This window comes from Dioscorea cayenensis, unplaced genomic scaffold (genome assembly GCF_009730915.1).
Source record: "Dioscorea cayenensis subsp. rotundata cultivar TDr96_F1 unplaced genomic scaffold, TDr96_F1_v2_PseudoChromosome.rev07_lg8_w22 25.fasta BLBR01001981.1, whole genome shotgun sequence".
NCBI lineage: Eukaryota > Viridiplantae > Streptophyta > Magnoliopsida > Dioscoreales > Dioscoreaceae > Dioscorea > Dioscorea cayenensis.
Genome location: NW_024088372.1, coordinates 1 through 53,560, shown reverse-complemented (window position 1 = coordinate 53,560; position 53,560 = coordinate 1). Strand labels below are relative to the sequence as shown.

Genomic DNA, 53,560 nt, shown 5'->3' with positions numbered 1-53,560 from the left:
CTATATTTCAACTTCTAGGTTGTACTCAGTGCGTGACCATCTCCCTTGCACTAGACACACCTTGCTTAAAGCGGATTTATGTATGAACACACACTGAGCATCGGCTGTTTCATACCCCTCCAACCATTATGTCTGGACCTAGGTTGAGTTTCAGCCCTAATTTGAGATTTCCCTGTGCGAATTGCAATCATAGGAGGATTTGGCCAAAAGAGATTCCGTGCCAATACTCGTATGGGATTAGGGATCTGTCACTGGATCTTTCTTGGCCTGAACCACCACATGTATAACCCTTAGTAACCACGGGGGAATCCACATTCGTGATCTTCCTCATTTCTTGATTTTCATCTTCTCAATCGCCCTTTCCACAATTACTTGCTTATTTTCACTTTTATTAGTAGCTTTAAACATCAAGTTATTTTTAGGTTAGACAATGAGTGAAAAGGAAGTAAGAGTAGCTCCTTGGGCCCAGGGAATACGACCCTCTCGTGCTCGCACAAGAGTTATTACTTGATGACCCTTTGTACTTGCGGGTAGCTCATCAAGTTTTTGGCGCCGTTGCCGGGGACCCACAAGGAATACTCAGAAAACTCATAGCTTGTTGATTTAACCATTCTTTATTTCATCTTCTTGTTTTCTATCTTTCTCATTATAAATATTTCCACTCGCAGAATTTTATCTTTTTACCCTAATCTCGTGTTGCTCTTAACCACTAGCTGTTAATTCTTGTGCGAGGTACCTATCTTATGACAAGAGGAAAACCGAGAAATTTTGTAAAACCGGACAGTGAGATTGATAGGATTTTCCTCTAGAGGTTGAGAGAAAGAGCCGAAAGTTCAGGGTAGTAGGAAGTACAGATTGAACAGAGTGAACCATCAGTTATGCGGAACCTAGGAGAACCTTGTCTGATTATTAGAGTCCGCAATTCACTGGTGATGAGTTTAGCGTACAAGCCACTACTATTCCAGTGAATGATTTTGAGATTAAGGCTAGTACAATTGGGATGATCCAGAACTATGTTCAGTTCGATGGTTTGGCCGATGAGGACCCTCATGCCTATTTATCCCGCTTCCTTTAAATCTATTCAACCTTCAAGTCAATTCTGTATCCGATGACACGATTAGGTTGAGATTTTTTCCGTTACCGATGGCTCACTTCATTCACCCCCAGGTCCATCACTACTTGGAAGGATATGGTTGAGAAATTCCACGCTAGATATTTCCCGCCAAGCAAGGCAGCCCATTGAGACAAGAAATATCTTCTTTTCGATAAGGTGACACAGAAACGTTGTTTGAAGCTCATGAGAGGTCTAAGGATCTCTTGAGACAATGCCCACACCATGGTTTTGCATCTTGGATGAGAGTGCAGATGGGTTGAACTATCAAACACGCTAACTCATTGATGCCGTTGCAGGGGATTCATTGAGCAGTAAATATCCTGAGGATGCAGAACAGTTGATTGAAAGCATGGCTAGCAATGAATCTCACTAGAGCACTCGAGGAAGACCACAAAAAATAGCGGGTTGATCAGTTTATGATAGGTTCGAGCAATAATTCTGGTGTAGTCCTGTCTTGTGATACTTGTGGTGCTGCATACTCAGTTGTACAATGCCCTATCTCTAATGCTTCCCAGGGCCTGTTGAGACGGTGGATTATGTTGGCCTTGTCTAGAGGAGCCAAGGAAATGCATACGGACCCACATATAATTCAGCGTGGAGGAATCACCCCAAATTTTCATAGAATTTGGGGCAGCAGTGACAAAGACCACCACAACCTCTGGGACCTTAGTTTTAACCTTAGCAATAACATGAGAAGAAATTTAACACTGAAGATATATTGACGAAGTTTATGATCAACACTAAGGCAAAATTTCAGAATATTAACAACAAGCTAACTCAGCGCAGTGGTCAATTCAACGAGATAAGCACAGTATTAAGGAATCTCCAAACATCGGTCCAATCACTCAAAAATCAAGTTGGGCAACTTGCCAGGGCAAATGCTGTGTGAGCAGAGGGTAGCGTCCCGAGCAATATAGAGCCGAATCCAAGAGAGCATCTCAAGGCTGTCACTTTTTGGAGCTGGAGACCACTGGAGGCAAGAGTCGCGGATGGCTCAAGTACTAAGAAGGATGGGGTGACCATTTTGGAAGACCCCGAAGTGGATGAGCCGGTAAGTGGGAAGAATGATGACAAGCAAGGTGAGGAACCCGCTAAACCGTCAACATCGAGGGTTCTCGATTTTAAACCCCCTATTCCTTACCCAACTAAGTTAAAACAAAAAAAAGAGGATGCTCAATAAAAAAAGTTCCTTAATATGTTCAAGTAGCTGCATATAAATATTCCACTCGTTGAGGCATTGGCCGGAATGCCTAAGTACGCCAAGTTCATGAAAGATCTTCTTACCAACAATAAGAAGCTTGAAGAGCTGGAGACAGTGGCACTCCACAAGAATTGTTCAGTAATGATTTAGAAGAAGCTTCCAGAGAAGTTAACTGACCCAGGGAGCTTCATCATTCCTTGTATAATTGGGGAGGGTGCATAATAGAAAGCACTGCCCGACTGTAGGGCCAGCATCAATGTAATGGCATACAAGCTTTTCTTGGAGTTAGGATTAGAGGATTTGAGGCCCACAAGAATGATGGTGCAACATGTGGATCCCTATGGACTTTATGATACTTGATGTCGATGATGATGTTGATGTCCTACTGATCCTTCAGCGCCCTTTCCTTAATACTTCTGGTACTCTCATCGATGTAAATGGCGGAAGAATGACTCTCAGAGTGGGAGAGGAGAAAGTTGTTTTCACACTTCCTGAAGCAATGAGGCAAACTTTGGATCTTGATAACCAGTTATGTTTTACCAATGAAACTGATATGGTCATCTCAGATTGTGTGCAGGAAGTTTTGGCTATGAACCCGGTGGATGAATATTTGGAAGAAGTGGACAACAAGGAGGACAAGATGAATGTCCTTGTTCCACCTCCAATGCAGCATGTAAGCTATGTGGGGACAGATCCACCACCAAGTCGTAAAAAGAAGAAAAACATGAAGAAGATGTGGCACAAGGTGAACAAAAAGTTGATGGAGGGGACAATTGTCACGCTAACGCCACCGAGGGAGATAGACCTTCTTTACTTTGAGGGGCAAGGCAAGTTTTGGGTATTTTCATAGCTCTCAATTAGTTATCCATTGTGGAATGCATCCTTTTTAATTGGAGGTAACTCGACTTCTTTTGATCCATCCTAAGCACGAGGTAAGGTACGTCGAGCTAACGACATTAAACAAAGTGCTTCTTGGGAGGTAACCGAGGGTTTTATTTTCATCATTCTTCATTTTTTGTATTCTTGACTTTTGATTAGCATGTTGCTTTTGTTCTTGTAGTTGTTGTTGTGTGATCTGTGTTTGTGTGTTTATTTATTAAGTATATGATAATCCTTGCTCTCTTGTAGTCCCTCTTTGTTTGGGTGTTGTGTGGTTGTATTGCATGTTCATTTTGGTGATTAAAACATTGCATTTGAAGTGTTTTCGAGGTTGCAAGGAGACATCATTTTTTTTTAAGTTTCCTGGTTTGTGCAGGCTACATGCGGCCCACGTTGTCCGCTACCGGGAGGTCCGCGCGGTCCTCATCGCGCCAGCCTGTGCGCTGAGCGGCTGGGTGCACCCACGCAGCACCCGCGCGGCTTACTAGCTGTGCATGCCCAGGTACAAGTGGGCACTACATGCCCATGTAATACCCATGCACTGTGTAAGGGATATCCTTAAGTGGATACCCCCTCACTCCTTCAGGCCACTATTCACCTTCTTCTTGTTTTCCTGAGTTCTCTCTCATTTCTCCTCTGATTCTACTCATTTTTTCACCTTTTTTCTTCATTTTTCTCCTCCAATCTTCTCTCCTCCTATTTGCAACCCCAATACCACCATTTATTTGGAGTTTTATTGACTTTCTCGCTGGATCTACTCACCAAGGTTTTTAATGGCCTAACTTGAGGCAAGCTTCATTTCACACTTAATCCATGGATTTTCTTATTTGAATGGGCTGAAAACCTTGCGGAATGTGTTTTAATACTTCTCATGAATTTATAGTTTGAATCTAAAGCATTATAAATTTTGATTGCTACTTTTACAAGAAGCGACTCTTGCCAATTTTTTTCCCCGAAATTACTGTAGCAATACATGAATTCCAGCATTTTAACTTCATTAAGCATTGTTTTCATGGATTTTTTGTTTGACGATGCACATATGGTCTTGTAGGGATGCCGACCAAACATTTGGCCTCCAGATGAGCAAGGAGAAGCTCTCCACCACCCGTTAGTGAGCCAAGATTTACAAATAAAGTCGACAAGACGCGATATGCCTTATTATCAAGGAAGGGATTCGACACCATTAGAAGAATTACTGGGGAATTTTCTTTACTCCATCCCTTTGTTTTTATTGCATATCTAGCACCATGTTATGCTGATTCATATACATTGGGGGTAATGTACAATTTTAGGTGTGGGGATGGGATGTTGTACTCATTTTGCATGCATGATTTACCTATGATAGCTATGATTTCATTGTTAAGGACTTACTAGCTTGGTAGAATGATAATTGTCAGTTGTACTTTATCTGTACTTGAATGTAGTTCTGTGTCATCTCTAGTGCACCTTTATATCTGTTCATGAGCACTTTCACCTTATACACTCCAACCAACCCATCATTATTTTTTGGCATTAGATTGTTAAATTCTATCTTTAATACTCTTTTAAGAGCTTTTGAGTTCCTTCTTTGTTTTCTTTATCTTAAACTGAACTATTGTGGTAAGTTTTATACGAGGGAACATGAGATATAGTATGTACATGTGAAAAAAAATGAGTCTATGTCAGTATTTCTCTGCTCATGTTGCATGAATGTGTCTATGTAGACTGTATTCGAGTATGTTGGGTGGCTCTTGTGCCTAATCAGCATGTGCATCCTTCAGAAAGATTGTAAATATTTTTGTACAGTCTATGTTAGTCAGACTCGTGAAAAGAAATGTGTATGTTTGTATATATGTGCCAAAGAAATAAAGTATCTCTCTTGATGCCCTGGAGCTTACTACGTAGTCACTTGAAAGTTAGAGTTTTATCTATGAACCAAAAGAATTTTAACTAAGTACTGAGGATGTCTTTAGCATTTTAATACCATTTTCATTATGCGTAGGGTGATTGGGCACCCTGGGGTAATCTAGGGTGTGGACGTCAAGATTGGGAGTGAGCACACATTCACAAGAGCACTCTAGATGAAACAAAGCTAGTATTACCTGACTATTCATTAAATAGCTCACATCTTGATTTCTGTCCATTTATGCCTGTGGAGTCCTTTACATTTGAGCTTGATCATACATTTATCCTCTTATCATTACCCTCATGTTTTTCATGTTTTGCTTGCATGAGGGCAAGCAAAAACTCAGGTGTGGCGATGATTGATAAGAACCTAAATGTATGTATGTATATGTTAGTTTTGTATATGTTTGCATTTTATTTCGTATGAATCAGTGCCCGTTTTTTTGCCTAAATTAGTTATTTTCTTGTTGTAGGCCTCGAACAAGCTAAAATGAGCTTGAGAACGTAATTGGAGTGAAATCAGCACCATAATCATGTTTTTGAATCAAGAACACTATTGCAGCACTGTAGCAAGGAAACCTGGTCCTACATTAATCAGGCTGTGAACCTCACGGGCACTGCGCGGCCCGCGCACCTCTCGCTTAACCTGCTGAAGAATTGGGAACTGGCACTGTAGCACCCCGACTCGGGTTTTTGCTAGCGAAAAGTCACTGAGCCACGCTGGCATGGTGTAGCCCGCGCACCACCCGCGCGGCTTGGAGCGGATGGCTTATAAGTAAAGCTAGGGATTGTTTTTTGGGAGGATCTTTCTACATCTATCATTGACAAGGTCCCCTTGCGTATATCCCCCAAGTGCACGGGTTTGTCAAAGTAATAATCCCGGATGAGCGGGTATCAAATCCACAGGGAATAGGGAATAAAAACACTTAATCCGCTTCTTAGCTATGTGAAATATCTGTAGTGATAAGTGTGAAAAAAATTCAATCCTCAAAAGTAAAAACATGTAAGAGAGCACGAGTAAAGGAGGAGGTAAGGCAATCGATAAAGATGGGGTACTCGGATAATGCTCCACCTAGGACAATCGTTTCAAGTGCAAGAACCCTCTATTATGCTTCCTAATCAATGCAATGGTGAGTCGTGGAAATCCTTGAATACATAATCCCAAATCTAAGGTCAACTATGCCTAACTCTATACATGTCCCGGAGGAGAGATTAGATAACCTCTCAACCTCGCACTCGAATAGAATTGCAATGAGCTCTAGGGATTTCCAAGTGATAAATCTCTTCCTAAATATAGACCTAACCCTTTTGTCCAGGTGGAAGGTCCCTAACCACAATTAAGCCCTAGATACTAAGATCACCTCAACGTTTCACTCCGTTGCACACGCAACTAAGCCCCAGTGAAAGTTCATCCCTTAGACCATTCACTCTATTATGGCCGCAAAGAACTCGAGGAATGGAGGTAGAATTTATCACGTCAGAGGGGAAAGGGAACGCTCCTGTACCTCTCGACTCACCCTCTCAACCCTCTCTAACCTAGCTTTGTCTGACGCTCGTGGTGTGTCACTCACTCACAATGTTACCAACAAGAACTCTCAACACTAGTGTCACTCTAGGGGAAATGTTCATACAAACAAGCATTCAAGGTTGGAACTCACAACAAACATCAATTAATTGAAAGCATAATAAAGAGATTCAATGAAACAAATACATCCTAGGGTTCACAAATACCCAAGTACCCACTAGGGGGTTAGCTCTCCATGGAGCTAAGTACAATCAAAGAAATCAAATGTAAAAGCAATGAATCCATAGAGAAACCCCCTCGATGGTCGTGTCGATGGTCTTGTTGAGAGTCCTCTACTAGTCGTCAAAGGATTCCCTCGTCCGGTATAAGATACGCCTCAACAGAAGCTCCCCTACCAACCTTCCTCAGGAATGATAATGTCAGAGCCATAGAACCTCTCCAAAACCTTAGCTAATACCTCTCAAAACCCTAGCCGAAACCCTCTCTCAAGTTGGGGAAAAGATAGAGAAAAGAATGCTGAAATCGGGGCTGAATCGGCTTTAAATAGAGCTGGAATCTGGCGACCACACGGGCCTGTGGATTTTTCACACGCCCGTGTATAAGTTCCACAGGCCCGTGTGGATTCTCTTAATTCCTGTTTTCTCGGCCGGCTGTGAACGGTGCTGCTACAGTACTTTGCTATAATATTCTGCTACAGTATCCTACCTGAATAGCTTCCCAAATCCATGTTTTCATCGGGGTAACACAAACGGTCACACCTTCACGTCGTGAATTACTTGCTTCTTTAATGATGGACAAATTGGTGTAGATCTTGTTCTAAATGCATAAGTCGAAATGCTTGATTGTGACTACCCTTGTGCCCCTCCAAATGGTTGTGCTAACTCAAATACGAGGAGGTTGGCACACACTCTAGCATCTTGCACCCGACCTATGTCTTCGCGTTTGAACCTTAGTAAGATTTTCTCCAAAATCGGTGCATTATGATCAACATTGACTTCTTTCCTTCATACTCAGCCTCACAATCCTACCTGCACAAAAGTAACATTAAAACACACATATTAGTGTAAAAATCTGAGAAGAGTAATGCTCAACATAAGGAGAGAATGCTTAGCATTAATATCACACAAGCACTTATCAATCATCATCTCTTTCCCATCTTGGAGGCTGTCGGCGGGGGTAACTTCACCGAAGTTAAATGAGGCCGAATCTAACGATCTAGAGATGGAAATTCGAGGGAAGAATCATTATTGGGCAAGATCTTCATTGATTCCACCCTTGAGAAGCTTGGAGACGACGAAGGAAGCCGCCACGATTGCGGCGTTTGTTGAAGACATCTGTGCCTTTCCCATTCCTCTTCTTGTTCTCATTGTTTGAGGGAGTTTTTATATGCATTTATTAATTGTTTTCATGAACCTATCTTTTGTAGTTTCATACATATACGGCTAAACCCCAAGGTCACCAGATATCTGTGAACCTTGGGGTGAACTAGTGTTATTGAATGCTTTGATTTGCTTAATGCATGTGGGTTGTTAATGGGTTAAGCTTGGTGCACTTTTATTTGTTGATCTTGCATGAGAACTCTGTATTTCAACTTCTAGGTTGTACTCGGCGCGTGACCATTGCCTTGCACTAGACACACCTTGATTAATTGGGATTTATGTATGAACACGCCGTGACCATCGGGTGTTTCATACCCCTCCAACCATAAAGGCTGGACCTAGGTTGAGTTTTGCCTCTAATTTGAGATTTCCCTGTGTGAATTGTAATCATAAGAGGATTTGGCCGGAAGATATTCCATGCCAATACTCATATGGAATTAGGGATCATCGCCGTGACCATCGGGATGATCTATCTCTGGATCTCTCTTGGCCTGAACAACCATATGCTTAGCATTTCTAGCATTCTTTGAACCCTTAGTAACCCCTGGGGGATCCACATCTGTGACTTCCCTCATTTCTTAATTTTCATCTTCTCAATTGGCCTTCTCACAATTACTTGCTTAGTTTCACTTTTGTTAGTAGCTTTAAACATCAAGTGATTTGTAGGTTAGACAATGAGAGAAAAATAAGTAAGGGTAGCTCCTTGTGCCCAGGGAATATGACCCTCTCGTGCTGGCACGAGAGGTATTACTTGACGACCCCGTGCACTTGCTGGTAGCTCATCACACACCATGAGGGTTAGATAAAGAAAGGTTGGAGAGAGTGGAGAGGTAGCAGAATATCCCCTGTCCCTGTCTCTTCCAATGTGATTTATCCTATCTCCATATTCCAAGAGTTCTTTACGGTCATGATAGAGTGAAGTGCTAAGAGACAAACTCCACTACGGCATAGTTGTGCAAGCAACAGAGTGAAGCATTGAAGTAATCCTTAGTGCTAGGGCTTAATCATGACTAGGGATCTTTCGACTGGACCAAAGGGTTAGATCTATATTAGGGAATAGGGTTTACCACTTGGAATCCCTAGAGCTTTAAGCAACCTTGCATAGTATGAAGCATCGAAAGTATTCCTTTTCGCCAAGACATAGTGTAGTGTTAGTCATGGTTGACCTTAGGTTTTTGACTGTGTATTTTATAATTTCGATGACTCATTGAACACCGGTTAGGAGACATAATGATTAGTCTTGCACTTGAAACAATAGTCCTAGGGTGAGCAATATCTAGGTGCCCCATTTTCTATCGATTGCCTCTCCTTACTTCTATTGCATTTCTTTCCTCTTTTCTTTATTTCTATTTGCACTGATATTGTTCGCACAACCTTTGAATCATCTTCAATATAGTTAAATAGCAATACTTGTGTTTTTGAGTCCTATTCCCTGTGAGTATGACTACCTGACAGCGCCCTTTTGTTTGTGAACCGCTAGTGCACAGGTTTGTCGAAGTAATAATACCCTGGTGAGTGGGTAGTCGTATCCATATGGAATAGTGATCAGAAACACCAAGATTGCTATTTAACTAGAATGAAGATGAATTGATAATGGTGTGAACAAAGTCAATAAAAATGGAAATAAAGAAAGAAGACGAAAGAGAAATGCTATAAAAATGAGAGGAAAAGCAATCAATTGAAAGTGTGGCACCTGGACATTGGTCCCCGTAGGACAATTGCATCTAGTGAAAAACCAACTATTATGTCTCCTAACTAATGCTTAATAAGTTGTGAAAATCCTAGAATACACGGTCGCAAAATTAAGGTTAACCGTGACTACCTCTACACTATGCCCTAGCGGAGAAATCACTCAGTCTTAACACATTACACTGTGTAAAGTTACTTAAAGTTCTGGAGACTCCAAGTGATAAACCCTATTCCCTAAAATAGATCAATCCTTTTGGTCCAAGCGAAAGACCCCTAGTCACCATTAAGCCCCAGATACTAAGGATTACTTCAACGCTTCACTCTGTTGCTCGTGCACCTAAGACAAGGCGGAATTCATCTCTTACCACTTCACTCTATTGTGACAGCAAAGTTACCTAAGAACGTGTAGGTAGGATAAATCACAACAGAGGGGAAAGGGGACGTTCCGCTACCTCTCGACTCACCCTCTAAATCCTCTCCAATCTAGCATTGCCTAACCCTCATGGTGTGTCACTCATCCACAAAGGTTACCAAGATGGATTCTCAACCCTAGTGTCACTCTAAGGAAAATCAATTTGATAAGTGCTTGTGCAATAAGAATGCGAAGCTGATAAGTGCTTAAGTAGACATATTTTTATATATGTTTTACATGCATTGAGCATCAGTTTTACCATGGTTTATGTTTCATATTGTGTATTTGGTGTTCTTTTATGCATATAGGTTGTGAATGCCTTGAAGAGTAAAAAGAAAGCAAAGATAGGCTATAAAGACAAAATGTTGGGAGTTCTTGGTCAATTCAAAGACCAAGACACGAGAGGAGTTCATAAAGGTGGAGATGTGTGCTAACTTCAAAGAAGATTCAAGTCAATTCACTAGTTGGAAGTTCACAAAGGCAGTCACATCTTCATGTTCCTTCTCTTTATGAAGATTGCAGGACCTCTCAAAGATACATTGATGAAGAAAATTATAGCCTACCACATGGATGTGTGCCCGGACATGTAGCCTCAAGAGAAGAGTGTTCGGACCGCGTTTTGTGAAAAGTAGCAATTTCACTGTAGCAATACTGTAGCAAAATTACTGTTCACGTGCCCGCGTGGAAATTCCTACAGCCCACGCGGGCATGTGGAAAATCCACATGGGCGCGTGGGGGCATATGACAGACGCGGTCTAAGGCATATAAATAGCTGTTTTGCCCTATTCTTTCTCATCTTTTGTGCGGCTCTTGAGGGGTGAGACGGCTAGGGTTTGGAGAGGAGGTCTTTGCGGCTTTGGAGGCACTTCGTCACCAACTTTGATTGATTCCTCCTCTGTCATAGCATCAAGGAAGCCACCGGTGAACCTAGCTTCGGAGTTTGTCCTTCAAGACGTCGAAGCTCTCCATCAAGGCCATCAGTTCATATATGAGGGGGTTTACTTCTATGGTTTTAATGTACTTTCATTCATTGATGGTGTGTTTTGTATGTTGCGCCACGGAGAGCTAAAACCCTAGAGGGTATTTGGGCTTGTGAACAGTAGGATTCTCATCTTTTGTGGATTTGCTTAGTGTTTCTATTTAATCCGAGTTTGATTAAGTTTTAATCTTGATTGTCCAATGCTTGCTTGCCTTATTGATCTTTTGGTTATTTAGTTTGCATGATTTATTACCTTGGTGAGAGAGAGGTCTCCATTTGGGTTAGAATCTCAAGATTGAAGAGTGTTGAGAGTGCGAGTCATGAGATAGTGAGCATCGCCTTTCCCCTCCGATTGGTGTATTCTATCTCCGTTCCCTAAGCTCTATGCAACCATATTTGGTGTGAGGCATGAGATTGAGAGATTTCTCCGCCAGGACCTTGTAGGGGGTTAGGATCCTTCGCCGGGAATTAGGGTTGGATCAATCTTTAGGAATTGGATACACCTCTTGGAATCCTAAGAGTGCTTTGCGGTCATATGTCGTGTGAGGTGTTGTGATTGAGCGATTTCTTCACCGGGACCTCATAGGGGATTAGTATCAGTGATCGGCAGGCCGGATCCGATTATATTTAGATTTCCACGACTTAACTTACTCATCATAGAAACACTTTGCTTATTCGGTACCTAATACCTGAATCCTAAGGGGAGCATTGTCCGAATACCCCACTTTTACTGATTGAGATCTCCCTCCATTTCACCCTTGCATATTCGTCTCCGGTATTCATTTCTTCGCACATTAGATCACCACACCTTTCCATTTATCATTAGGCTAGAAAGCAGAGAAGAAGTTAGTACTAGTAGCCCTGTTCCCTGTGGATTCGACTACCCGACTCACCGGGTATTTTATTACTTCGACACCCATGCACTTGCGGTTTACACGCATATTCAGACGTGTCAGAAGCGTTCTTTCCTTATGATGGGCATTTTTTGTCAGGTTTTAGCACTAATACGTGTGTATTTGTGTACTTTTATGCAGGTTGGGTTATGAGGCCGATTATTTGTTAAAGAATCCATTGTAGATTGTTTTACGCATTATTTGGAGGAGATCTTGATAGGGCTCAAACGCGGAGACATGAGTCGGGTTTAGAATGCTAGAATATATGCCAACCTCCTTGTATTCGAGCTAAGGCATTGATTCAGAGGGGCACGAAGGCAGTTACATCCCAGTATTCTAGCTTATGCATATTTAGCAAGATCTCCACCAATGTGACCATTTATTAAAGAACCAAGATGATCTACGATGTGAACGTGTGACCGTTTATGTTACCTCGATGAAAACATGGATTCAGGAGTATTTCGGGCCGTCACTGTAGCAGGTAATGTTCACAGCAGGCCAAAGAAGGAGCAAAACAGAGGAGCCACACGGGCGTGCAAAAATTCCACACGCCCGTACGTTAATTCCACAGGCCCGTGTGCAATATCCACATGAGCGTGTGGAATCCCAATTCTAGCCCTATTTAAGGCCGATTTCAGCACCGATTTCAACATTCTTTTCTCCCCGACTTGAGAGAGGGCTACGGCTAGGGTTTTGAGAGGTATTGGCTAGGGATTTGGAGAGGTTCTACGGCTCCGACATCGTCATCTCTTTGGAAGAAGGTTGGTAAGGGAGCCTCCGTTGGATTGATTCGGCGAGGCGTATCTTATACCGGACAAGGGGATCTTGCGACGAGTAGAGGACTCTCCACAAGACCATCGTCATGACTATCGAGGGGGTTTTTCCTATGGATTGCTTTCTTTTACATTTGATTTCATTATCGTTGGTATTGTGCTTCATGGAGAGCTAAACCCCTAGTGGGTACTTGGGTATTTGTGAACTCTAGGATGTACTAGTTTAGTTTTATTGAATCTCTTTATTATGCTTTCAATTAATTGATGTTTTTGTGAGTTCTAATCCTGAATGTTTGATTCTTGAATACTCCCTTAGAGTGACACTAAGGTTGAGAGTTAATGTTGTAACCCTTGTGAGTGAGTGACACACCACGAGAGTTAGACAAAGCTTGATTGGAGTGGGTTGAGAGGGTGAGTCGAGACGTATAGGAGCGTCCCCTTTCCCCTCTAGTGTGATAGATTCTACCTCTGTTCTTCGAGTTCTTTGCGGCCATAATAGAGCGAATGAGCTAAGGGATGACCCTTCGCTGGGGCTTAGTTGCGAGTGCAACGGAGTGAAGTATTGAGGTAATTTTAGCATCAAGGGCTTAATTATAGTTATGGACCTTTCTTCTGGACCAAAAGGTTAGGTCTACAATTAGGAAGAGATTTATCACTTGGAATCCCTAGAGCCCAATGCAATCATTCTTACGAGTGCGTGGTTGAGAGGTTGTTCAACCTCTCCTCCGGGACATGTAGAGGATTAGGCTTGGTTAACCCTAGATTCGGGACCATGCATTAAAAGGATATCCCTGACTCACCATTGCATTAGTTAAGAAGCATAATAGAGAGTTCTTGCACTTGAAACGATTTTCCTAGGTGGATCGATACCCGAGTACCCCATCTTTATCGATTACCTTACCTTCTTCTTTACTTTTGCTCTCTTTCGGGTTGCTTTACTTTTGATAATTGAATCTTGTCACACATATTACTTTTCAACTTTAACATAGTTAAGAAACAAATTAAGTATTTTTTTTATTCCCTTTTCCCTGTGGATACGATACCCCACTCACCTGGGATTTATTACTTCGACAACCCCGTGCACTTACGGGGAACATTGTCACAATTCAACAAGCATTCAAGATTGGAACTCAATTAAAGACATCAATTAAAGAAAACAAAATAAAAGTTCAACAAACAATAACATCCTAGGGTTGACAAGTCCATGTACCCTCTAGTGGTTTAGCTCTCCATGGAGCACAATACAATCAATAATGAAATCAAAAGTAAAGATATACAATCCATGAATAAAACCAGATTAGTATTCGTGTCGATGGTCTTGTAGAGTAGCCTTGTCTTCTTCAAAGGTTCCCTTGTCAAGACTACAGCACATCTCGCCGAATCCATGCCAATGAAATCTCCCCCAATAACTCTTTTTCGGAGGAAAGCGATGTTGAAGGCCATAGAACCACTCCAAAAACCTTGCCAAAGCCTCTCTAAACCTTATCCGCGGATGCCACCAAAGATGGGAAAAAGATGATGAAAGGATGGAAAGAAGGATCCTCAAATTGGCTGAAATCGTTGCTTTAAATAGGCTGGAATCGGGCATCCACATGGGCCTGTGGATTTTCATCGAGGACACATGAATTTGATACAGTGCTTTGCTACACTAAATTGCTACAATACTATGCCAAAATACTCCCTAATCCACACTTTTCATCGAGGCCACATGAATAGGCACACATTCATGTGGTAGATCACGTTGGTTCTTCAACAAAATCACATTTGATGACAATCTTGGTAGCTTTTCACAAGTCAGAACACATGAGTGTAACTGCCTTTGTGCCCCTCCACTTTATATGTTCACTTGACTTCTGTATTCATGTTTGTTCACTTCAATATTTCATGAACAACATGCATTCACGACCTACTTTGGCTTCTTTCTTTCAAACTTGTCTCCACAACCCTACATGCACAAAAAGAACACAAATACACATGTATTAGTGATAAAATCTGAGAAAAGTAATGCACATTGTAAGAAAAGAATACTTGGCATTATTAATATGCAAACACTTGTTAAACTTCCCCACACTTAAGATTTTTCTTGTCCTAAGGAAAAATAAAACATTGAAGCAAGAAGGAAGGAAATATTGAAAGTGCTTGGCCTTAGGTTCAGCAAAAGAACGCAAGGGAAGCATTCTACAATTAAGGGAATTTCAACACCAAATATGAAAAATCATTGCTCTAGCTAAAAACTTGAATAAAGAAAAAGACAACAAACTCGAAATCATGTAATTCTGTGTAAACTAACTCAAGTCAACCCAAAATATACTCCTCAAAGTTCTAAGAATAAGGGACTTATTTATCTACAAAACAAAACAAACAAAGGAGATTATAGTAGCTTCACACATCCTCTAAGGTAGCACTTTCCAAAGTGGCCGCTAAGGTAGCTTTCACACTTTCGAGGCAGTAGCTCTTTCTACTGGGTAGTAGGTTTCACTCATCCCATGAGATAGCTCTTTCTCTCATTAGGGCATACCTAGTAGCCGACTTATGAGAGTAGCTTCATACCTCATAGGTGGTATGATAAGTGCTTGTGCGATATGAATGCGAATCGTTCATTCCTTATGTTGAGCATTACTTTTCTCAGGTTTTTACACTAATATGTGTGTTTTTATGTTACTTTCGTGCAGGTAGGGTTGTGAGGCCAAGTGGGTACTTGGGTATTGTGAACCCTAGGATGTATTTGTTTCATTGAATCTCTTTATTATGCTTTCAATTAATTGATGTTTATTGTGAGTTCCAACCATGAATGCTTGATTGTATGAACATTTCCCCTAGAGTGACACTAGGGTTGAGAGTTCTCATTGGTAACCTTGTGAGTGAGTGTGATAAGTGCTTGTGTGATATGAATGTGAAGCGTTCATTCCTTATTTTGAGCATTACTTTTCTCATGTTTTTACACTAATATGTGTGTTTTTATGTTACTTTCGTGCAGGTAGGGTTGTGAGGCCAAGTATGAAGGAAAAAAAGCCAATGTGGATTACAATGCACCGATGTTGGAGGAAATCTTGCTAAGGTTCAAACGCGAAGACATAGGTCGATGTGAGATGCTAGAGTGTGTGCCAATCTCCTCTTATTCGAGTTTGGCACATCCATTTAGAGGGGCACAAAGGCAGTCACACTCGAGCATTTCGACTTATGCACATAGAACAAGAGCTCCATCAACGTACCTATCATTGAAGAAGCAAGTGATCCACGACGTGAACGTGTGCCCGTTTGCGTTACTCCGATGAAAGTATGGATTCGGGAAGCTATTCAGGCTAGACCAGAGGGTTAGGTCTATAATTAAAAAGAGATTTATCACTTGGAATCCCTAGAGCTCATTGCAACTCTATGCGAGTGCGAGGTATTGAGATTGTTCGATTTCTCCTCCGCGACATGTATAGAGTTAAGCATAGTTTACCTTAGATTTGTGACTATGTAATTAAGGATTTCCATGACACACCATTGCATTGATTAGGAAGCATAATAGAGGGTTCTTGCACTTGAAACAATTATCCTAGGCAGAGCATTATCCGAGTACCCCATCTTTATCGATTGCCTTACCCCCTTTCTTTACTTTTGCTCTCTTACTTGTTGTTTTTATTGTTGAGAATTGAATCATTGTCACACTTATCATCATTGATCTTTCACATAGCTAAGAATCAAATTAAGTATTTTTATTCACTACTCCCTGTGGATTCGATACCCGCTCACCAGGGATTATTACTTTGACAAACCCGTGCACTTGTGGATATACGCAAGGGGACCTTGTCAAGTTTTTGGCACCGTTGCCGGGGAGTAGGCGTTTAGAGATATTTTTCACTTCCTTTTCTTTCTTTTTGGGTGCAGCTCAAGGTTTTGACCCGAGGGAATCCCTCAATATTGATTGAAGGGGATCCTGAGCTTGAACGTACACTTAGAAGAAAAAGGAAAGAGCCTGTGCAAGAATAGTCTAATCCAGCTGATTTAGAAGCAAAAGTGATAAGTGCTTGTGCGATATGAATGTGAACTGTTGATTCCTTATGTTGAGCATTACGTTTCTCAGGTTTTACACTAATATGTGTGTTTTTATGTTACTTTTATGCAGGTAGGGTTGTGAGGCCGAGTATGAAGGAAATAGGCCAATGTGGATCATAATGCACCTATTTTGGAGTAAATCTTGCTAAGGGTCAAACGCGAAGACATAGGTCAATGTAGCAGCACTGTTCACAGCTGGCCGAGAAATCAGAGAAACAGAGAATCCACACGGGCGTGTGGAAATTATCCACAACTGTGTGGAAATTCCACACAGGCGCGTGTACCATCCACGCCCATGGAGTCGCCCGATTCTAGCCTTATTTAAAGCCGATTAAGCCCCGATTTTGGTATTCTTTTGTCCATCTTTTCACCAACTTGAGAGAGGACTTCGGCTAGGGTTTTGAGGGGTATTGGCTTGGGTTTTGGAGAGGTTCTATGGCTCCGACATCGCGCGTCGTTTGGAAGAAGGTTATTTTGAGAGCTTTCGTCGCCATCGATCCTGCGAGGTGTATCCTAGGCCGGACAAAGGATCCCTTTCGACGAGTAGAGGACTCTCCACAAGACCATCGACACGACCATTGAGGGGGTTTCCTTATGGATTCATTGCTTTTACATTCGATTTCTTTGATTGTACTTAGCTCTATGGAGTGCTAAACCCCTAGCGGGTACTTAGGTGATTGTGAACCCTAGGATGTATTCGTTTCATTGAACTTCTTTATTATGCTTTCAATAAATTGATGTTTATTTTGAGTTCCAACCTTAAATGCTTGGTTGTATGAACATTTCCCCTAGAGTGACACTAGGGTTGAGAGTTCTTGTTGGTAACCTTGTGAGTGAGTGACACACCACGAGCGTTAGACAAAGCTATGTTGGAGAGGGTTGAGATGGTGAGTCGAGAGGTACAGGAGCGCCCCCTTTCCCCTCCGAAGTGATAGATTCTACCTCCATTCCTCGAGTTTGTTGCAGCCATAATAGAGTGAATGGTCTAAGGGATGAATCTCCGCTGGGGCTTAGTTGCGCGTGCAACAGAGTGAAGCGTTGAGGGGATCTTAGTATCTAGGGCTTAATTGTGGTTAGGGACCTTCCGCCTGGACCAAAGGGTTAGGTCTATAATTAGGAAGAGATTTATCACCTGGAATCCCTAGAGCTCATTGCAACTTTATTCGAGTGCGTGGTTGAGAGGTTATTTAATCTCTCCTTCGGGACATGAATAGAGTTAGGCATAGTTGACCTTAGATTTGGGACAATGTATGTAAGGATTTCCACGACTCACCATTGCATTAATTAGGAAGCATAATAGAGAGTTCTTGCACTTGAAGCGATTATCCTAGGTCATCATCCGAGTACCCCAACTTTATCGATTGCCTTACCTCCTCCTTACTTTTGCTTTCTTACTTGTTGCTTTTAATTGTTGAGAATTGAATCATTGTTACACTTATCATTGTTGATATTCCACATAGCTAAGAATCGAATTAAGTGTCTTTACTCCCTACTCCCTGTGGATTCGATACCCGCTCACCCGGTATTATTACTTCGACAAACCCGTGCACTTGCGGGATATACGCAAGGGAATCTTGTCAAGTTTTTGGCGCCGTTGCCGGGAAGCTAGGCGTTTAGAGATACTTTGCACTTTGTTTTCTTAGCTATTTCACCACACATTCTAATTGATATCTTCTTATTCTATCATCATTCTGATTGTCTTTTTCTTTCTTTTTGGTGCAGCTCCAGGTTATGACCCGAGGGAATCCATCAATATTGATTGAAGGAGACCCTGAGCTTGAACGTACACTTAGAAGAAAAGGGAAAGAACTTGTGCAAGAACAGCATAATCCAGCTGATTTGGAAGTAGAAGGATCTGAAAATATGGCAAAACAAAATGAGCAACAACGAACACTATCCGATTATGCTAGACCTTTAGTGTTGGGGACACAATCGAGTATTGTGCATCCCCCAATTACAGCTCAGAACTTCGAGCTAAAACCGGCATTCATCCATATGCTGCAGCAGTCCGCACAATTCAACGGTTTGGCCGATGAGGATCCAAATAGTCACATAGAGATCTTCCTCGAGGTGTGCGACATGCTGAAGATAAATGGTGTGACGGATTATGCCATCAAATTGAGAGCCTTCCTATTTTCCTTAAAGGGGAGAGCAAAGCAGTGGCTACAATCATTACCTAGAGCATCAATCACTACATGGGAGGAGATGATAGAAGCTTTTCAAGCCCGTTATTTCCCTCCCGGAAAATCAGCAAAGCTTAGGAATGATATCTCATCCTTTGTGCAGTTGGAATCGGAGTCTCTATTTGAGACATGGGAAAGGTTCAAGGAACTCCTGCAAAAGTGTCCGCAACAAGGATTCTCGGAGTGGATGATTGTTCAAACCTTCTACAATGGTTTGAAACCGAGTGCAAGGAAACTCTTGGATGCGCCGGCAGGAGGTACCTTAGGTAGCAAGAACACCGATGAGGCTCATCAATTGATTGAGGAAATGGGGTTAAATAGCTACCAGTGGAACGCTAGGGAGAAGAAAAAGGTGGCCGGTCTCCATGAAATTGATCCGGTAACTTCATTGGCGGCCCAAGTGGAGAGTTTGAGTAAGAAGCTAGATCTTATAGCTTTGAATAGAGTTGCGGCCGTGACCAATTGCACAGGTTGTGTGGGAGGACATGCTCTCTCCGATTGCCCAATCGTCAATGGTGATGTTTCTTCAGTTGAGAACATTGACTTTATAGGCAATGGCATGAGAACTCAAGGGAATCCATACAGCAACACCTACAATTCAGGTTGGAAGAATCATCCCAATTTTTCATGGAGTAATCAAGGACCACAGAAGACCATGGGGCCATCGGGTTTCCAACAATAGCAACAAGCCCCTCAAGTGGAAAATAGAATTTCAGGCTTGGAAACCCGAATGACGGATTTGGAGAAGCACTTGGCTAGATTTGTTCAATTGGCAAATACAAGGTTTGAATCAGTCGAGGCTACACTTCGCAATCACACCGCCTCCTTGCACAACCTTGAAAATCAGGTGGGGCAAATTGTGAAGTCTCTCTCCGAAAGGCCACATGGAAGTTTACCAAGCAACACGGAAACCAATCCTAGAGAACATGTGAAGGCGATCACTTTAAGAAGTGGTCATGAGATTGAAGTGAGGCTTCCGAGTGAAAAGCTGAAAGAACACGCACCCGAGGTTGTAGAGGTTGAGGAGGGAGTAAACAAAAAGAAAGAGGTGGCACCCCCACTATTCAAGCCAAGAATCCCTTACCCCTCTAGATTGAAGAATGACCAAGGGGATGAGCAGTATAAGAAGTTCCTGAGTCTGTTCAAAGAACTCCACATCAATATTCCTTTTGTAGAGGCATTGGCTCAAATGCCTAAGTATGCGAAGTTCCTGAAAGACCTATTGACCAACAAGAGGAAATTGGAGGAGAGTGTTTCAGTGGTGCTAGATGCTTCATACTCGGCGGTGTTTCAAAAGAACATGCCGAACAAGAAGAAAGACCCGGGAAGCTTCATCATTCCGTGTAACATCGGCAACTTAGGTGAGGAAATGGCATTGGTGGATTCACGAGCAAGTATCAACGTCATGCCATATACTTTCTTCCAAAAGCTAGGCTTAGGAGAGCGTAGGCCTACTCGGATGACTTTACAATTGGCGGACCGAATGGTACAACATCCGAGAGGCATCATTGAAGACGTGCTATTCAAGGTGGACAAGTACATTTTTCTGGTTGACTTTGTAGTGCTAGATATCGATGAAGATACAGATGTACCCTTCATACTTGGGAGACCGTTCTTGCGGACTTCCAAAGCATTGATTGACATGGACGATGGAGAGCTCATATTGAGAGTTGGAGATGATAAGCTCACATACCGCCTTGGTGAAGCCATGCGGCATTCTCTTGATTTCGATGACACTTTATACTTTCTAGACACTACTGATGAGCTTGTTGATGAATATGTGCAGGAAATGTTCAACCCGAATCCATATGAATGTTTGTTCGACCAAGAGGAGAGCAATGAAGAAGTAATGATGCTTGGTTCGACTGGAGAAGAAACATCTACCCCGGGGATCTTGAAGACGGTGCTCCGGAAAATGAAGAGGGGTCGGAGACACCACCGAAAATGCTCCAAGATTATTAGAGACGTACATAAGCCAAGGAAGTTGGACGAACCATTGCTAGGTGGTCCGAAGCCCGAGAGTACACCCTCTACTCTCAAGAGACTTTGGTCATCATGCTTTCAAGCCATGGGTAAGAGGGCAACCTTCATTTATGAACCCCCGTGAGGTAAGAAAGATATGTCAAGCTTAGTGACATTAAACAAGTGCTTCTTGGGAGGCAACCCAAGTGTTTATTGTTCTCGCACCTTTTAGTTTAGTTTGTTTTCATGAATAAACTGTTAAGTGTTGGTGTTTTAATTTTTAAGTGCTTGTGCTGTGATTTTGTTGTGGGTTTTTAAAAGAACTCATTGTGTGTTTTGTTGAGAGTTGGCGAAGTTTGGTCATTTGAGTTCTATTTCATGTTTTTATCTGGTAAATTTTGTATAATATAGCAGGCTCTGAGTGTGTAAACATGTTTAGAATAGTTCTGCAGAGCCTGCAGGTTTTTCTAAGTCATCCAGAGAAAACACACGGGCGTGTGGAATTTCCACACGCCTGTGGGTGTATACTGCGAGCTCATCCAGAGAAGGCACAGTGGCGTGCGGCTGCCCCTGTGAACAACCATGCAACTGACGCATGCCCGTGGGTAATTTCCGCACGGGCGTGTAAACTCCTTCAGAGTTGGGCAGATTTTCCCGAGATCACACAGGGGCGTGGACTCGTCCCTGTGGGTGACCTTGTGAACTACACACGGGCGTGGTTAATTTCTGCACACTCGTCCGAATCTCTGTAGGATGTTTCGTCCATCCCGAGAAAACACAGGGGCGTGCGGCTGCCCCTGTGAGTTGAGCATGTAAATGCCGACGCCCGTGGGGAATTTCCGCAAGGGCGTGTGTAAGACTTGATATTTTTCTCAGATGTCCATGGAAGCCACAGGGGCGTCCGTCTACCCTTGTGGGTCTGGCGCACGGGCATGTGTAATTTGCGCACGCCCGTGTGGATGCACAGAACGCTAAAAGTCGCGAGTTCTGTTTAAAAGAGGATGATTCCTCTCCCTCTTCACGACCCCTTTTCACTTGAAAACACTCTCACAGTACTCTCCAAGTCCATAGCGTCAGTTTGGTAGGATTTTAGCGAAGTTTTCCGGCCGGCTCGTCATTTTCTCACTCTTCCTCGTCGGTAAATCCATTTTCATCATCTTCTTCGTCAATTCATAGTTTCTATCCATTAATCTGGTTAATAATGCTTCGTTTCTTCAATTGGAACGATGATTTATGTTTAGAACGAAGTTAGAAGTATAATTAAGTTGTATTTTTGGATTGTTGATGCGTGGCCATGCGGTTCTCACTCCCCGTGGATCCACACGGGCGTGCGGAAATTCCATACGAACGTGTGGATTTCTGCAGCATTGTTTTATCAACTTGTTTGATCAATTTCTGCGATTTGTGACAAGGTCCCCTTGTGTATATCCCGCAAGTGCACGAGTTTGTCGAAGTAATAATCCCGGGTGAGCGGGGTCAAATCCACAGGGAGTACGGAGTAAAGACACTTAATTCGATTCTTAGCTATGTGGAGTATCAACAATGATAAGTGTGATAATGATTCAATTCTCAACAATTAAAAGCAACAAGTAAGAGAGCAAAAGTAAGGAGGGGGTCAGGCAATCGATAATGATGGGGTACTCGGATGATGCTTCACCTAGGATAATCTCTTCAAGTGCAAGAACTATCTATTATGCTTCCTAATCAATGCAATGGTGAGTCGTGGAAATCCTTACATACATAGTCCCAAATCTAAGGTCAACTATGCCTAACTCTATTCATGTACTAGAGGAGAGATTAAATAACCTCTCAACCTCGGACTCGAATAAAGTTGCAATGAGCTCTAGGGATTCCAAGTGATAAATCACTTCCTAATTACAGACCTAACCCTTTGGTCCAGGCGAAAGGTCCCTAGCCATAATTAAGCCATAGATACTAAGATCCCTTCAACGCTTCACTCCAACCTAGCTTTGTCTAACGCTCATGGTGTGTCACTCACTCACAAGGTTACCAACAAGAACTCTCAACCCTAGTGTCACTCTAGGGGAAATGCTCATACAATCAAGCATTCAAGTTTGGAACTCATAATAAACATCAATTTATTGAAAGCATAATAAAGAAGTTCAATGAAACGAATACATCCTAGTGTTCACAATCACCCAAGTACCAACTAGGGGTTTAGCTCTCCATGGAGCTAAGTACAATCAAAGAAATCGAATGTAAAATCAATGAATCCATAAAGAAACCCCCTCGATGGTCATGTCGATGGTCTTGTGGAGAGTCCTCCACTCATCGCAAGGGATCCTTTGTCCGGCCTAGGATACACCTCGCCGGATCGATGCCGACAAAAGCTCTCCCAATAACCTACTTCCAAACGACGCGCGATGTCGAAGCCGTAGAACCTCTCCAAAACCCTAGCCAATACCCCTCAAAACCCTAGCCAAAGCCCTCTCGCAAGTTGGGGAAAAGATGGAGAAAAAAATACCAAAATCAGGGCTGAATCGGCTTTAAATAGGGCTGGAAACGGGCAACTCCACGTTCGTGGACGCTAACACGCTCGTGCGGAATTTCCACACGGGCGTGGATAATTTCCACATGGCCGTGTGGATTCTCTGTTTCTCTGATTTCTCTGGCGGCTGTGAACAGTGCTCTGCTACAGTCTTCGGCCTGAATAACATCCCAATTCTATACTTTCATCGGGGTAACGCAAACGGGCACTCGTTCACATCGTGAATCACTTTCTTCTTCAATGATGTATATGTTGGTGGAGCTCTTGTTCTTATATGCATAAGACAGAATGCTCGAGTGTGACTGCCTTTGTGCCCATCCAAATGGATGTGCTCACTCGAATGCGAGGAGGTTGGCACACACTCTAGCATCTCACACCTGACCTATGTCTTCACGTTTGACCCTTAGCAAGATTTCCTCCAAAATAGGTGCATTATGATCCACATTGGCCTATTTCCTTCATACTCGGCCTCACAACCCTACCTGCATAAAAGTAACCTAAAAACACACATATTAGTGTAAAAACCTGAGAAAAGTAATGCTCAACATAAGGAATGAACACTTCGCATTCATATCGCAGAAGCACTTATCAAACCCCCCCACACTTAAGCTTTTGCTTGTCCTCAAGCAAACATTAAAACATTCTGTGCATCAATGAAGAAAATATTGAAAGTGCTTGGCTAAATACGAATTTCATGTAAGTGTGTGAACTCACTCAAAACAACCAAAGTTATACTCCTCAAAGTTCTAAGTACCAAGGACTTATTTATCTACAAAAGTGATAAAAATTTTAAAAGAAGGTAGTAGCTTCACACATCCTCTAAGGTAGCCCTCGGGCTCCGCTGCTGTTGCTGCTGCTGAAGTGGAAGCATATAGTGGGTCCTTCGGTGCTGGGGTCGAGGATGGAGGTGCTGGAGGAACTGAGAGGGCCTGAAGAGTCCTCGGCTGCAGGACAAATGATGAGGTAACGTCTCGCTCTAGGATCTTCTGTAATATGTCAAAACGTGCCATGAACTCTATCTACTGAGTGGCTTGCGTAGCCCTAATCTCGGCAACCTCGGCTCAGACCACTCCTATAGCATTCTCGAGCCTCTCAAAGAGATCATTGGCTCGAGATGGTGAAAACATACGCAGTGGGGGTGGTTCCTCGGGCGCTGGAGGTGCCTCGGACTTCATCGATGCTGGCTTAGGCTCGGGGTGGGTTGAGATACTCTGGCTTCATCACCTTCATCCTCAGCTATCTCTGGGGCTGGTAGGACTAAAGCAAAAACCCCTGTCCGAACCCTGCGGACCATGCCCATCAACCGCATCGTCTCTAGACCCAGGGGAGCGGGTACATTTATCTTCTCGGCCCCGCGAATCGAATCCAAGAGACCCATGCCCAGCACTGATCTCGTAATGTAAGTACCCAATGGGTTGGGTAGTCGAATCCATAGGAAACAGGATTCCCAGTCTAACATACTGTCCCTGATGTCTGAAGTAATCAGCCAAGATGTACCCTAAGTGGATCGGTACATGCTCTACCATCAAGTACAAGTACAGCAGCACCTGACGGCTCAAGAAACCAGTACTGTCACCACGGCCATTCACCGACCTACTCATGATGGCATGCGAAAATATCTGTAGGCAGGTTGGGAAAGGTACGTGGCCTTGGACACCCCTGGCTCATACTGACCTTAACCACATAGCACTCTATAAGCTCTCTGCAGGGTCAAGGTTCCAGGATAATCAGTAGGCAACTGTGCATACTCCTCTGTAGCTGTGAATGCCTCCTCATATAGGCCAAGCAATATGGAAAACTGCGCAATGCTCAAGCTATGGTGGCGTCCAAATACTCTGAACTGAATGGTACCCAAACTGTCGAAGCTCGCATATGCTCTATCAAACTCGAACGAGGAGAGCACCTCCAGTGTAAACTCTTGGATGGCTGGCTCTCTAATAGTCAGCAACTGCCGCCAACCGCCTTCTGAAACTAGATCCTCGATCTCATCGGCGAACTCATCACCCTGCCGAAGCTCCCGCAGTATAGTAGCATCCAGAAATCGAGTCTGTCCGAAACGGAGTCTCGACAATCGCTCATAACGGACCTGATGTTCGGGAATCGCAAATCGAATGCCCTCGGGCTCATAGGATGACTCACGTGGCCTCTTAAGCTTGCTTCTTTGACCTAGGTGCCATGATCTGCAAAATTTAAACAAAATTGGTCAAATAAGTTGATAAAACAATACTGTAGAAATCCACACGGTCGTTTGGAATTTCCGCACGCCCTGTAGGGATTCACTGGGCGTGAGAACCGCATCGACCACGCATCAAAAAAATCCAAAAAAATACAACTCAATAATATTTCTAACTTCGTTCTAAACATAAATCATTGTTCCAATTGAAGAAACAAAGCATTATTAACCGGATTAATCGATAGAAATCATGAATTGACGAAGAAGATGATAAAAAAAGGGATTTACCGATCGAAGAGAAGTGAGAAAAATGAAGAGCCGGCCGGAAAAACTTTGCTAAAATCCCACCAAACCGGGCGCAATGGACTCGGAGAGTATTGTGAAAGTGTTTTCAAGTGAAAAGGAGTCGTGAAGAGGGAGAGAAATCATCCTCTTTTAAACAGAACTCACGACTTTTGACGTTCTGTGCATCCATACGGGCGTGTGGAAATTCCCCAAGCCCGTGTGCCTCACTTTAAAAGCTCCACAAGGGCGTACGAACGCCCCTGTGCGCTCTCGGGAAAAACTCTCACTGACTTAGAACAATCTCCTACGGGCATGAGGAAAATATCCACGCCCAGTGCGCTGCACTCCATGAGGCGCACGCACGCACTGCGGGCTTCCCTTGACAACCGAGAAAAATATCAAGTCTTACACACACCCGTGCCGAAATTCCCCACGGGCGTGGACATTCACATGCCCAACTCATAGGGGCAGCCGCACGCCCCTGTGTTTTCTCGGGATGGAGGGAGCAACCTGCAGAGTTTCGCAATGGCGTGCGGAAATTACCCACACCCGTGTGGGGTTCACAAGGTCACCCACAGGGGCAAGTCCACGCCCCTGTGTGTTCTCAGGAAAATCTGCACAACTCTGCAGGAATTCACACGCCCATGTGGAAATTACCCACGGGCGTGCGCCAGTCGCATGGTCGTCCACAGGGGCAGTCGCACGCCCCTGTGCCCTCTCTAGATGAGCTCACGAAGACATCCACGCAGGCGCGGAAATTCCACACGCCCTGCGTGTTTTCTCCGGATGACTTAGAAAAAAACCCCGCAGTGCTCTGCAGAAAAAAATTCTGAACATGTTTACACACCTCGAGCCCCGCTCCCTATTATGCAAAATTTACCTGATAAAAACATGAAATAGAACTCAAACAACCAACCTTCGCCAATTCTTCATAAAATACACGATGAATTTGAAAAACCCACAATAAAATTGCAAGCACAAACATCTAAACATTAAAAACACCAACACTTAACTGCTTTATTCATGTAACAAACTAAACTAAAAAAAGTAAGAAAACAGTAAACACTTGGGTTGCCTCCCAAGAAGCGCTTGTTTAATGTCACTAAGCTTGACGTATCTTTCTTACCTCACGAGGGTTCATAAATGAAGGTTGCCCTCTTAGCCATGGCTTGAAACATGATGAGCAAAGTCTCTTGAGGATAGGGAGTGTACTCTCGAGCTTCGGACCACCTAGCAATGGTTCGTCCAACTTCCTTGGCTCATGTACGGCTCTAACAATCTTGGAGCATTTGCGGTGGCGTCTCCGAGCCCTCTTCATTTTGCGGAGCACCTTCTTCAAGATCCCCGGGGTAAATGTTACTTCTTCAGTCGAACCAAGCATCTTTACTTCTTCATTACTCTCCTCTTGGTCGAACAATCCTTCATATGCATCCGGGTTGAACATTTCCTGTATATATTCATCAACAATTTCATCAGTAGTGTCAAGAAAGTATAGAGTATCATCAAAATCGAGAGAATGCCGCATGGCTTCAGCAAGCCGGTATGTGAGCTTATCGTCTCCAACTCTCAATGTGAGCTCCCCGCCGTCCATGTCAATCAATGCTTTGGAAGTCAGGAAGAACGGTATCCCAAGTATCAAGGGTACATCTGCATCCTCATCGACATCTAGCACTACAAAGTCAACCGGAAAAATGTACTTGTCCACCTTGACAAGCACGTCTTCAATGATGCCTCTCAGATGTCGCACCGTTCGGACCGCCAATTGTAAAGTCATCCGAGTAGGCCTTGGCTCACCCAAGCCTAGCTTTTGGAAGAAAGTATATGGCATGATGTTGATGCTCGCCGCTGAATCCGCCAATGCCATTTCCTCACCTAAGTTGTTGATGTTACAAGGAATGATGAAGCTTCCCGGGTCTTTCTTCTTGTTTGGCATGTTCTTTTGCAACACCGCCGAGCATGAAGCATCAAGCACCACTGAAGCACTCTCCTCCAATTTTCTCTTGTTGGTCAATTGGTCTTTTAGGAACTTCGCATACTTAGGCATTTGAGTCAATGCCTCAACAAAAGGAATGTTGATGTGGAGTTGCTTGAACAAACTCAGGAACTTCTTATACTGTTCATCCCCTTGGTCATTTTTCAATCTAGAGGGATAAGGGATTCTTGGCTTGAAAGGTGGGGGTGCCACCACTTTCTCTTTGTTTGCTCCCTCCTCAACTTCTACAACCTCGGGTGCGTGTTCTTTTGGCTTCTCACTCAGAAGCCTCCCTTCAACCTCACGACCACTTCTTAAAGTGATCGCCTTCACATGTTCTCTAGGGTTGGTTTCCGTGTTGCTTGGTAAACTTCCATGTGGCCTTTCAGAGAGAGACTTCGCAATTTGCCCCACTTAATTTTCAAGGTTGTGAAAGGAGGCCGTGTGATTGCGAAGTGTAGCCTCGACTGATTCAAACCATGTATTTGCCGATTGAACAAGTCTAGCCAAGTGCTTCTCCAAGTCCGTCATTCGGGTTTCCAAGCCTGAAATTCTGTTTTCCACTTGAGGGGCTTGTTGTTGTTGTTGGAAACCCGATGGCCCCATGGTCTTCTGTGGTCCTTGATTACTCCATGAAAAGTTGGGATGATTCTTCCAACCTGAATTGTAGGTGTTGCTGTATGGATTCCCTTGAGGTCTCATTCCATTACCTACAAAGCAAACGTTCTAAATTGAAGAAACATCACCAATGACGATTGGGTAATTGGAGGGAGCATGTCATCAACCACAACCGGTGCAATTGGTCATGGCCGCAACTCTATTCGAAGCTATAAGATCTAGCTTCTTACTCAAACTCTCCACTTGGGCCGCCAATGAAGTTACCGCATCAATTTCATGGAGACCGGCCACCTTTTTTTTCTCCCTAGTGTTCCACTGGCAGCTATTTAACCCCATTTCCTCAATCAATTGATGAGCCTCATTGGGGGTCTTGCTACCTAAGGTACCTCCTGCCGCCGCATCCAAGAGTTGCCTTGTACTCGGGTTCAAACCATTGTAGAAGGTTTGAACAATCATCCACTCCGGGAATCCGTGTTGCGGACACTTTCGCAGGAGTTCCTTGAACCTTTCCCATGTCTCAAATAAAGACTCCAATTCCAACTGCACAAAGGATAAGATCTCATTTCTAAGCTTTTGTCGATTTTTTTCGGGAGGGAAATAACGGGCTAGAAAAAGCTTCTACCATCTCCTCCCATGTAGTGATTGATGCTCTAGGTAATGAGTGTAGCTAACGCTTTGCTCTCCCTTTAAGGAAAAATGGGAAGGCTCTCAATTTGATGGCATCATCCATCACACCATTTATCTTCACGATGTCACACATCTCAAGGAAGCTTTTCTATGTGATCTGCTTTGGATCCTCATCGCCAAACTGCTGAATTGTGCGGATTCGTCTGCAAAGATATGGATGAATGTCGGCTTTAGCTCGAAGTTCGAGTCAGTAAATGGGGGACACACAATACTCGATTGTATACCCAACACTAAAGGTCTGGTATAATCGGATAGTGTTCGTTGTTGCTCATTCTGTTCTGCCATGTTTTTCGGATCCTTCTACTTCCAAATCACCTGGATTATGTCTGTTCTTGCACGAGTTGTTTCCCTTTTCTTCTAAGTGTACGTTCAAGCTCAGGGTCTCCTTCAATCAATATTGATAGATTCCCTCGGGTCATAACCTGGAGCTGTACTCAAAAAAATAAAAGAAAAAGACAATCGAACGATGATAGAATAAGAAGATATGAATTAGAATGTGTGGTGAAATAGCTAAGAAAACAAAGTGCAAAGTATCTCTAAATGCCTAGCTCCCCGGCAACAGCGTCAAAAACATGACAAGGTCCCCTTGCGTATATCCCGCAAGTGCATGGGTTTCTCGAAGTAATAATCCCGGGTGAGCGGGGTCGAATCCACAGGGAGTACGGAGTAAAGACACTTAATTCGATTCTTAGCTATGTGGAGTATCAACAATGATAAGTGTGATAATGATTCAATTCTCAACAATTAAAAGCAACAAGTAAGAGAGCAAAAGTATGGGGTACTCGGATGATGCTTCACCTAGGATAATCGCTTTCAAGTGCAAGAACTCTCTATTATGCTTCCTAATAAATGCAATGGTGAGTCGTGGAAATCCTTACATACATAGTCCCAAATCTAAGGTCAACTATGCCTAACTCTATTCATGTCCCGGAGGAGAGATTAAATAACCTCTCAACCTCGCACTCGAATAAAGTTGCAATGAGCTCTAAGGATTCCAAGTGATAAATCGCTTCCTAATTATAGACCTAACCCTTTTGTCCAGGCGGAAGGTCCCTAGCCATAATTAAGCCTTAGATACTAAGATCCCTCAACGCTTCACTCCATTGCACGCGCAACTAGGCCCCAGCGGAGGTTCATCGCTTAGACCATTCACTCTATTATGGCCGCAAAGAACTCAAGGAACGGAGGTAGAATCTATCACGTCGGAGAGGAAAGTGGACGCTCCTCTACCTCTCGACTCACCCTCTCAACCCTCTCCAACCTAGCTTTGTCTAACGCTCATGGTGTGTCACTCACTCACAAGGTTACCAACAAGAACTCTCAACGCTAGTGTCACTCTAGGGGAAATGTTCATACAATCAAGCATTCAAGGTTGGAACTCACAATAAACATCAATTTATTGAAAGCATAATAAAGAAGTTCAATGAAACGAATACATCCTAGGGTTCACAATCACCCAAGTACCCACTAGGGGTTAGCTCTCCATGGAGCTAAGTACAATCAAAGAAATGGAATGTAAAAGCAATGAATCCATAAAGAAACACCCTCAATGGTCGTGCCGATGGTCTTGTGGAGAGTCCTCTACTCGTCACAAGGGATCCTTTGTCCAACCTAGGATAGACCTCGCCGGATCGATGCCGACGAAAGCTCTCCCAATAACCTTCTTCCAAATGACGCGCGATGTCGGAGCCGTAGAACCTCTCCAAAACCCTAGCCAATATCCCTCAAAACCCTAGCCGAAGCTCTCTCGCAAGTTGGGGAAAAGATGGAGAAAAAAATACCAAAATCGGGGCTGAATCGGCTTTAAATAGGGCCGGAATCGGGCCACTCCACGGGCGTGGACGCTACACGCGCCCGTGCGAAATTTCCGCACGAGCGTGGATAATTTCCACACGCACGTGTGGATTCTCTGTTTCTCTTATTTCTTGGCCGGCTGTGAACAGTGTTGCTACATTACTTGCTACCGTGTCACTACAGTGCTTTGCTACAGTATCCGCCCTTAATTGCATCCCAAATCCATACTTTCATCGGAGTAACGCAAACGTGCACACGTTCACGTCGTGGATCACTTGCTTCTTCAATGATAGGTACGTTGGTGGAGATCTTGTTCTATGTGCATAAGTCGGAATGCTCGAGTGTGACTGCTTTTGTGCCCCTCCAAATAGATGAGCCAAACTCGAATACGAGGAGGTTGGCACACACTCTTGCATCTCACATCGGCCTATGTCTTCGCGTTTGAACCTTAGCAAGATTTCCTCCAACATCGGTGCATTATAATCCACATTGGCCTATTTCCTTTATACTCAGCCTCACAACCATACCTGCATAAAAGTAACATAAAAACACACATATTAATGTAAAAACCTGAGAAAAGTAATGCTCAACATAAGGAATGAACACTTCGCATTCATATCGCACAAGCACTTATCAATTTGCGATTCCCGAATATCAGGTCTGTTATGAGCGTTTGTCGAGACTCCGTTTCAGACAAACTCAATTTTTGGACACGACTATACTGCGGGAGCTTCAGCAGGGAGATGAGTTTGCCTACTGATTATCCTGGATCCTTAACCCCGTAGAGAGCTTACAGTGTACTATGTGGTCAAGGTCAGTATGAGCCAGGGGTGTCCAAGGCCACGTGCCTTTCCCGACCTGCATACAAATATTTGCACACCGTCATGAGTAGGTCGGTGAATGGCCGCGGTGATAGTACAGGTGTTTTGAGCTGTTAGGAGCTGTTGTTCTTGTACTCGATGCTAAAGCGCGTACCGATTCATTTAGGGCACATTCTGGCAGAGTACATCAGACACCAGGGATACTATGCTAGATTGGGAGCGATCTTCTCGGGCCCCTACATTACGAGATTAGTGCTGGGTATGGGTCCCTTGGATTCGATTCGTGGGGCCGAGAAGACGAGTGTACCCGCTCCCCTGAGTGTAGAGACTATGCAGTTGATGGGCATGGTCCACAGGGTTCGGACAGGGGTCTTTACTTTAGTCCTACCAGCCCCAAAGATAGCTGAGGATGAGGGTGATGAAGCCGGAGCATCTCAGCCTGCCCTCGAGCCTCAGCAAGCATCGATGGAGACCGAGGCACTCCAGCAGCCGAGGAATCACCCCAGTGCGTATGTTTTCACCATCTCGAGCCAATGATCGCTTTGAGAGGCTCGAGAATGCTATAGGAGTGGTCCGAGCTGAGGTTACCGAGATTCGGGCTACGCAGGCCACTCAGTATACAGAGTTCATGGCACGTTTTGATATATTACAGCAGATCCTAGGGCGAGACGTAGCCTCATCATTTGTCCTGTAGCCGAGGACCTTTCAAGCACCGTAAGTTCCTCCAGCACCTCCATCCTCGACTGCAGCACCGGTGGACCCATCATGTGATTCCACTTCAGCAGCAGCAGCAACATAGAAGCCCGAGAGTGACTCCGACACTTGACTTTTCTTTTACTTTCGTGTATTTTACTTTATTCTATTTTCTTGTTTTTAGACTTGTTCACTCAGAAAGGATTTTTCCTTCTGAGTTTATGTTATGTTGCATTTACCGAGTTGTCTTCATTGCTTCATCTTTTATACACTCGAGTAATTTTTGTTTTTCTTGAGCTTCACTTAACCCCCTCTTGTATACGTGCAGATGGTCTTGTCATCTTGGGAATTGAGACTTAGTCATGGGCACGACCAAGGTGCTTCGGCACTTGTCCGTGTGACCTTCACAACCCGTTGGAACACTACTCCCAATGAATTAGCTTCATCAAACGCAACACTAGGAGTCAGGGGAGTATTGTTTTGATTGCTTCTCCCACATCTATTTTTGAATGATATATTTTGAGTGAGCTTACATGTGTACATTGAGGACAATATACAACTTAAGTGTGGGGGGGAGTTTCATAATGCGCACATCTTTTCTATTGTTCTTGATTGATATATGCTCACATAGCCAATGGCAGTTCACATTAGTTGCAATGATTGTATTCTTAAGTCTAGGAGAATTGTTAACATTGAATGTTTTCATGCTCTAGTTCTTGCTTGAATTTTTAGGAATTTTTGCCCAATTTTCACTTAGTGCACTACTCACTCTCTGAACTCTATTGGAAACTCATGTTCGATGTTAAAGGGACTAGTTAGGTTTACTTCTTTTGCTAAATTAAAAAAAAATGAAAAAATGAAAATTAAAAGAATGAACAAAATAGTTTTAGTGTTTATTTATATTTGTTGGGTGGAAAGAGCTACCACCTATGAAGTATGAAGCTACTCTCACAAGTCAGATACTAGTTATGCCCTAATGAGAGAAAGAGCTATCTCATAGGATGAGTGAAAGCTACCACTTGGGTAGAAAGAGCTACCACCTCGAAAGTGTGAAAGCCATCTTAGCGGACGCTTTGGAAAGGGCTACCTTAGAGGATGTGTGAAGCTACTACCATCTTTTAAAATTTTTGTCACTTTTGCAGATAAATAAGTCCCTTGTACTTAGAACTTTGAGGAGTATACTTTGGGTTGTTTTGAGTGAGTTCACACACATACACAAAATTCGGGTTTGTTGTCCTTTTTTATTCAAGTTTTTAGGTAGAGCATTGATTTTTCGTATTTAGTGTTGAAATTTTCCTTACATGTAGAACACTTTCTTTGTATGCCTCGGTGAACCTAAGGCCAAGCACTTTCAATTTTTTCTTCATTGATGTACAGAATGTTTTAATGTTTGCTTGAGGACAAGCAAAAGCTTAAGTGTGGGGGAGTTTGATAAGTGCTTGTGAGATATGAATGCGAAGTGTTCATTCCTTATGTTGAGCATTACTTTTCTCAGGTTTTTACACTAATATGTGTGTTTTTATGTTACTTTTATATAGGTAGGGTTGTGAGGCCGAGTATGAAGGAAATAGGCCAATGTGGATCATAATGCACCTATTTTGGAGGAAATCTTGCTAAGGGTCAAACGCGAAGACATAGGTCAGGTGTGAGATGCTAGAGTGTGTGCCAACCTCCTCGCATTCGAGTGAGCACATCCATTTGGAGGGGCACAAAGGTAGTCACACTCGAGCATTCTGACTTATGCACATAGAACAAGAGCTCCACCAACGTACCTATCATTGAAGAAGCAAGTTATCCACGACGTGAACGTGTGCCCATTTGAGTTACTCCAATGAAAATATGGATTCGGGAAGTTATTAAGGGTTGATACTGTAGTAGAGCACTGTAGCAATACGGTAGCAAGTAATGTAGAAGTATTATTCACTGCCGGCCGAGAAATCAGAGAAACAAAGATTCCACACGGGCGTGTGGAAATTATCCACAACTGTGTTGAAATTCCGCACGGGCGCGTGTACCGTCCACGCCCGTGGAGTCGCCCGATTCCAGCCCTATTTAGAGCCGATTCAACCCCGATTTTGGTATTCTTTTCTCCATCTTTTCCCCAACTTGAGAGAGGGCTCCGACTAGGGTTTTGAGGGGTATTGGCTAGGGTTTTGGAGAGGTTCTCCGGCTTTGACATCGCGCGTCATTTGGAAGAAGGTTGTTTTGAGAGCTTTCGTCACCATTGATCTGGCGAGGTGTATCCTAGGCCGGACAAAGGATCCCTTGCGATGAGTAGAGGACTCTCCACAAGACCATCGACACGACCATTGAGGGGGTTTCTTTATGGATTCATTGCTTTTAGATTCAATTTCTTTGATTGTACTTAGATCCATGGAGAGCTAAACCCCTAGTGGGTACTTGGGTGATTGTGAACCCTAGGATGTATTCGTTTCATTGAACTTCTTTATTATGCTTTCAATAAATTGATGTTTATTGTGAGTTCCAACCTTCAATGCTTGATTGTATAAACATTTCCCCTAGAGTGACACTAGGGTTGAGAGTTCTTGTTGGTAACCTTGTGAGTGAGTGACACACCACGAGCGTTAGACAAAGCTAGGTTGGAGAGGGTTGAGAGGATGAGTCGAGAGGTACAGGAGCGTCCCCTTTCCCCTCCGACGTGATAGATTCTACCTCCGTTCCTCGAGTTCATTGCGGCCATAATAGAGTGAAATGGTCTAAGGGATGAATCTCCACTGGGCTTAGTTGTGCGTGCAACAGAGTGAAGCGTTGAAGGGATCTTAGTATCTAGGGCTTAATTGTGGTTAGGGACCTTCCGCCTGGACCAAAGCGTTAGGTCTATAATTAGGAAGAGATTTATCACCTGGAATCCTTAGAGCTCATCGCAACTTTATTCGAGTGCGAGGTTGAGTGGTTATTTAATCTTTCCTCCGGGACATGAATAGAGTTAGGCATAGTTGACCTTAGATTTGGGACTATGTATGTAAGGATTTCCACGACTCACGATTGCATTGATTAGGAAGCATAATAGGGAGTCTTTGCACTTGAAGCAATTATCCTAGGTGAAGCATCATCCGAGTACCCCATCTTTATCAATTGCCTTACCTCCTCCTTACTTTTGCTATCTTACTTGTTGCTTTTAATTGTTGAGAATTGAGTCATTGTCACACTTATCATTGTTGATATTCCACATAGCTAAGAATCAAATTAAGTGTCTTTACTCCCTACTCCCTGTGGATTCGATACCCGCTCACCCGGGATTATTACTTCGACAAACCCGTGCACTTGCGGGATATACGCTAGTGGATCTTGTCAAGAAGAATCTGAAAATATGGCAGAAAAGAATGACCAACAACGAACATTATCCGATTATGCCAGACCTTCAGTGTTGGGGACACAATCGAGTACTGTACGTCCCCCGATTACAGCTCAGAACTTTGAGTTAAAGCCGGCATTCATCCACATGTTGCAGCAGTCCGCACAATTCAATGGTTTGGCCGATGAGGATCCAAACAGTCACATAGAGACCTTTCTCGAGGTGTGTGATATGCTGAAGATAAATGGGGTAACGGATGATGCCATCAAATTGAGAGCCTTCCCATTTTCCCTAAAGGGGATAGCGAAGCAGTGGCTACACTCGTTACCTAGAGCATCAATTACCACGTTGGAGAAGATGGTGGAAGCTTTCTTAACCCGTTATTTCCCTCCCAGAAAATCAGCAAAGCTTAGGAATGAGATCTCATCCTTTGTTTAGTTGGAATTGGAGTCTCTATTCGAGACATTGGAAAGGTTCAAGGAGCTCCTGAGGAAGTGCCCAAAACACAGATTCTCGGAGTGGATGATTGTTCAAACTTTTTACAATGGTTTTAACCCGAGTACAAGGCAACTCTTGGATGCAGCAGCAGGGGGTACCTTAGGCAGCAAGAGCCCCGATGAGGCCCGTTAGTTGATTGAAGAAATGGGGTTAAACAGCTACCAATGGAATGCTAGGGAGAAGAAAAAGGTGGCCGGTCTCCATGAGATAGATGCAGTAACTTCATTGGCGGCCCAAGTGGAAAATTTGAGTAAGAAGTTAGATCTTCTAACTTCAAATAGAGTGGCGGCCATAACTAATTGCACCGAGTGTGGTGAAGGACATGCTCCCTCCGATTGCCCGATCTCTATTGGTGATGTTTCTTCGGTGGAAAATGTTGTTTTTGTAGGTAATGGCATGAGACCTCAAGGAAACCCATATAACAATACCTACAATCCGGGTTGGAAGAATCATCCCAATTTCTCATGGAGTAATCAAGGTCCACAAAAGGCCATGGGGCCACCGGGTTTCCAACAACGACAAGCCCCTCAGGTGGAAAACAGAGTTAGGTTTGGAAACCTGAATGACTGACCTAGAGAAGCACTTGGTTAGATTTGTCCAATTTGCAAATACTAGGTTTGAATCAGTCGAGGCTACACTTCGCAACCACACTGCCTCTTTGCATAACCTTGAAAATCAGGTGGGTCAAAGTGCGAAGTCTCTCTCTGAAAGGCCACATGGAAGCTTACCAAGCAATACAGAGACCAATCCTAGAGAGCACGTGAAGGCGATCACTTTGAGAAGTGGTAGTGAGGTTGAAGGTATGCTTCCGAGTGAGATGCCAAAAGAACATGCACCCGAGGTTATAGAGGTGGAAGAGGGGACGAGCAAAGAGAAAGAGGTGGTACCCCCACTTTTCAAGCCAAGAATCCCTAATCCCTCTAGATTAAAAAATAACCAAGGGGATGAATAGTACAAGAAGTTCCTGAGTTTGTTCAAGCAACTCCACATTAATATTCCTTTTGTTGAGGCATTGGCCCAAATGCCTAAGTATGCAAAGTTCTTGAAAGACTTGTTGACTAACAAGAGGAAGTTGGAGAGAGTGCTTCAGTGATTTTAGATGCTTCATGCTCGGCGGTATTGCAAAAGAACATGCCAAACAAGAAGAAAGACCCGGGAAGCTTCATCATTCCGTGTAATATTGGCAATCTTGTTGAGGAAATGGCATTGGTGGACTCAGGGGCTAGTATCAATGTCATGCCATACATCTTCTTTCAAAAGCTAGGCTTGGGCGAGCCTAGGCCTTCTCGGATGACTTTGCAACTAGCGGACCGAACAATGCGATATCCGAGAGGCATCATTGAAGACGTGCTTGTCAAGGTGGACAAGTACATTTTTCCGGTTGACTTTGTAGTGCTAGATGTTGATGAGGATGCGAATGTACCCTTGATACTTGGGAGACCGTTCTTGCGGACTTCCAAAGCATTGATTGACATGGACGGCGGAGAGCTCACCTTGAGAGTTGGAGATGAGAAGCTCACATACCGCCTTGCTGAGGCCATGTAGCATTCTCTCGATTTTGATGATACTTTATATTTTATAGACACTACTGATGAGATTGTTGATGAATACAAACAGGAGATGTTCAATCCGGATCCGTATGAAGGTTTGTTTGACCAAGAGGAGGGACATGAAGATGTAATGATGCTTGGATCGACGAAGGAAGTACCATCAATCCCAGGGATCTTGAAGAAGGTGCTCCAGAAATTGAAGAGGGATAGGAGACTCCACCGGAAACAGTCCAAGGCTGTTGGAGACGTACGTGAACCGAAGAAGTTGGACGTATCATTGTTAGGTGGTCCGAAGCCTGATAATAAACCCTCTACTCTCAAGAGACTTTGCACATCATGCTTTCAAGCCATGGGTAAGAAGGCAACTTTCATTCATGAACCCCCGTGAGGTAAGATAAGGTACGTCAAGCTAAGTGACGTTAAACAAGCACTTCTTGGGAGGCAACCCAAGTGTTTACTGTTTTCTTATCTTTTAGTTAGATTGTCTGCATGAATAATTTGTTAGGTGTTGGTGTCTTGATTTTTAGATGCTTGTGCTGTGATTTTCTTGTGGGCTTTGAATTTTAATCGTGAGTTTTCATGTAGAATTGGCGAAGTTTGGTCATTTGAGATCTATTTCATGTTTTTCACTGGTAAAAAATTGCATAATAGAGCAGGCTCTACAGTGTGTAAACATGTTCAGAAATTTTCAGCAGAGCCTGCAGATTTTTCTAAGTCATCCAGAGAAAATACACGGGCGTGTGAAATTTCCGCATGCCCGTGGATTTGCACTGCGAGCTCATCCAGAGAAGGCACAGGGGCGTGCGGCTGCCCTGTGAACGACCATGCGATTGTCACACGCCCGTGGGTAATTTCTACACGGACGTGTGAATTCCTGCAGGGTTTGGCGAATTTTCCCGAGAGCACACAGGGGAGTGGACTCACCACTGTAGGCGACCTTGTGAACCATGCACGGGCGTGGGTAAGTTCCACACGCCCGTGCAAAACTCTGAGAGGAGTTCTCTCCATCCCGAGAAAACACAGGGGCGTACGGCTTCCCCGGTGAGTTGGCATGTGAATGTCCACTCCCGTGTGGAATTTCCGCACGGGCGTGTATAACACTTGGTATTTTTCTTGGTTGTCCAGAGAAGTGACAGGGGCGTGCTGCTTCCCCTGTGGGTCGGATGTTTTCCAGAGAGCGCACAGGACCATGCGTGCGCCCTTGTAGCTCTTTTGTAATGAAGCACACGAGCGTGGGTAATTACCGCACGCCCGTGTAGATGCACAGAACATCAAGTGTCGCGAGTCCTTTTTAAAGAAGATTAGTTTCTCTCCCCCTTCATGAACTCTATTAGTCTTAAACACTCTCACATCGTTCTCCGATTTCATAGCGCTACATTGATAGGATTTTTGCGAGGTTTTCCGGCCGGTTCTTCATTTTCTCATCCCATCTCGTCGATAAGCGGTATTCATCATTTTCTTTGCCAATTCATGGTTTCCATCTATTAATCTGGTTAATAATGCTTCGTTTCTTCAATTAGAAGGATGATTGATGTTTAGAACGAAGTTAGAAGTATTTTTAAGTTGTATTGTTGAATTTTTGGAGCGCGGCCGTGCGTTTTTCACGGCCCGTGGATCCACACGGGCGTGCGTAAATTCCACACGACAGTGTGGATTTCTGCAGCATTATTTTATCAACTTGTTTGATCGATTTTGTTTCAAATTTTGCAGATTATGGCACCTCGATCGAAGAAGCAAGATGATAAGAGGCCGCGTGAGTCATCCCCTGAGCCTGATGGCATGAGTTTTGTGATTCCAGAGCATCAGGTTCGCTATGAGCGCTTGTCGAGACTCGGTTCGGGACGTGCACTCGATTCCCTGGACAAGACTATACCGCCGCATCTACGGGAGGGAGATGAGTTCGCTGATGAGATAGAGGATCTCGTTTCATGAGTGGTTGGCGCGATTATTGACGTATAGAGAGCCCGCCATCTGAGAGTTTGGACTGGAGGTACTATCATCATTCGAATTTGACATATCTTACACAAGCTTCGACAGTTTGGATACCATTCAGCTCGTAGTATTTGGACACCACCATACCTTGAGCGCGCTAGTTTTCAATGACGACTTGGCTTTGTATAAGGAGGCATTCAGGTCTGAGGAGAATGCGCTCGATTCTGGGCCCAGTTATCACCGGAACCTTAGCCGCGAGCTACAGTGCTATGTGGTGGGGTCGGTCTGAGGTGAGGTGTCAAGACCCTTTTGGACACCTTCTGAGATATTTACGGTGCCATCATGGGTAGGTCGGGTGAATGGCGTGGTGATATAGCAGTGCGGTAGCGGGGTGTTATACGTACTCGATGCGGCGTCTTGATTCATAGGAGCATCATGGCCAGTACATCGGACATTTGATTTTTTTAGTTCTTTTTCTTTTATGCATTTTATTTTTAGATTTGTTCACTCGTAAAGGATTCTCCCTTCCCGAGTTTATTTTCATTTTGCATCTCGAGTTGTACCATTGTCTATCTTTTTATATATACTCGAGATATTGTGTTTTTATTGAGCTTCACCGAACCCCCGTGTATGCGCAAGGGTATGGTCTTGTCTTCTTGGGAATTGAGACTTAGTCATGGGCACGCCGCCAAGGTGTCGAGGCACTTTGGTCGTGTAAGCTTTCACAACCCGCCGTAACACTACTCCCATGGAATTAGCTTCATCAAACGCAACACTAGGAGTCAGGGGAGTATTGTTTTGATTGCTTCTCCCACATTTAGTTTTGAATGATATATATTTTGAGTGAGCTTGAATGTGTACATTGGGGATAATGTATAACTTAAGTGTGGGAGAGGAGGGGGGGGGAGTTTCATAGTGCACACATCTTTTCTATTGTTCTTGATTGATATATGCTCACATAGCCAATGGTAGTTCACCTTAGTTGCAAGGATTGTATTCTTGAGCTTAAGAGAATTTCTAACATTGAATGTTTTCATGCTCTAGTTCTTGCTTGAATTTCTAGGAATTTTTGCCCGATTTACACTTAGTGCACTACTCACTTTTTAAACTCTTTTGGAAACTCAAGTTCGATGTTAAAGGGACTAGTTATAGTTGTTTCTTGTGTTAACTTCTACAAAAAAAAACAAAAAAAAAAGTTTTATTGTTTATTTGTGCTTGTTGTGTGGAAAGAGCTACCACCTATGAAGTACGAAGCTACTCTCATAAGTCGGATACTAGTTATGTCCTAATGAGAGAAAGAGCTATCTCATAGGATGAGTGAAAGCTACCACTCCGGTAGAAAGAGCTACCACCGAAAGTGTGAAAAAGCCACCTTAGCGGCCGCTTTTGGAAAGGGCTACTTTAGAGGATGTGAAGCTATTACCATCTTTGAAATTGTTGTCACATTTATAGATAAATAAGTCCCTTGTACTTAGAACTTTGAGGAGTATACTTTGGGTTGACTTCGAGTGAGTTCACACACATACACGACTTCGGGTTTTGTTTCCTTTTTGATTCAAGTTTTTAGCTAGAGCATTGATTTTTCGTATTTAGTATTGAAATTTCCCTCACTTGTAGAATGCTCTCTTTTGTATATTTTGGTGACCCTCGAGCCAAGCACTTTAATTATTTTCTTCATTGATGCACATAACATTTTAATTTTTGCTTGAGGACAAGCAAAAGCTTAAGTGTGGGGGAGTTTGATAAGTGCTTGTGTATAAGTAATACGAAGTATTTTTTTTTACATTGAGCATTACAAAGGTAGTCACACTCGAGCATTCTGACTTATGCACATAGAACAAGAGCTCCACCAACGTCATCTATCATTGAAGAAGCAAGTGATCCACAACGCGAACGCAGCCCGCTTATGCTACTCGAGGAAAGTATGGATTCGGGAGGCTATTCAGCCGGATATATGTAGGCAACACTACCAGCAAGTGGCATCGTGATAGACTGCTCACGACCCGTACCGAGAAAACAGAGTTCAGAGAATCCACACGAGCGTGTGGAAATTATCCATGCCCGTGTGGAATCTCACGGGCGGTAAGCATCCACGCTGGTAGTCGCCCGATTCCAGCCATATTTAAAGCTGAATCAGCCCCGATTTTAGTATTATTTTCTCCATCTTTTCCCCAACTTGAGAGACAACTTTGGCTAGGGTTTTGAGGGGTATTGGCCAAAAGGGTTTGAGGTTCTCGGCTCCCAGGCATGAGCTAGTTTCCTAAGGAAGAAGGTTGGTAGGGAGCTTAGCCGAGGCGTATCATAGAGGCGAGGGGAATCGCGGACTGACGGTGGGGGATTTCGCGACACCATGACATGACTGGGGTTTCTTTATGGATTCATTACTTTTACATTCTATTTCTTTGATTGTGCCAAATTCATGAGCTAAACCCCTGGTGAATTGCCCGTTATTATGTCGACCCTAGGATGTGTTGTTTCGTTGAATCTCTTTATTATGCTTTGATTAATTTGGTGTTTATTGTGAAGGTTCGACCAGATGCTTGATTGTATGAACATTTCCCTAAGTGACACACTAGGGTTGAGTTCTCATTGAGCCAACTTAATAGTGAGTGTGATAAGTGCTTGTGCGATATGAATGCGATGCGTTGATCCTTATGTTGAGCATTACTTTTCTCCAGTTTTCTGGCTGTATGTGTGTTTTATGTTACTTTAAATGCGGTAGGATTGTGAGGCCAAGTATGAAAGAAAGAAGCCAATGTGGATTACAATGCACCGCGATGTTGGAGAAATCTTGCTAAAAGGTTCAAATGCGAAGACATGAGTCGACATGAGGATATGCTAGGTGTGTGCCCGACCTCCTGCTGACCGAGTTTGGCATCCGTTTGGAGGGGCACAAAAGCGGTCTCAGGAGCATTCCGACTTATGCACATAGAACAAGAGCTCCACCAACATACCTATCATTGAAGAAGCAAGTGATCCACGAGCGTGAGCGTGTGCCCGTTTACGTTACTCCGATGAAAGTATGGATTCGGGGAAGCTATTCGAGCGGGATCTTGTAGCAGACCTTTGTTCACGGACAGAGCGGAGTTCGAGAATCCACGGGCGTGTGGAGATATCCACGCCCGTGTGGAAATTCCAGCGGGTGCGTGAAGCATCCACCCCCATGTAGTCGCCCGATTCCAGCCTTATTTAAAGTTGAATCAGCCCCAATTTTAGTAATTTTTTTTCTCTATCTTTTCCCCAACTTGAGAGAGGGCTTCGGCTAGGGTTTTGAGGGGTATTGGCCAAGGTTTTGGAGAGGTTCTATGGCTCCAACATTGTCATTCCTGAGGAAGAAGGTTGGTAGGGGAGCTTCCATCGAGATGTATCATATACCAGATGAGGGAATCCTTGGATGACGAGTAGAGGACTTTCCACAAGACCATCAACACGACCATCGAGGGGGTTTCTTTATGGATTCATTGCTTTTACAATCTATTTCTTTGATTGTACTTAGCTCCATTTAGAGCTAAACCCCTAGTGGGTACTTGGGTGATTGTGAACCGTAGGATGTATTCATTTCATTGAACTTCTTTATTATGCTTTCAATAAATTTATGTTTATTGTGAGTTCCAACCTTCAATTCTTGATTGTATGAACGTTTCCCCCTAGAGTGACACTAGGGTTGAGAGTTCTTGTTGGTAACCTTGTGAGTGAGTGACACACCACGAGCGTTAGACAAAGCTAAGTTGGGGAGGATTGAGAGGGTGAGTCGAGTGGTGCAGGAGCGTCCCCTTTCCGCTCCGACGTGATAGATTCTACCTCCATTCCTCTAGTTCTTTGCGGTCATAATAGAGTGAATGGTCAAAGTGATGAACTTACGCTGGGGCTCAGTTGCGCGTGCAACGGAGTGAAGCATTGAGGTGATCTTTGTATCTAGGGCTCAATTATGGTTACGGACCTTCCACCTGGACCAACGGGTTAGGTCTATGATTAGGAAGAGATTTATCACTTGGAATCCCTAGAGCTCATTGCAACTATATACGAGTGCGAGGTGTTGAGATTGTTCGATTTCTCCTCCGGGACATGTATAGAGTTAGGCATAGTTGACCTTAGATTTGGGACTATGTAATTAAGGATTTCCACGACTCACCATTGCATTGATTAGGAAGCATAATAGAGGGTTCTCGCACTTGAAACAATTATCCTAGGCGGCGTATTATCCGGGTACCCCATCTTTATCGATTGCCTTATCCCCTTCTTTACTTTTGCTCTTTTATTTGTTGCTTTATTATTGAGAATTGAATCATTGTCACACTCATCATCATTGATCTTTCATATAGCTAAGAATCGAATTAAGTATTTTTATTCCCTACTCCCTGTGAATTCAATACCCGCTCACCCGGGATTATTACTTCAACAAACCCGTGCACTTGCGGGATATACGCAAGGGGATCTTGTCAGAGTGACACACCACGAGCGTTAGACATAGCTAGGTTCGAGAGGGTTGAGAGGGTGAGTAGATAGGTATAGGAGCATCCCCTTTCCCCTCCGACGTGATAGGTTCTACCTCCGTTCCTCGAGGTCTTTGCGGCCATGATAGAGTGAATGGTCTAAGGGATGAACTTACTGCTGGGGGCTTAGTTGCGCGTGCAAGCGAGTGAAGCGTTGAGGTGATCTTTGTATCTAGGGCTCAATTATGGTTAGGGGACCTTCCACCGGACCAAAGGGTTAGGGTCTATGATTAGGAAGAGATTTATCACTTGGAATCCCTAGAGCTCATTGCAACTATATACGAGTGCGAGGTGTTGAGATTGTTCGATTTCTCCTCCGGGACATGTATAGAGTTAGGCATAGTTGACCTTAGATTTGGGACTATGTAATTAAGGATTTCCACGACTCACCATTGCATTGATTAGGAAGCATAATAGAGGGTTCTTGCACTTGAAACAATTATCCTAGGCGGAGCATTATCCGATTACCCCATCTTTATCGATTGCCTTACCCCCTTTCTTTACTTTTGCTCTCTTACTTGTTGTTTTTATTGTTGAGAATTGAATCATTGTCACACTTATCATCATTGATCTTTCACATAGCTAAGAATCGAATTAAATATTTTTATTCCCTACTCCCTGTATATTCGATACCCTCTCACCCGGGATTATTACTTCTCATGGTAGCTCTTTCCACCCCGAATGCACAACCAAAACAAAAATATATATATATTTCTCCATTTTTTTAGGAAAAATTAACATAAGAAATAAAACTAACTAGTCCCTTTAATATCGAACTTGAGTTTCCAAAAAGGTTTGATGAGCGAGTAGTGCAACAAGTGTCAATCGGGCAAAAATTCCTAAATATTCAAGTAAAAACTAGAGCATGAGAACATTCAATGTTAAAAATTCTCCTATACTTAAGAATACAACCATTGCAACTAAGGTAAACCGCCATTGGCTACGTGAGCATTTATATTTAGTCAAACTTGTGTAAAGAACATGTGTAATGTGAACTCTCCCCACACTTAAGATGTACATTGCCCCTCAATGTATGCATACAAGCACAATAGAATATAAATCAATCAAAAAAACATATGTGGAAGTGGGCAATTGAAACAATACTCCCCTAAACTCATAATTGTACGTTTGACGAAGCTATTTTCATTGAGAATTGAGTTCCAATGGGTTATGGAGCACACACGGCCATGTGAAAAATCACATCGACCATGTCTATGACTAGTCCTAAATTCCTTACTCATAAGACCAAACTGCATGTATAAACAAGGGGTTCGGGTGAAGCTCAATAAAAAAACAAAAACACACTCGAGTATATAAAGATAAATAATGAAATACAACTCGAGATAAAAATGAAAAATCAAAGATAAACTCGAGAAGAAAAAGTCGTTTATGAGTGATTTAAGTCAAAAAAATAAAAATACTAAAATGAAATACGAGAAATAAGAACAAAAAAAAGTAAAGATCCATCAAGCATCGGTGTCCGCTAGTGAGTGCTCTACCACTGCTGGTGGTGAAGTAGCCATTTATGCTGGTGGATCAGGTGAATGTGCTGGTCCTGCTACTAGTAATGCTTGAGGGGTCCTCGGTCTTATAACAAATGGTGAGGTCACGTCTCGCTCGAGTAACTGCTGTAATATGTCAAGACGCGCAATCACCTCAGTGTGGCTTGTGACTTGTATGGCGTGAACCTTAGCCAAATATGTCTATAATAACCCAACAATGCTCTGGAGCATCTCAAATCAAGCATGGGCTCGAGTCAGAGAGAATATCCAGATTGGTGGTGGCTCCTACGTGTAAGAGGTGTCTCCGTCCGATCCTACTCGGCTTTGGCTCAAGCGCAGCTGAGAACCCTCTCCTAACTCTCCCTCAACTTTGGGTCGGGCTCGGTGAGGGTTATGTTCATCATATACACCCTGTCTCTATATCGTTTGCTCATCTCCATCATAGTCTCTAAGCCGAGGGTTGCAGGTATGATTGTGTTCTCTACCCCTCTGATAGCGTCTAGTAGACCCATCCCAATGATGAGCACAGTGATGTATGGGCAAAAGAAGAGAACATCGATCTCGGCATACTATCCATAGTCGCTGTAAGTACTCTACCGGGATGTGTCCCAATGGGGTCACGAATAGAGAGCTTAAGAGAATCTTGACAAAAGTCGATGAGAACAAGGAAAGCGGGATTGCCCGAATGCCCGGATGACACACTTTGGACTCACCGAGCGGCATATAAAAACTCGGATAGGGACCACTTAATAAAACTTGGTGTATGGTAAGTTGTGTTATTTTACCTGTGGTGCTTGAGCATAAATCCTATTGGGCTATCAAAGCAATGAACTTTGACTTGTGAAAAGCGGGGGAACAAAGAATGCTTTATCTGAACGAGTTGGATGAATAGAGGTTGAAGGCATATGAGAATACAAGGATTTAGAAGGAAAGAATTAAAAAATGGCATCATAAGAATATCAAGAATCTGAAAGAGTTCAAGGTAGGTGATTAGGTACTATTGTTCAATTCTCACCTATGGCTATTTCCGGGAAAGTTCATGCCTTGATGGTTTGGGGCACATATTGTAACTAAAGTATCATCGTAAGGTTTTGTTGAAATTACCCATCCAGAAAAGGGTACGTTTAAGATGAATGGACACCGGCTAAAACCATACTTTGGTGGAGAGGTTAGTAATGATGACAAGGAAGTATTCTTTCTCCGTGAGACCCTGTGAGGTAAGGTCAGGTATGTCAAGCTTAGTGACATTAAACAAGTGATTCTTTGGAGGTAACCCAAGTGTTTTCCAGGTTTAAGTTTAGTACTTGCATAAATAAGAGCATGAGTGTTGGTGTCTTGATCTTTTATATGATATTGATGTGCCTTACTCATGGGTTATAAGTGTTTTAGTGTGCTTATTTGTGATTGGCGAAGTTTCTCGGTCGTTTGAGCGTGTTCTCCATAATTCTCCGGTCGGGTCCTTCATGATTATGCGGGCTACTGTGTGTATTAGTGTGCGAAAAATTTTTCTACTGAGTCTATAAGTTTTTTTCTAAGTTATTCGGAGAAGACACATGCCCGTGTGGAATTTCCATACCACCGCGTATTTCCGTTCAGAGCTTATCCCGAGAGGACACAGAGGCATGTGAATGTCCTTGTGAACGGCCTTATGAGCGGTCACACGCCCATGGCTAATTTCCACATGGGCGTGTGGATCTCTACAGAGTTATCATACTCCATCCTGAGAAGACACACGGGCATGTGAATGCCCCTTTGGATGACCCTGTGAATGGCACATGGGCGTGAGTAACTTCCACATTCCCGTAAGAAACTCTGCCCCTGTTAGTGCCCCTGTGAGTACCCACATGCCCGTGTATCATTTCCACAGGGGCGTGTGGAATATTTAGCCAAATTTTCGGGAGGACGGAGAGTACTTACTGTCTGCCCCTATGAGCCCTCGTGTAGTAAATCACTATAGCAATTTACTGTAGTGCTTACAATTCATAGGCTTTTAAAAATTGAATTTCCATAGATTTACACGGGTGTGTGGAAATTCCACACGCCAGTGTGGATGCCCGATTCTAGCCCTATTTAAGTCCCGATTTCAGCCTGATTTCAGAAATCTTCTTTCCATCCTTTCTCTATCTTTTCCCCATATTTGGAGGCGCCCGCAGCTAGGGGTTTAGAGAGGCTTTGGCAAGGTTTTTTTGGAGTGGTTCTACAGCCTTCAACACCATGTTCCTTCGAAGAGAGTTATGGTGGGAAGCTTTTCAGTCGAGCATCGATTCGTGGAGGTGTGCCCTAGGCTTGATGAGGGAACCTTTTGGAGAAGATGCTAACAACTTCATAAGACCATCTACACGAATACAAAGAGGGTTTTTACTCATGGACTGCATGTTTTTACTTTCTATTTAATTATTGATTATATATTACTCCATGAAGAGCTAAAACCGTAGTGGGTACTTGGACTTATAAACCTAGGGTGATATTGTTTTTTTGACCTTTCTATTATGTTTCTTTAATTGATGTCTTTATTTGAGTTCCAATCTTGAATGCTTGTTGAATGGGTTTTCCTTTAGAGTGGCACTAGGGTTGAGAGCATACATTGGTAGTCCTTGTGAGTGAGTGACACACCATGAGGGTTAGACAAAGCAAGAATGTAGAGGGTTAAGAGCATGAGTCAAGAGGTAGCGGAGCATCCCCTTTCCCCTCCAAAGTGTGATTTATTCTACCTCCAATTCCTTGAGTTCTTTGCGGTCATAGTAGAGTGAATGGGCTAAGGGATGACTTTTCGCTGGGGCTTAGTTCCGAGTGTAATGGAGTGAAGCGTTGAAGGGATTTTAGCATCTAGGGCTTAATTGTGGCTAGGGACCTTTCCGCTGTACCAAAGGGTTAGGTCTACATATAGGAAGAGGATTTATCACTTGGAATCTATAGAACTCATTGCAATTCTATACGAGTGCGAGGTTGAGAGATTGTTCAATTTCTCCTCCGGGACATGTATAGGGTTAGGCATGATTGACATTAAATTTGGGACCATGTATTAAAGGATCTCCATGACTCATTAATGCATTAGTTAGGAAGTATAATAGAGAGTTTTTGCACCTGAAACGATTGTGCTAGGTGGATCAATATCCGAGTACCCTATTTATATCAATTGCCTTACCTCTCCTTTACTTGTGCTCTCTCTCTTGTCTTTTTTTACTTTTGTTTGCATTACATCTTGTCACATAAATCACTATTCATATTTCTCTTAGTTAAAAAAAATTTAAATATTTTTACTCCCTACTCCCTATAGATATGATACCCACTCACCTGGAATTTTATTACTTCGTGAAACCCATGCACTTGCAGGACATACGCAAGGGGCGCTATCAAGTTTTTTACGCCATTACCAGGGAGTAGGCGTTAAGAGATACTTTGCACTTTGTTTTATTAGCTATTCATTTATTCATTCTATTTCACATCTTCTTTTCTATCATCCTTCTAATTTGTTTTCTTTCTTTTTGTGTAGCTCTAGGTTCATGACCCGATGTAACCCCTTAATATTGATTGAAGGAGATCCCAGAGCTCGAGCGTACACTTAAAAATAAAAGGGGAAAGAACCTGTGCAAGAATAGTCTAATCTAGCTGACTTGGAAGTTGAAGGGTCGAATAATATGGAGGAACAAAATGAGCAACAGAAGATATTATCCGATTATGCGGACCTTCGATGATTGTGAACACAATCGAGTATTGTGTGTCCCACGATTACAGTTTCGAACTCGGTGAAGCAGTATTAGATCCACATGTTGTAGCAATCCGCACGAGTTCAATGGTTTGGTGATGAGGATCCAAAGCAGATCATATAGAGAACTTTCTTGAGGTGTGTGACATGCTCAAGATAAACGGGGTGATGGATGATGCCATCAAGTTGAGAGCCTTCCCATTTTCCTTAAAGGGGAGAAGCGAGGCGGTGGCTACACTCATTACCTAGATCATCAATTACCACATGGGAGGATATGGTAGAAGCTTTTCTTGGCCATTATTTCCCTTCAGGAAAAATCGAGCAAAAGCTTAGGAATGAGATTTCAGTCCTTTGTACGGTTAGAATTGGAGTCTCTATTTGGGACGTGGGAAAGGTTTAAAGAGCTCTTGAGAAAGTGCCCATGATAAGTGCTTGTGCGATATGAATGCAAAGCATTATTTCCTTATGTTGAGCATTACTTTCCACGGGTTTTTACACTAATATGTGTATTTTTATGTTACTTTTGTGCATATAGGTTTGTGAAACCAATTATGAAGGAAAGAAGGCAATGTGGATCACAATGCATCGATTTTGGACAAAATCTTGCTAAAGTTCAAGCGCAAGATATAAGTGGGTGCGAGATGCTAGAGGGTGTGCCAACCTCCCCGTATTTGAGTTTACACAACCATTAGGAGGGGCACAAGGGCGATCACACTCAAGCATTCCGACTTATGCACATAGAACAAGATCTCCATCATCTTATTCGTCATTGAAGAAGCAAAAGCGATCCACGGCATAAACGTGTGCCCGTTTATGTTACCTCGATGAAAAGTGGATTCGGGAGTATTTTTGCCGAAAAATCTCAGAAAAAGAGATTCCACACGGGCGTGTGGAAATTACCCACTGCTGTGTGGAAATTCCAGCGCAGTGCGTGTCATGCACTATGACGTGTAGTCGCCCGATTCGACCCTATTTTAAAGCCGATTTCAGCCCCGATTTCGAGATTCTTTTCTCCATCTTTTCCCCAACTTGTGAGAGGGTTTTGGCTAGGGTTTTGAGGGGTATTGGCCAAGGTTTTGGAGAGGTTCTATGGCTCCGACATCGTCATTCGATTAGGGAAGAAGGTTGGTAGGGAGCTTCGATCGGGCGTATCCTATCTTGTATGAAGAAATCCTTGGACGACAAGTAGAGGACTTTCCACAAGACCATCGATACGACCATCGAGGGCATTTCTTTATGGATTCGTTGCTTTTTACATTCAATTTCTTTGATTGTACTTAGCTCCATGGAGAGCTAAACCCCTAGTGGGTACTTGGGTGATTGTGAACCCTAGATGTATTCGTTTCACTGAACTTCTTTATTATGCTTTCAATAAATTGATGTTTATTGTGAGTTTGAACCTTGAATGCTTGATTGTATGAACATTTCCCCTAGAGTGACACTAGGGTTGAGAGTTCTTGTTGGTAACCTTGTGAGTGAGTGACACACCACGGCGTTAGACAAAACTAGGTTGGAGAGGGTCTAGAGGGGTGAGTCGAGAGGTACAGAGGCGTCCCTTTCCCTCCGACGTGATAGATTATACCTCGTTCCTCGAGTTCTTTGCGGCTATAATAGAGTGAATGGTCTAAGGGATGAACCTCCGTTGGGGCCTAGTTATGCGTGCGATGGGTGAAAGCGTTGAGGGGATCTTAGTATCTAGGGCTTAATTGTGGCTAGAGACCTTCACTTTGGACCAAAGGGTTAGGTCTATAATTAGGAAGTGATTTATCACTTGGAATACCTAGAGCCCATTGCAACTTTGTTCGAGTGAGAGGTTGAGGGGTTACTTAATCTCTCCTCTGGGACATGAATAGAGTTAGGCATAGTCGACCTTAGATTTGGGACTATGTATGTAAGGATTTCCACGACTCACCATTGCATTGATTAGGAAGCATAATAGAGAGTTCTTGCACTTGAAGCGATTATCCTAGGTGAAGCATCATCCGAGTACCCCATTTTTTTATCGATTGTCTTACCCTTTTTCTTTTATTCTTGATCTCTCACTTGTTTCTTTTATTATTGAGAATTGAATCAATTTCACACCAAACATTATTGATCTTCCACATAGCTAAGAACCAAATTAAGTATTTTCATTCCCTACTCCCGTGGATTTGACCCCGCTCACCCGGATTATTACTTTGACAAACCTGCACTTGCGGGATATAAGCAAGGGGTACTTGTCACCACCATAACACGATTCCTAGAGTGGATGATTGTTCGGACTTTTCACAATGGGTTGAATCCGAGCATGAGGTAACTCTTCGATGCACCAGAGGAGAGGTACTTAGGTAGCAAGACCACTTGTGAGGGCCATCAACTAATTGAAGAAATATGGTTAAATAGCTATCAATGGAATGCTAGAGAGAAGAAGAAGGTGGCCAGGCTTCATGAGATAGATGTAGTAACTTCATTGGCGGGCTCAAGTGGAGTTATTGAGTAAAAAGTTAGATGTTCTAACTCGAATAGAGTGGCGGCTGTGACTAGCACCGGGTGTGGTGGAGGACATGCTCCCTCCATTGCTCGATCTCCATTGGTGATGCATCTTGAGTTGAGAATGTTGATTTTGTGTGTAATGCGATGAGGAATCAAGGGAATCCATATAGCAACACCTACAATCCGGGTTGGAAGAATTATCCCAATTTCTCATGGAGTAACCAAGTTCTACAAAAGGCCATGGGATCACCAGGTTTCCAATAACAACAAGCCCCAAACATGGAGAAGCGAGTTTCATTTTTGGAGACCCAAATGAGCGATTTGGAGAAAGCCTTCACTAGATTTGTGCAATCATCGGATACAAAGGTTTCAATAAGTTGAGGCTACACTTCGAACCATCACCACTTCTTTTCATAACCTTTGAGAATCAAGTGGGGAAATTGCAAAGTCTCTATCGGAGAGCCATAGGGAAGCTTAGCAAGCAATAGTCGAGACCAATCCTAGAGAGCATGTGAAGGCTATCACCTTGAGAATTAGTCATGAGGTTGAAGGTAAGCTTTACGAGTGAGAAGTCCAATGAACATGCACCCGAGGTCATAGAGGCTCAAGAGGGAACAAGCAAAGATAGGAGGTGGCATCCCTACCTTTCAAGCCAAAGAAATCCCCTATCCCTCTAGGTTGAAGAACGACCAAGCAGATGAATAGTATAAGAAGTTCCCGAGTTTGTTCAGCAAGTCTACATCAACATTCCTTTTTGTTGAGGCATTGTCTCAAATGCCTAAGTATGCCAAAAATTCTTCAAGGACTTGTTGTCTCAACAAGAGAAAGTTAGAGGAGAGTGCCTTAGTGATCTTAGATGCTTCTTGCTCGGTGGTTTTGCAAAAAGAACATGCCGAGTAATAGAAAGACCCGGAAGCTTCATCATTCCATGTACATCGGAATCTAGGTGAAGAAATGGCATTGGTAGACTTAGGGACCCAAAAGATCAACGTCTATGCCATCACCTTCTTTTTGAGAAGCTAGTCTCGGGCGAACCTAGGCCTACTTTGGATGACATTGTAATTTGCGGACTAAACGGTGAGACATCCGAGGGATATCATCAAGATGCTTGTTAAGGTGGGTGCAGGGTACATATTTCATATAGATTTTGTGGTGCTAGACGTTTGATGAGGATGCGGATGTACCCATGATACTTGGGAGGTCATTCTTCATCGACTTCTAAGGTAATGATTGATATGGATGAAGGCGAGCTGACTTTTGAGAATTGGAGATGACAAGTTAACATCGCTTTGTTGAACATATACGCATTCTCAGATTTCGCATGATACTTTTATATTTTCTAGACACTACCTATGAGATTGTAGATCGATATATGCGTGAGATGTTCAATCCGATCCCTACAAGAAAGCTTGTTCGACTCAAGAGGAGAGGAAAATGAAGAAGTTTAAGGATGGTTGATTTTGGAATGAAGAAGGCACCTCTACTCGAGGATCCCTGAAGAAGCAGGTACTTGCGAAGATGAAGGAGGGAGAGGAGACTGCGAGGAAATGCTCCAAGGTGATTGATTACACGCAAAGTGCGGGGTGCAGCCAAGTAATACCTTGGAGCAAAAGCCGAGGATCGTA

General features: G+C 43.3%; 3 non-coding genes across 3 annotated transcripts; 1 reads left to right on the top strand and 2 right to left on the bottom strand.

Moving 5' to 3' along the window:
* Positions 1 to 19,022: 19,022 nt before the first annotated feature.
* LOC120257251 lies at positions 19,023 to 19,129 on the bottom strand. The gene has a single exon (XR_005535601.1). It is a non-coding gene; the product is annotated as a small nucleolar RNA R71 (small nucleolar RNA).
* A 9,808-nt stretch (positions 19,130 to 28,937) lies between these two features.
* LOC120257250 lies at positions 28,938 to 29,044 on the top strand. Its single transcript, XR_005535600.1, has one exon. It is a non-coding gene; the product is annotated as a small nucleolar RNA R71 (small nucleolar RNA).
* Positions 29,045 to 36,187: 7,143 nt separating this feature from the next.
* LOC120257252 lies at positions 36,188 to 36,294 on the bottom strand. Its single transcript, XR_005535602.1, has one exon. It is a non-coding gene; the product is annotated as a small nucleolar RNA R71 (small nucleolar RNA).
* Between the last annotated feature and the right edge of the window lie 17,266 nt (positions 36,295 to 53,560).